This window comes from Hylobates moloch, unplaced genomic scaffold, assembly GCF_009828535.3.
Source record: "Hylobates moloch isolate HMO894 unplaced genomic scaffold, HMol_V3 SCAFFOLD_24, whole genome shotgun sequence".
NCBI classification, from domain to species: Eukaryota; Metazoa; Chordata; class Mammalia; order Primates; family Hylobatidae; genus Hylobates; species Hylobates moloch.
Window position 1 is genome coordinate 13,460,145 of NW_026652299.1, and position 72,089 is coordinate 13,532,233.

The 72,089-nt window shown below is 37.6% G+C and overlaps 1 pseudogene; it reads right to left on the reverse strand.

Moving 5' to 3' along the window:
* Nucleotides 1-8,304: 8,304 nt before the first annotated feature.
* LOC116463030 (large ribosomal subunit protein eL15-like) lies at nt 8,305-37,018 on the reverse strand (annotated as a pseudogene).
* Nucleotides 37,019-72,089: the final 35,071 nt, after the last annotated feature.

A 72,089-nucleotide genomic window follows, 5' to 3' on the forward strand; every position in this document is an offset into this window, starting at 1 on the left:
GGGCAAAGGATATGAACAGACACTTCTCAAAGAAGGCATTTATGCAGCCAACAGACACATGAAAAAATGCTCATCATCACTGGCCATCAGAGAAATACAAATCAAAACCACAATGAGATACCATCTCACACCAGTTAGGATGGTGATCATTAAAAAGTCAGGAAACAACAGGTGCTGGAGAGGATGTGGAGAAATAGGAACACTTTTACACTCTTGGTGGGACTGTAAACTAGTTCAACCATTGTAGAAGACAGTGTGGTGATTCCTCAGAGATCTAGAACTAGAAATACCATTTGACTCAGCCATCCCATTGCTGAGTATATAGCTAAACAAATATAAATCATGCTGCTGTAAAGACACATGCACATGTATGTTTATTGCGGCACTACTCACAATAGCAAAGACTTGGAACCAACCCAAATGTCCAACAATGATAGACTGGATTAAGAAAATGTGGCACATATACACCAGGGAATACTATGCAGCCATAAAAAATGATGAGTTCATGTCCTTTGTAGGGACATGGATGAAGCTGGAAACCATCATTCTCAGCAAACTATCGCAAGGACAAAAAACCAAACACCGCATGTTCTCACTCATAGGTGGGAAGTGAACAATGAGAACACTTGGACACAGGAAGGGGAACATCACACATTGGGGCCTGTTGTGGGGTGGGGGGAGGGGGGAGGGATAGCATTAGGAGATATACCTAATGTGAATGACAAGTTAATGTGTGTAGCACACCAACATGGCACATGTATACATATATAACAAACCTGCACGTTGTGCACATGTACCCTAGAACTTAAAGTATAATAAATATATATATATAAAAGAAATATTGAAGACATCAGTATTTATTTCCTACATGTGGCTAACTAGGAGAGACTTCCCTGCTTTATCTCTGTGTTCATCTAAATTTCTCTTTATCTACTTTGTGTACCTTCTTATCTTAGAATATTCAAACTTTGTAAAAAGCAATCAGAAATATCAATTTACTCTATATTTTTACTGGTTTCATTAATGAAAAAAACCCTGGGGACTATGATTATTCACTTTTTACATAGTCTTTGTCTCAGTTACGCATATTGTATTTTTTCTAGGAGAAGGAGCTAATAATTGCAGTGTTTACTTCTTACAGACCAATGCTAGCAATTTGACTAAAAGAACATACAATATGCTGGGGCGAGTTAAACTTTGTTTTGAACATCTACTTAGGATTGTGGTAGGAAAATTTTCATTCATTTTTGCCAATGCTTATGGATAATACCAATTTATATTAGTTATTTTACTTGAAGTTATGTATGTATTATACCCCAAACTCTCTGCTAGTCATCAATCTCCTGATTTCTGTTAGCTCCAACTTGTTCAGATGCCTTCTCCAGAGCACGCATTTGGACTGGTTGTCCTGGCTGGTACACAAAACTTATCCTGGCTCTCACTCTTACTGTATACTGGAAATCCTGTCACCTCCCTTTGTGTTGGATTTGCTGTTTCTGTATCCCTGGTGTTTCTCTTTCTTGCTAAATGGAACCCATCCTTGTGAAGCTTCCTGAGAAAAGTGATTAGGAGGTAAATATCTTTGAGACTGGCAGATTAGAAATACTCCTATCTTTACCATTGAGAGCTTAGCTGATGTTGTAGACTGACTAGTGACCACCCAAATATATCAGATCCTAATCCCTAGAACCTGAAGATAGTGCTTTATGAGGGAAAGATGTTTGTAGATGTGATTAAGTGAAGGCTCTTGAGATGGGGAGATTACCCTGGATTATAATGGTGGTCCCTAAATGCAGTCACATAATCCCTATAAGAGAGAGGCAGAGGAACATTTAATGCAGACAGAAGAGGAGAAAACAATGTGACCACAGAGGCAGAGATTGGATGGATGTAGCCAGAAGCCAACAATTGTGGGCAGCCACCAGAAGCTGAAAGTAGCAAGAAACAGATTTTCCCTGGGGGAAGCATAGCCCTGCAATTTATTTCAGACCTCTGGGCTCCAGAACTATTACAGAATAAATTTCTGGTGTTTTAAGCCACCCAGTTTGTGCTATAAGTTGAGTATCCCTTATATGAAATCCCTAGGATTAGGAGTGTTTTGGATTTGGGATTTTTTCAAATTTTGGAATATTTGAATATACATACTGATTGAATATTCCTAATCTGAAAATAAAAAATCTGAGATACTTCAATGAGAATTCCCTTTAAGCATGACCTTTGAGCATCATATCAGTGCTCAAAAAGTTTCGAAGTTTGGAGAATGTTGGATTTTGGATTTTTGGATTGGGGATACTCAACTTGTTGAGCATACTTCCTGTTGCAACAGCCACAGGAAGCTAATGCAATTGGAAAACATTGTCCTTTGTAATTTTCATAGACTTTTTCTGTTATTGTCCTGCTTCTAATGAAACTACTTAGAAGTCCAAAGTCATTTGATATAAAAGTGTTTTTGTTAGCAAGGGAAAGGAAAATGGCTACTTTCTTGATTCAAGTTGAAAATTTATTTTATTTTATTTTTTCTGAGATGGAGTCTCGTTCTGTTGCCCAAGCTGGAGTGCAGTGGCATGTTCTTGGCTCACTGCAACCCCCACCTTCTGGGTTCAAGTGATTCTCTTGCCTCAGCCTCCTGAGTAGCTGGGACTACAGGCATGTACCACCATGCCCAGCTAATTTTTGTATTTTTAATAGAGACAGAGTTTCACCATGTTGGCCAGGTCTAGAACTTCTGACCTCAGGTGATCTCCTGCCTCAGCCTCCCACAGTGCTGGGATTACAGGTGTGAGCCACCGTGCCCAACCCTGAATATTTATATATCATTTCCCCCCTCTGCACCATCCCCTGCAAGCTTGGAGTCTCCTCTTTGCCCAATGTTCTGAAATTTCATGATGGTTCTCTTGGCATGAGCCTATTTTCATTCATAATACTAGGGGTAGGGCACTTGGAATATATTTTCAATTTGGAAACATACGTCAGTTAGTTCTGGAAATTTTCTATTTTTTAGATAATATCATCATTTCTATCATTGTTTTCTCTTCTGGAATGCCAGTTAGTAATATATTAGACTTATCTAACTGATCCTCTATTTTTTTTTTTACACTTTCTCTTTTGTCTTCTTCATATTTTGCTCTATTTCCTGAGAAATGTCCTTGGTTTTATTTTCTAACCTCTGTATTTCTTTAAAAAATAAAACCAACCATTCCTATTTCATGATTACTACATCTTTTTGTATCTTTCTGAGATTTTTTTTTCTTGTGGAAAAATCACATAACATGGAATTTACCCTCTTAACAAACTTTTAAGTATACAGTAGTGTTAACTGTCTACACATTCTAGATTTCCAGAAGGTTTTCATCTTGCATGACTGAAACTCTATACACATTAAACCACATATTAGTTGGTATTCTCCAGAGAAACAGCACCAAATGACAGATACACATAACTGTGAAAAGAAGTTGGCTCACATGATTATGGAGGCTGACAAGTACCAAGATTTGCATCCTACAAGCTTGAGAGCCGGGAGAACTGAGGATGTAAGTTCCAGTCTGACAGTGGCCAGGCTTGGGCACTCTGTGGCCCATTCAAGCTGACACATAAAATTATCCATTACAAATAGCAACTCCTCATTTCTCCCTCTTCCCAGCCTCTGGCAACCACCATTTTACTTTTTTTCTATGAGTTTGAATACTTTAGACTTCATATAAATGGAATCAGCTGTATTCATCTTTCTGCTACTGGCTCATTTCACTTAGCATTATGTCTTCAAGGATCACCTGTGTTGTAGCCTGTAACAGGACTTCTTTCACTGTTAAGGCTGAATAATAATTTGTTGTATTATTTTCTTTATCCATTCATCCACCAATGGACATTTAGGTTGTTTCTACCTATTGGCTATTGTGAATAATGCTACAAAAAACATGGGAATGCAAATAGATCCTATTTTCAATTGATTGGGATATATACCAGAAGTGGGATTGCTGGATCATAGGACTACTCTATTTTTAAATTTTTGAGGAAATTATTTATTGTTTTTCACAGTGGCTGTAGCGTTTGACATTCATGCCTACAGTTCACAAGGATTCTAATTACACCACATTCCTGCCAATATTTGCTAGTTTGTTTTTCTGATAATAGCTGCCCTAGTAGGTACGAGGTGATATCTCCCTGTGTTTTTGATTTATATTGTCGTGATGATTAGTGATGTTGAGCATCTTTTCATATACCTGTTGGCCATTTGTATGTCTTCTTTGGAGAAATGACTCTGCAAGTCTGTGAGTCTATTGCCCATTTTAAAACTTGTGTCATTTGTTCTTCATGCTATTTGTTTGTAGGAGTTCTTTATATATTTGACATATTAACCCCTTATCAGATACAGTTTGCAAATATTTTTCCCCTTTCTCTAGGTTGCCTTTTCACTTTGATTGTTTCTTTTGCTACACAACATTTTTTGTTTTGGTCTAGTCTCATTTGTCCATTTTTGCTCTTGTTTCCTGTTATTTTGGTGTCATATCCATCTCTGGGAATATTGATAATAGTTTAATTTTGTTTAAATTTTTTTCCTCTTTGCATGGTCTATTGCTTCTAATTTTTTTTTTTCATTTTTGTTTTTGTTTTTAAAATTTTAGTCTTTACCTTTCTTATGAGAAGACTCCCTCCATCCTTTTGTAACCTGTGATTTAAGAGTAATAGGAAAAGCTGTAGGAAGCTATAAACACGTAGGTGGGACTGGGAGATTGTGGATTCATTGCAGGGAAATCTGGGTTAGTTGCTTTTTGGGGCAGCCCCTTATATTCATCTCTTTAGGTCTTTTCTCTTGTGCTGCTCCCCAGAGAAGATGCATCCAGCATCCTGCCTACAGGATAAAGACTAGGCTGCCAGTACTCAAGTAGCTGATGACGGAAGAGGAATGCTGGGAGAATATCAGCCTTCAGTACAAGTGCATCATTTAATCTTCATTTTCAGTACTCTACTTTAGTGTGCATGGTTACCCAAGCCCAGAGGCCTTCTGTTTAAAGAAAAAAAAAAACAAAAAACTTCCAGCCCTCTTCTGTGGTAGGGAGGAGGTAATGTGAATGAGGGCTAGTGCTTCTGGCAGCCTAAGCAACCACTGACTTAGGGGAAATAGGGAAACCGTGTGGGTGAGGGGTGCATACTGTTGGGATGAAAGACAAGGGAGCCAAAGGAAAGGAGGCAGTCACCAGGCCTGTCAGAGTAGCCTGCAAACAGGTGTGGCGTGGCCTGGTAGTAGCAGAAGCACCTACTGCAAACTCAGAATGACACAGACAACCAGAGTTCAAGTTAACCAAAGTTAGAGTTGTGGACTCACAGCTCTAACCCTGAGCCTACTGAATAAAATTCCGAAAGTAAACAAGACATTGCAGGTGACTCGTATGCAGCTTCAAGTTTGAGACACATTGCACTATACAATACCATACAATCAATAAATGTGTCCCCCAAACTCGCCTGCACATTCAACTTGGAAGTTAAAAAAATACTGCTCAGCCTTAGACTAGACTAATTGAATGAAGAGCTCCAGGAGATGGGGCTCAGGCATAGCTAAGTTTTAAAAGTTCTTCCAGTGACTCTGATGTGCAGCCAAATTATACTATGAAGGCCACTACATTTATCTCTCATTTAATAAAAATAACACATATGTGACATCTCCGAGCAATCAGTCATTTATAAAGATGTTGTTGTATTCTTAATGTGATTTGAAAATATTTTCGAGCAATATCTTAAAAAAGGACAGCATACATGTCAAAAGCAAACTTCTTTCTATGAAACAGGCAAATTGAAGTTATTGAGATTATGTGGAATTCACATAAAAGTAATTGATGAAATAGCATTGGAAGCTCAAGTAATGAATGCTGAGATGATTTGCATTTTGGAGAAATGTGCTGGCCACCCTGTGAACCCTCATGACCTCCAAGAGATTTAACTTTCAAGATGCCTGTGCTAGAGTACAGACGCAGCACAAGCAGGGACACTTATTTGATTGCTGTATTTTAATTCATACAAAGGCATCATTGATTGAGTACCCTAAGCCAAATAAATATATGAGCCACCTAACATAATGAGCCACTTATGTTAGGCACTTGTTCACATTCATAAAAACAACAAATGATATTATCTTGATCAAACCCTTCCTAATAAATGGTGACTAAATGATATCTGGTGTTTTCTTTGTGTGCAGTTTCTTTCCAAGATGTGTAGGAAACTGATTTGCTTTTGATGAACCTGTGCTGCCTACAAATTAATGTCCACAGATTTCCTACTTTATTAATTGTCTCAGCAATTTAGCCAGCAATGATTTATATGAAATATTCCCTCTTGTTGCAGGCTCTACAGTCAGCTAATTGATTGCTGTATGAATTATGCATCCTATGCCAAATGCAAGGATTCATGAAAGAGGCAGCCAAGGTCATTTTCCACCAAAGAGAACTACAGTGACTAAATGTCTTTTAAAGACAGGCTTTATTACTTTAATTTTGCTGCTTTCTTCATATATACATCAAGTACAGAATAATGTGCAAACTCTAAAGTCATACTTTTAATTTATAAACAGACACAGACAACCAAAGTTCAATATTCTGTAGCCAGACAAGGCTCGTAATGGAATTAATTTGGTAGAGCTAAGGAAAGAACCAAAAATGGCATATAAATGTTATTTATCTGATTCCAAAATATGCCATATCTCATCAAATTTGCCTATTGTTTATTAACACTCAAAATTGACTATTCCAAAAATAAGTATTTTAATTAGATGAATGACACCTTGGCACCAAGTGCAGGGTATTTGGCATGTCAGCAGATGACAAGAGACAGTTTGGAAAAGTTACATCAATTATCATTTATTCATAGGAAGACAAGGAATGTTTTATACATTTTAGAGAATGTATAAAGGAGGGGATATATGTGATGCTTCACTAAAACTTTCAGAATTAAAGCAATCAAGTTGGAGTAGTGAAAAGATTTTGATCTTTGGTGTCTCAGTGGCTTAGTTTCAATTAATTATTGCTTAGCCATCTATTAGTTGAATGACTTTAGGCAATATAATCCTCTGGACCTCAGTTTTCTTATGAAAAAATTGGCATAATAATATTTTGCTTGCATGGTTACTATAAAAATAAGCATGACTCTAAGAGCTAGTGAAATCAACAACTTAGTCAGTACCTTGATCCTTGGGTAGTACACAATAGAGTGTACTACCAGATAGAGATAAATACCAGACACATTCCTTGACTTACAAGTTGCGTGTAAGGCTTGTAAAGAAACCCTCTGATTTTCTATTTAAAATCACCCCCAAATGGCTATGGGACCATATTACTATATGCCTCTTTGGTTTAGAAACCAAAGAAACATCTTTAATAGGAATATTTTTATATGCCCAGAGAACTCTTCTCAGGTATTAACAAACCACAAAAAATGTTTCGTGACAAACCACAGATGCCCTGGGCACATCACACCACACTCAGGCTGTGATAGATAATGTGTGTGCTATTACTTCATATTAGGGGCACAGATGCCTCAGAAGAGAGGAATTAATCACAAACTCTGTAAACCCGTGTTTCATGCCTTAATGCATATAGCAATCACCTGGGGGGCCTTGTTAAAAATGCTGATTCTGGTTCATTGGGTCTGGGATGGAGCCTGAGATTCTGCCGTTCTAACAAGCTTCCTGGTGATATGATGCATCTGGACCATGGACCACAGTTTGAGTTGCAAAGCTGAGTGCTTTTCAAACCTTGATACACATGAGATTTACCTGGAGCTCTTCTTAAGAATAATGATGCTTGAGTTCTTTCTCAGTCCAGGCAAAACCCTGGGGTTGAAGTCTCAGCTTAGATTTTTTTTTTAAAGCTTCCTGAGTGATCTTTCTATGTAGAGCTATGGTTGAAAACCAGTGTTTTAGATGTAAGGGTTTCCTATTCTTGCTAATTACATTTACAACATTGTAGTGTTTTGTTCAATATCTAGTTTCATTGTTTCAGTGGCACCTGCCTCAGATAACCTGGAAGCTTTTTTTTTTTTTTTGGACTCCTCTTTTAAATAATTTATTTTGAACCTATCATAACACCACTGACATATAACTCCCTAATAAGATAAAGCAAAAACAAAAAGTTTATCATATTAGAAACAAGATACACCATCACTTATAGTCTTCAAACATTATTGCACTTTAACTTTCATAATTTGACAAAGCATTCATGAAACAATCTGCAGACTAGTTTTAACAAACAAATAACACCTGTAAGCAGACATGACTGTCCTAAATTGCTTATTAGGTATGAATTTTACAAACTTTACTTATATTAGTGGTAACGGTGGAGCTGGAGGGTATTGCGCCTTCTCCAAGCTGCGCAGCAAGAACTACCAATAGTGTGGTGAAACTTATGGCCCTTTCCAAGGCCACAGCTCTTTCGGCCTGCACATGTCAGCCCACGCATCTCCCTGTGCTTGTGGACTGGTTTGGTGATCCACTGGGTGTCAGGATTTCTTCTGATAGCTTTATGGAATGGATCAATGACGATAACCTCAAAAAATTTGTATGTGGAATCTTCACCAACCCAGTAAGAATTCAGGACTGTTAGAGCCCCACAGTGGCATCCAGCTTGCTCCTCTGCAACGGACTGAAGACTTCAGGCAAACTTTAACTAGTTAACACCATGATGGACAGGCTTGCCATAAGTTACACCTTTAGGAACTGGGCATTTTCGGCCACCACGGCGAACACAAATCCTATATATAACGTAACCTTGCTTGACTTCGTAGCCCAGTCGGTGAGCTTTATCAGGCTGGGTGGAGCGGGGAGCCCTGTGGAGAGCAGAGAGCTGGTGGTACTGGCAGCAGCGGACCCTCAGAAGAAATCGCATGACATCAGACTGCTTCTTCCTCCACAGCTCCTGGATGTACTTGTAAGCACCTATCTTGGCCTACCTGATGGCTGCCACCAGATGGAAAGGAAAGAGTCTTACTCCCCACCTGGAAGTTCTTAAAAAAAGACTGCTGAGGCCTAGGCGGGTGGATCACGAGGTCAAGAGATGAAGACCATCCTGGCTAACATGGTGAAACCTCGTCTCTACTAAAAATACAAAAATTAACTGGGCGTGGTGGTGCACACCTGTAGTCCCAGCTACTCGGGAGGCTGAGGCAGGAGAATGGATTGAACCTGGAGGTGGAGGTTGCAGTGAGCCGAGATGGTGCCACTGCACTCCAGCATGGCGACAGAGTGAGACTGTCTCAAAAAAAAAAAAAAAGAGAAAGAAAGAAAGAAAAAAGACTGCTGGGCACCATCCTCAGAGTTACTGATTCAGGAAGTCTGGCTGGAGTGGGGCCTGAGAAATTTCTTTTCTAACAAATTACCAGGAGATTCTCTTATTGATCCAGAACCCCAGCTTTGGGAACTGCCACTTTATTATTTCATAAACTTCACTGGAAGAGAGATTGTGCCTATGTATCCACCATCCTGTCGCCTGTGCCTAGTATGTTTATGGCATGAAAGAATCTCTTTCGGATGAAAAAGTGATGGTGAAACCCTGTCTCATTCATAGTGAAAACATGTACAGAACATTGGAAACCTTCACCCAGCTCATTAAGGATAATGCTTGCCAATGAACCACAACAAATAACATTGGTTTAGGGATCTCTGCTACTATAAACCCTAGAGTATCTGGGGCATTTCCCATGAAAGTTCTGATTAGTTTTTCCTGAGGCACTACTTTATGGTAATAAAATTGGCATTCAATCAACAGGTTGATCGACAGTTCAGGCTTCCCTTCAAGGTGGCTTGAAATAGCAGAAGCAATAGTCTCTTTTAAATAAATAATTTTTTTTAATACATAAAGTCTCTCTTAAAGGGCCATCTGCTTTCAATTTTTCATTTAAACCTTCTGAAGGCTCACCAAGTGCCATAAGATAAAGAGAGCAAAAGTAAGGTGTAGCATCACAGGCAATAATACTCCTGTCATTACCAAAGTACTATGGGGATTACTCCATAATGGCATTCTCTTATATCCTAAAAATATTAATGTGTTTTGCTTCTGAAGGAAACCAAAATATGCCACTTTCAAATATATGTCCTTAATATATTTTGATATGGCTATTCAGAGAGACTGCAGACCATAGGAATACCTTTTACAAGCTGTCCTTTTGTGAGGAAGATTTGCAACTGTAGAGGAAATCAACGTAAGTGACGTTAACAGTGAATACAAATAGGCTTTCTCTGAGCCCCATCCCTTATCTGCCTTATCCACATCTAGAAGAGATTAACTCACAAACAAAGAAGACTAAAACTCTGACACTTTTAGAGTTCTGACAGAGAAAATTTTTCCTCAGGCTCCTATCTATACCAAGAGCTGCTACCAATGAGCTTTCATCTGCATAATAACAAAAACTTTGCTTGCCAGTGTCAACCTGAAATAATTGACAGGATCAGAACCCAATTTTAAAAATTTTATTTAAGTGAAAAGCTGAGAATAACTATCCAAGAAACATGGACTCCTGAGAAATGGAGTCAGTGCTCTGAAGTTAAAAGTTAAGTTCTTCCTTATATTAGCAGAAAACAAGGACAGCTAGTAGGATTATAACATTTTCTATATAAGCCTCGTTTATGAGTTACAACTAAGATTTTTTTAATAGCTTGTTTTCATATCCTTTCCAATTTAAAAGCATATTTAATGTTCCGTCTTAGACAATGTGATAGTAATGAAGTCTTTGCGTAAGAGAGGAGAGAGGAGAGTTAATCTATAATGAAGATCAACACTGAACAGGGAAGGGGTCTTCTCTGGCAACCTTCTGTCATTTACAACATTTTATAAAACACTGTAGGTAAAGAAAAGGCTAATTGATAACCAAAACAACAAAGATTACAGCTGCCTGGGTTACAACTGCCTGTCACATGACTCAGGTCCCATAATCACATTCCCTTAAGGCTCAAAATATCTGAAAGTTCCAACAGCTTAGATTCTGAATTACTTATTTTCACACCGTGCTTTCCTCCCATCATTCTCTTGGAATGCCACCTCCTCCCTCCTCAAGAAGCCCCAAGCCCCTAATCTTTCTGTCATCTCAGGATGGTGTAAAAACTTCAGCCATCTGTTCTGTACTTTAAATTTCATTTTTGCAAGGCTCCTATGTTCATGTATGTATAAATATATTTGTATGCCCTTCTCCTGTTAATCTATCTTGTTTGTTTTATAGAATAAAGTTATCAAACCTTCGGAAAAGGGAGAGAAGGAAATTCCTTTTGCTCCTACAGTTTAATATTAGTCTTTTTGTAATAAAAATAATCCTAATTTTTTTTATTGTAAGCAGACCTTCCCTGTCTGCTTACAATTTTAATATTTCAAGGTGGATTTTCTCAGACTAGAGGTAGAAGCACAGAGCTATTATGCTGATGATTCACTGTTTTTGACTCTTGGGTTACACATTTATTTAATTATCATGATCAAATATTTACTTTTGTGGAGGTTCCCTGATGAGGAGGCTTAGTTCTTGCCCTCTGAGAGCTAGAGAAAAATCTAACGAATCTGATACAGGTTACTTTCCCAGATCCTGTGTTTGAATGCTATGGAAAGAAACTACTAGGTATACCCAAATATTCTAGATGATTAAAAAAAAAAGTTCAAAAACCCCTGAATCTCCCAAATGTTCTCAGAACTGTTAACAGCTATTGTCTTGATAATTTTTTATTCTATTTTTTACTTTATAGTTTTAGAGTAATTTTGTTACTTCCCCAAAAAACAGGGTTTATTTGCCTGATAACAAATAACTCTCTACAAGAATGCAGGTTTTGATCAATAGGAGTTTTATTACTTGGCCCAAGTAAGGAGAACACTGAGAGTATTCTCCAAAGCACTGTCTCTTCGAGGGAAAGTGACAAGAGGATTATATGGGGCAATATATAGGGAGAGGGTGTGTCACCACACGTAGAGGAGGGGTTCTAGTTGTGCGGATGCAGCCAGTGATTATGCCAGTTCACAGGTTGCATGTTAAGGTAAATGAAGCTACAGCTTCTCCCAGGTGGAGACTTTAGCATGGTAATGAGGGAAGTTCACTCAGACTCATCTATAAGTTGCTGGGGTCTGTCAGGAGCTGGTTCCAACCAACAAGGTAACTGCATTTCACATAGGGTTTGGAAAAAAACAGACTTCAGGGCAGAAGGCAGTAAAACAGGCTGATAGCTAAAGTTGATTAAATTCCTATAATCCCTGGAGACGTTCCCTGTCTGCCTACAATTTCAAAATTTCAAAGTTTCTTTTGCTTATGATAACCCAAGTTCTATGAGGTAAGAAGGCTTGTTTCTAAACATAATTTGTCAGAAGTGGCAGCAAGAAATTAAATAACTTGTATATGTAATCATCTGATGTGTTCATCTTGCCTGCTTCCCAGAAAACCTGATGCACTGAGAAGAACAGCCTTTTGCAATAGAGAAAGGGTTTAGTAAACTCAGAACTGGCTAAGTTGAAGGACAGGCATTTTATTATTGCTTCAATCAGTCTCCCTAAAAATTTGGAGGCTAGGGATTTTTAAGTATAGTTTGGTGTGCAGAGGGCAATGGAATGGGGAATACTGATTACTTGGGTTGGGAATGAAATCACAGGGAGTTGGAGCTGAAACTACATTTGCAAAATTATGACTGAGTCAGTGAAATAGATCTAACTTAATCAACTGCATCCTGTTTCTAACCTCCAAGCTGTCCGTGTTCTTTCCTGGGCGTATGCTGAACTTACTTTGGGAGAAACTTGGTTTACAGCTTATAGTTTAGGACAAAGACAGTAACAGCCCTTTCCCAGGGCAAACCTCCTTCTTGCCTGGGGACTAGATTGCCTTTGTAGGACTAACATTAGCCACAAGATTAGAAATTATGGTTTATGACTCATGAAGCTGGAGGCTACATGATTCTGACCCTCCCTAAAGTGCTTCTAAGATCAGTGCTTGAGATATTTTGCAGACCCTGCACTTGATGTATCACCTGGCACCACCCAGATTGATAAACTGGCCCATCTGATTTTGTGGCCCCCACCCAGGAACTGACTCAGTGCAAGAAGACAGCTTTGTCTCCTTATGATTTCATCCCTGACCAATCAGCTGTCCTGGCTCACTGTGTTTCCCCCACCCACTAAGTTGTCCTTAAAAACTCTGCTCCCTGAATGCTCAGGGAGACTGATTTGAGTAATAATAAAATTCTGGTCTCCTGCACAGCTGGCTCTGCATGAATTACTCTTTTTCTATTGTAGTTCCCCTATCTTGATAAATTGGCTCTGTCTAGGCAATGGGCAAGGTGAACCCCTTGGGCAGTTACAGAGCTTGCCTTCTTGTACTGAGTCAGTTCCTGGGTTGGAGCTTTGGCTTTTGAGACCAGATAAACCAGGTTACCAGCCTGGGTGGTGCCAGCTGGTCCATCACAATGCAGGCTCTGAAAAAATGCCTCAAACACCAATCTTAGGTTTTATAATAGCAATGTTACCTATGGGAGCAATTGGGGAGGTGAGGAATCTTGTGGCCTCTGGCTGCATGACTCCTGAACCATAATTTCTAATCTTGTGGCTAATTTGTTAGTTTCAAAGGAAGTCTGATCCCCAAGGAAGGAAGGGGTTTATTTTAGGAAGGGACTATTACTGAAAGACAGGACTAGCTGGATTTCCTAGGCCGACTAAGAATCCCTAAGCCTAGCTGGGAAGGTGACAGCATCCACCTTTAAACACGGGGCTTGCAACTTAGTTCACACCTGACCAATCAGGTGGTAAAGAGAGCTCACTAAAATGCTAATTAGGCAAAAACAAGAGGTAAAGAAATAGCCAATCATCTATCGCCTGAGAGCACAGCGGAGGGATAACGATCAGCATATAAACCCAGGCATTCGAGCCAGCAATGGCTACCCTCTTTGGGTCCCCTCCCTTTGTATGGGAGCTCTGTTTTCAGTCTATTAAATCTTGCAACTGCACTCTCTTCTGGTCCGTGTTTGTTATGGCTGGAGCTGAGCTTTCGCTCGTCGTCCACCACTGCTGTTTGCCGATGTCGCAGACCCGCCGCTGACTTCCATCCCTCTGGATCCAGCAGGGTGTCTGCTGTGCTCCTGATCCAGGAGGCACTCACTGCCGCTTCTGATTGGGCTAAAGGCTTGCCATTGTTCCTGCATGGCTGAGTGCCCTGGTTTGTCCTAATTGAGCTGAACACTAGTCTCTGGGTTCAGTGGTTCTCTCCTGTGACCCACGGCTTCTAATAGAGCTATAACACTCACTGCATGGCCCAAGATTCCATTCCTTGGAATCTGTGAGGCCAAGAACCCCAGGTCAGAGAAAACAAGGCTTGCCACCATCTTGGAAGTGGCCTGCTGCCATTTTGGAAGCAACCCACCACCATCTTGGGAGCTCTGGGAGCAAGGACCATCCTCCCTCCCCCACCCCTGCCCTGCCCAGCCCTGCTGTAACATTATCTTCTTTGTTTTGAGGTTAAGCTATAAACTAAATTCCTCCCATAGTTAGCTTGGCCTACACTCAGGAATGAGCAAGGGCAGCTGAAAGGTCACAAGCAAGATGAAATTAGGTCACATTACTTTCATTGTCACAATTTTTGCAAAGGTGGTTAGATGCAGAGTCTTACAGCTAATAGGAGAGTAGTAACAAAGTCTCTATGCAAATTTGAGGCACACAAGATTATATGAATCAACTTGTATAAATAAATGGAAAAAGGCCATATTACAGCAAGTTGTATCCATAAACTAAAGAACCTGTAGATACAGAGCGTAGGTTTCATCCTTCATATTGAATGCTTTACAGTCTACATTTTTAGGACTCATGTATGTTATTTTCCCTCTGTGTAATTTCCTGCCTGATCAGTGTCTCTGGCCTCTTGAAGTCTTGATAGAAGTACTGAAGAAATGCAAACAACCCTGCTTTCTGAAAGTGAAGTGATAAGTTACTTCATTTGTTTTGATGAGGCTGGTCTAGGAAAAAATTGCTTCAGAAGTGTGTACTCTGGGATACACAGGCAACAATGTGTATGTGATGTGTGTGTGTGTGTGTGTGTGTGCATATGTATTGTATATGTGGCATACTTTTCTTACTCTAAAACTGGTGGTTAAACTTTTGTTAAAATAAAGACATCAAGTTTGTGAAGAAATATGATATATGCTGAAGATCTGTAAAACTGAAAAGAAAAAAATAAAAAAAGAGTGCTGCAGCGAATCAGCCAAAAAGCCAAGAAACATGTGAATCTTAGTCTAGGACTCCACTGACTTGAAGACGGTATTCATGTATGTAGGCCTTTGGTAACACTCTGCCTAAAGAAAAGAAGGCCCAGAAGACTAAGTCTGGAAATAAAGAAGAGCATAGCATGGTTTTAGAGTCAGAGCCAGAAGGCATGAGTGGAAGGTACTGAGAGACAGATTTAGGTTTACATATAAAATAATTTTCTAACAAATATTATTGCATTCATGAGAGTATTCTGTGTGTTTATGTAATATTAACTGTGTCTTTATTGATATTTACTAATGATACGGCTCTCATGAGTGGAGGAACACCAGGGTTTTTCGTCTGGAGTCAAATTAGATAAAATGACATGGACACATGTGGAGTGGTTTTAAGGAGCAGAGAGTTTCATAGGCAAGAAGGAAGGGAGAAGAAAGAAGAAAGAAACTCCCCTGTACAGAGACAGAGTGGTGTCTTTCCAAAGCTGAGAAAGGAGACCCCATGTGCCAAGGATACCAGCCAGTTTTATGAGGAGGCTGGAGGAGGCAGTGTCTGATTTGCGTAGGACTCAGGAGATTGGTTTTGACCAGGCATGTTATTCACGTAGCCTGGGAAAAAATTGGCGCTTCCACCCTAGCCTTTTAATATGCAAATGCTGGGCTCCATACATGGGGATATGTAGGGGCAGCCATGTTGCCAGGGACATGTGGGGGCAAGGGCAAGAGGACAACGGTGAGAATCGCCTTGTTGGATGGACCCAGTTTCTAATGGCCTGCATTTGCATATCAAAGGTTGCCGCCCCTAAGAGCCAGGGCTTCTCTGCTAGATAAGAAACGTTTCTGGAGCTGCTTTAAAAAGAAATGAAAATATTCCAAGGACCCCTTTTCCTCTCTGCCTAAAATAATTCCTTAATAACTCCTACCACACGAATGTAATGTTTATAGAAATCCACTTTACACATCACAAAATCGAAGTACCAGGATGTTATGAAATGTGCCCATCTTTCCAGTCAGGAAATAGTAGAAATGGAATTTGAACCTACACTGTCGGACTCTGAAGGCTACAGCTCACCTGTGTGGATATGATACCTCTCTGATGCTTTGAGATATGAGATTCCCTGTAAGCAAGTGATTTTTTTTATACCATCGAGTTTGTTTAAATGAAAAATGGGGCCAGGTGTGATGGCTCACACCCATAATCCCAGCATTTTGGGAGGTCAAGGTGAAAGAATTGCTTGAGGCCACAGATCTGAGACCAGCCCAGGCAACATAGTGAGACCCTGTCTCTACAAAAAATAGGAAAACTAGCCAGCTGTAGTCCCAGCTACTCCAGAAGCTGAGGTGGGAGGATTGCTTGAGCCCAGGATGTCAAGGCTGCAGTGAGCCATGATCGTGTCACTACACTGTAGCCTGTGGGACAGAGGAAGACTGTGTCTCAATAAATAAATAAAAAATGAAAAATAACGAGCCCCTGTCAAGTACATGCCAGAAGATATTTCTGCTTTAGTTAGAAGCTGTACTAGATAATCACTAATGTGATTATATAATTTCATTCTAACGTAAATCATCTCATTTAATTCTAAGATTCTATTATGAAATAATCTAGATTTTCTATGTTTTCATCATCTATTGAACTCTCAATATTATTGTTTTGCTACTCACTTGAGTTTACCTACAATGTAAACCATGCTGTAGCAAAGCAAGTCTTAACTGGTTGCTATGATCCATATTTATAAAGAATACAGACTGATCCCATAATATAGAAAAAGATTATGGCAGCTCCAGTCTGTACAATGGCTGTAGTCTATCAAAGTTGTCATATATAATCAGAGAAACAGCTTTAAGGAAACCTACTTAGAAATAAAATTATTTTGTATAATGGAGTCTGGTGCTGTTAAACATGATTTGACCAACAATGGGGCAATTTTAAAAGTGTAAGTGAAATAGATTGCCAATTAGATATAGCACTTTATAAATGTGGATAATTGATCTGGAGGAACCAATAAATATCTGAAGAGCTCAATAATCACTTTAAAAAGTAATCAAGCCATGTAATTCCTTCTGTAATTCCATCTGTAATTCAGATCATGAAGAAAATTATGTGAATCAAGAGAAAGAACACAGATATTTCAATACATCTTTGATATTACTTAATTAAGTTGGTTACCATGTTGCTATAAATATACCACTTTCTACAGCTTGCTGATTATCATCATTTTGAAATGTAATCCAAGGTTAGGTAAGAGAAGGATGAGTAACATAGTTTTTTTTTTTTTTTTCTTTTAGACAAACCACAATTTAAGAAAATAGTTGCAAATAAGATGGAAAAGTTAAACTTATTTGATGTTCTGAATTAGAAGTATGGAAAGAGATTATGTAAGCCTGGATGGTCTTTTGTTAGTAACCTTCATTACTTGATAAATCAATCCATAATCCAAACCACAATGACATTCCTTCTGGAAAGAATGCTACACCAGTGGAAACTAATTAAAATGAAAACCCTGTCTATGAAAGTAGGAATTTATACTGAATATTTAACAAAGTGTCAAGTAGTGCTAATGAGCTGTTTTAGGGCTAATTCTGGTAACTACAGAGTGAAGTAAGGCCACATTTTCAATCCAAATGATTCACAAAGTTTACTTAGAATTCAACTTGCAAAAACTCTCATTGAATTTTTGTCTTCTCTCATTTACCTTATCTAAACTAACTTACCTCATTCTTTTCCCACCCATAGTTCATATTTGTATGTTACTACTACCTTGGAGAGAACAGAATATCAAAATAGGAGTCCTGCTAGAATCCATAGAGACTTCTTAGAAGACCATTAAGAAATGTTGTATGCCAACATTTACCTTAAAATCCAATCTAATCAAGACTTCTTAGGGTCTTTAAAGGTCAATCTGAAAAGAGAAAAAAATCAGTTTAGAGTCAATAATACACGAATAGTGTTATTATCAGCCTTTTAATCTTTTAACAAATAGTATTTTGTAATTTATAGAAAGATAACAATCAATGATCATATAAAAAGAGCAAATGGCATTTAACAGCTAAAAGATGACAAAATTAGATGCATATAAAATTAGGAAAATAAATTATCATAAACTTTTATAGCCATGTCCCCCAAAATTTGCAGTAATTAATTTTTAAAAACTTGTGAATTTAACTAAGTATTTAATGAAGAAGTAATACCAATCCTTCACTATCAAGAGAGAATAATTCCCAGTTTATTCCATGAGGCCAGTATTAGCATGATACAAAATCCAGACAAAAGTATCTTAAGAAATTAAGATGACAGACCAGTTATCTCCCGATGAGTGCAGACACAGACATTCTCTAAAAACACTAGAAAACTGAATAAAGTAACATATAAAATGAATTACATACCTCAACCTTGTGGAATTATTTTGCAAATGCAGTGATGGTTAACATCTAAGAATAAATCATTGTAAAACATCATATTAATAGAAAAAGACAAAAATAATGCTCATCTTGATAAATACAGAAAAGCGTTTGACGTAATCCAACATTTAGTCATGATTTAAAAAATAAACCAGCAAAATACGAATAGAAAAACACTTTCTTGCACTAAGACAATGTATCCATTACATACTGAAAGCTTATACTCAATGAAGAAATACCCCTGGGAAGTAGGACCTATCATTTCTAAATTCTACAAATTTTAATTTAGCAACTAAGTTGATCTTAAAATACTACTGGGTTCTGTTGATCAGGTCTCCTAAAGAAGGAGCCTAAAACTGGGATGGTTTTCTTGGCCATGACTAGAGTGTGGTATTTTCAAAGAATATAAAGATTTAATATTTAGAATGTCAGAGGAGGAAAAATACATGCTCATCTGAAAAGATGCAAGAAAAAGGTATTTTCTAAAATTCAGTATTTTATGTTGATTCAAGTCTCATAAAAACTGGTAGCATGTGCATAATTCTGTAACATTATTTATCAGATAGATCTCAAAGAGAGAAGAACCTCAGCCTGCGCTGGCATACTCCTATCTCAGTGCCTTTAGGAAAAAGACAAAGAAGCCACTGAACCCACTAATATTTATGACTGATCAGGAAAAATAAGCAATACCTTGAGACAAAATTGGGAAATACAAAAACAAAGGCCAAGTAGCATTTTCAGATGATTTGATTGCCTGACTGAGAAACCATGAGAACAGAAAGCAGAAATAATATTGGCAACTAAATATAACATCACTCCAGGAAGTTCAAAAGACTGCACACAATGAAGCCATGTGTGGGAGAGGCATGAAACCACTAAACTGTAAAAAGGGGAATCAGAGACTTGAACAGAGGGGCCTGCTCATCCCTAGAGAAAGTCTCAATATTGCAATGAAGTTATATTTTCACCCAACTTATTTTACACATTCACTTTAGTTAATTTAACATTTTCTAAGTAATATTAATGATTAAAAGGTATACAGACACACACATTTATTTTTCTGAGAAGAAAAGCAAGAGTAAAGAAAATGCCTAATATATGGAGAAGAAATGCATTAATCAATTAGAACCAGGTTAAGTGGGTTTCAAAAATGGATTAAAATGGCCTTTAGAATCACAATGACTAAAAAGAAGACCAGAAAACACAAAATGATGCTCAGTCCTACTAATAATGAAAGCTCTTTGGTTTATGTTTTGGAAATGGTCCCAGTGATAAAACATATATAATGAAATCATGGGGTGGGCAGGAAACAGACTATGACTTATTCATATGCAATTTATGATTCAAGAGTGAAATATGTTCTCTATCAAATGCAATTTAGGGACTGAATTACTTATAATTAAGCAGTTTCCAAAACAGCAATGTAGAGAATCTCAGAAGAAACTCACGTAACTACCCAACAGTGAAAATTTGGTGCTGTGAAAGTGGACTCTCGAGGTGGGCTCACTGGGAGTGGGGCTCCTAGACAGTCTCTACCTGATCCTGAGTGTAGGTGTGAGACCGCGGGCCCTCACAGAGGACAGTGTGCAGGGCCTATGTGAGGTGAGCAAAATCTCACAGATTTTGACAAGACTCACAAGGTCCCGGAAGCCTGGGAGGACAGAGAAGCACAAGGAACTGGGAAAGTTCTTCACCTGGGTGTGAACCTGTGCCTGTACCTCCTATGCACATGCAGAGCAGCCCTCCTGCTAGCTCTTCTGTGCTCCTCACCCTCTTGTTGAATATGGCACTCTAGCCACCATTCTGGATAGAGGAGAACCCAGTAGGGAAGAGCAGGCACCTCCAGCTCAGGACAAGAGAAAAATACAGCTATTAATTTCAAGCAACTTTAAGTATATGCTGTGGAACACATGTCCTTGGAGATGCTCCATGTAAAGAAGAAATTTCATGGTAAAATAAGTTCAAAAAGCACAGCAAAATATGCGCTTCTCCTTTACACAGGCAAAAATATTATATAAAGTTCAGAGAAATCTGAAAAAAAAGTTTATTGCAACATTTGCCAAATTTACTTGACCACAAACCACTCTTTTTTTTTTCTTTCACTATGCAGATATTGTCATTCTGTAGAAACAAAATTTAAGGAGAATCTTGCTTTAAAATTTTAATTTTTCTGTCAGGTTTTCATATTTTAATTATATTTTGATAAGGAGGAAGTTTTGTTTGAACTTCCATGTTGCACTGGAAAAGTGGAAAATTTTAGGTTTAGCTTCTGGAAGCAACGTTTGGCTAGATTATTTTAATAATTTCTCCCTCAAAAACTTTACCAAAAAAACCTGAATAATATATTATTTTAAAACATTGAAGAGAATTTAAGAAACAGCAAAGCTACTTTTGAACTGAATTTGTGTCTCCTGTAAATTGGGTTTGATCATTTTGGAAGGCAAGTGGGAAAAAAATCAAAGCCCAGGACTGGCAGAAGTAAGAGGTTTAAGAGACAACTTTATGCAAAATGAGCTGGGATTTTAAAGAACTGCATGCTCTGAGTGAGGGTCAACCAGAAGTACACCAGGCTTCTCATGGAATTGCAAACTGAAGTTTAATATCTTGCATAGTCCAGACCATCTTAAGAATTGAGTTGGTTTTAAGTAGGTCTCTGATTAGTGTAATGTCCCCAAGAGACTGTCAGAAGCAAATGTAATCTCTCTAGAGCAAAATGTCTTAATCCAAATCTGCGGATTAATTATATGTCAACTTGGCTAGGTTATGGTACCTAGTTGTTTGGTCAAGTACCAAGTTATTTTATCTTTTAAAAAAAAAATTTGTGGATACATAGTGGGTGTATATATTTGTGGAATACATGAGGTATTTTGATAAAGGCATACAATGTGTAATAATCACATCAGAGTAAATAGGGTATCCATCACCTCAAACATTTGTCCTTTCTTTGTGTTACAAACAATCCAATTACACTCTTTTAGTTATTTTAAAATATGCAGTAAATTACTGTTGACCGTAGTCTCCCTGTTGTGCTATCAAATACTAGTTCTTAATCATTCTAACTATATTTTTGTACTCATTAACCATCCCCACTTCCCCCTATCCCTACCCTGCTCAGCCTCTGGTAACTGTTATTCTACTCTCTATCAACAAGAGTTCAATTGTTTTAATTTTTAGCTCCCAGAAAAAAGTGAGAACATGCAAAGTTTGTCTTTCTGTGCCTGGCTTATTTTACTTAACATGATGTCCTTCAATTCCAGCCATGTTGCTGCAAATGACAGAATCTCATTCTTTTTTTATGGCTGAATAGTAATCCATTGTGTATATGTACCTAAGTGATGGACATTTAGGTTACTTCCCAATCTTGGCTGTTGTTTACAGTGCTGCAACAAACATGAGAGTGCAGATATCTCCTTGATGTAACGATTTCCCTTTATTTGGGTACATACCTAGCATTGGGATTGCAGATCATATGGCAGCTCTATTTTTAGTTTTTTGAGGAACCTCCAAACCGTTCTCTATAGTGGTTGTACTATATTTGCTTTCTCGCTAACAGTCTATGAGTTCCCTTTTCTCCATATCCTCACTGGCATTCATTATTGCCTGTCTTTTTGATAAAAGCCATTTTAACTGAAGTATGATGAGGCCACATTGTAGTTTTGATTTGCATTTCTCTGATGATCAATGATGTTAAGCACCTTTTCATAAACCTGTTTCCCATTTGTATGTCTTCTTTTAAGAAATGTCTATTCAGATATTTTGCCCGTTTTTAAATCAGACTTTTAGATTTTTTCCAACTGAGTTGTTTGAGCTCCTTATATATTCTGGTTATTAGTCCCTCATCAGATAGATAGCTTGCAAATATTTTCTCCCATTCTGTGAGTTATCACTTCATTGTACTGGTTGTTTTCTTTGCTATGCAGAAGCTTTTTGACTTGATTTTATCCCGTTTATCCATTTTTGCTTTGGTTGTCTGTTTTTTGGGGGTATTACTAGAGCAATCTTTGCCCAGAACAATGTCCTAGAGATTTTCCCCAATGTCTTCTTGTAGTAGTTTCATAGTTTGAGGTCTTAGATTTAAATCTTTATTCTATTTTAATTTGATTTTTGTATATGGTGAGAGATAGGGATCTAGTGTCATTATTCTGCATATGAATATTCAATTTCCCAGCAAGATTTATTGAAGACACTGTCCTTTCTCCAATGTATGGTCTTAGCACCTTTGTCAAAAATGAGTTCAGTGTAGATGCATGGATTTATTTCTGGGGTCTCCATTCTGTTCCTTTGGTCTACATATCTGTTTATATGCCAGTACGTGCTGCTTTGGTTACTATATCTCTGTAGCATAATTTGAAGTCAGGTGATGTAATTCCTCCAGTTTTGTTCTTTTTGCTCAGGATAGCCTTTGCTACTATGTTTTTTTGTGGTTCCATATAAATTTTAGAATTATTTTTTCTATTTCTGTGAAGAATGTTATTGATATTTTGATAGGGAGTACATTGAATATGCAGATTGCTAAAATTTAATCTTTATTCTTGCATCTTCCTATTATCTCTCTGAAATCTGTTCTGCCAAACTTCTACACACACAAATATATATTTATATTCACGTTCATTGATTTCTTCAAAGATCATCTGACAATGGATTCTTTAGAGTAGTCTGGCCCTCAGGTTATGTTGTTCCATTAAACATAATCTCTCAGTTGTTTATTATTTAGATTCTTAGTATTAGTTCACTAGTATGTGTGTGTGTTTGAGTGTGTGTGTATGCATATGTGTGTGTTTTCAGATAAAGTTTAAATTTTACCTGCCTTCTGGGGGTGATATGAAGCATAACTAACTTTGGTGAAATACAAATTCTAACAGTAATCATTCTGTAGGCTTACATGCTTAAACTTTTTTTACACAGCCTACTTACCAAATGAATAATTTAGCACGCAAGTCTCAGATACATTCAAAGACAAGTGCATATGAAACTAGGTTAAGTATTTTGTGATTTGAGGTTATGATAGCCAAACGTCTTTGCTCTCCATGCTTTCAAGAAATAGAAAGAAGATAGAGTAATTTTGCAAATAGTTAAGCTTCTGCCTCTTGTGCCATTGGCAATAGAACATTATTACAGATCATTTTGTTTTCTGTGTCTGTTTGTCTCTTGGAGGAAACTCTTTACTCACAGTGCCTAGAGCAGTGCCAGGTTCAAGTTAAGGTAAATAACAGCTTTCTGAATGGATGCTAATTGTCATGATGGCTCTTATCAGAAGGGAAAAATCATACATTCCTAAAGCCAAAAAAATATTTAAAACACTATAGAGATGAGTCTCTGACTTTAGAATTATGAGGCTCTCCAGATGGCAGCTATTAACTTTATAAAAAATCTGCAAAAGTGAAGGGTTACTACTATTCCTTGGTAGACTATTCCAGTGTCTCATTCTCTTCTTATTAAATAGACAATGCATTGACTGCTTATAGTTCTTGGCACTGTGAAATAAAGTGGCAAAGAGAACAGAATCTTGATCTTGTGAAGTTATAGATTAGTGAACCACTAATAATTAGAACAAGAAGGAGCCTTTAGAATGATTCCACCCTACTCTGATTCCTTCATTTTATAGGTCATTGTTGTGAACTGAATGTTTTTGTCCCTCCCTCCCCCCAAAATGTTATATGTTAAAATTCTAATCCCTAATATAATAGTATTCAAAGATAGGGCCTTTGAGAGGTGGTTAGATCATGATGGTGGAGCCCTCATGAATGAGATGAGTGCCCTTATAAAAAGAAACACTCACCACTCCTATTCAACATAGTGTTGGAAGTTGTGACTAGAGCAATCAGGCAAGGGAAAGAAATAAAGAGCATCCAAATAATAAGAGAGGAAGTCAAACTATCCCTGTCTACAGATGACATGATTCTATATTTGGAGAACCCCATTGTCTCTGCCCAAAAGCTCCTTGAGCTGATAAATAACTTCAGCAAAGTTGTAGGATACAAAATCAATGTACAAAAATCACTAGCAGTCCCATTCACCAACAACAGCCAAGCTCAGGGCCAAATCAGGAATGCAGTCCTATTCACAATTGCCACAGAAAGAATGAAAATACTAGGAATAAAGCTAACTAGGAAGGTGAATGATGTCTACTGGGGGAACCTGCCCCCAATATTTCAACATAGGTTCTTTCTATTTTCCGTAACTGTCAGCTGGATGAGAAATAAAGACAGACAGTATAAAGAGAGGAATTTTACAGCTAGGCTGTCGGGGGGTGACATTATATATCAGTAGGACCGTGATGCCTGCCTCAAAACCAACAAGTTTTTATTAAGGGTTTCAAAAAGGGAGGGGGTGTAAGAACAAGGAGTAGGTACAAGGATCACATGCTTCAAAAGGCAAAAAGCAGAACTACTAATAAGGGTCTAACAAAGATCACATGCTTCTGAGGGAACAGGACAAAGGGCAAAAGCAGAACTCCTGATAAGGGTCCAATAAAGATCACAAGGCAAAGGGCAAAAGCAGAACTACTGGTAAGAGTCTATGTTCAGTGGTGCACGTATTGTGTTGATAAACATCTTAAACAACAGAAAATAGGGTTCGAGAGCAGAGAACCAGTCTGACCACAAATTTACCAGGGCAGAGTTTTTCCCCACCCTAGTAAGCCTGAGGGTACTGCAGGAGACCAGGGCGTATCTCAGTCCTTATCTCAACAGCATAAGACAGATCTTCCCAGAGCGGCCCTTTATAGACCTCCCCCCCAAGAATGCATTCCTTTCCCAGAGTATTAATATTAATATTCCTTGCTAGGAAAAGAATTTAGCGATATCTCTCCTACTTGCACATCCATTTATAGGCTCTCTGCAAGAAGAAAAATATGGCTCTTTTTGCCCGACCCCACAGGCAGTCAGACCTTGTGGTTGTCTTCCCTTGTTCCCTAAAAATCGCTGTTATTCTGTTCTTTTTCAAGGTGCACTGATTTCATATTGTTCAAACACACATGTTTTACAATCAATTTCTACAGTTAACACAATTATCACAGTGGTCCTGAAGTGATGTACATCCTCAGCTTATGAAGATAACAGGATTAAGAGAATAAAGTAAAGATAGGCATAAGAAATTATAAAAGTATTATTTGGAAACTGATAAACGTCCATGAAATCTTCACAATTTATGTTCCTCTGCTGCTGCTCCAGCCAGTCCCTCTGTTTAGGGTCCCTGACTTCCCACCACAGATCTCTACAATGAGAATTACAAAACACTGTTCAAAGGAATCAGAGATAACAAAAACAAATGGAAAAACATCCCATGCTCATGGATAGGAAGAATCAATATCATTAAAATGGCCATACTGCCCAAAGCAATTTAGAGATTCGATGTTATTCCTATCCAAAAACCAATGACATTCTTCACAGAACTAGAAAAAACTATTTTGAAATTCATATGAAACCAAAAAAAGAGCCTGAATAGCCAAGGCAATCCTAAGCAAAAAGAACAAAGCTGGAGGCATCATGTTCTCTGACTTAAAAACTATACTACAGGGCTACAATAGCCAAAACAGCATGGTACTGATACATGAACAGACACATAGAACAATGTAACAGAATAGAGAACCCACAAATAAGGCCACACACCTACAACCATCTGATCTTCAACAAAGCTGAGAAATACAAGCAATGGGGAAAGGACTCCCTATTCAAAAAATGGTGCTGGAATAACTGGCTAGCCATATGCAGAAAATTGAAACTGGACCCCTTCCTTACACTATATACAAAAATCAACTCATGATGGATTAAAGACTTAAATAAAATGTAAAACTCAAAGCTATAAAAACCCTGGAAGACAACCTGGACAATATCATCTGGTAAAGATGTTGTGATTAAGATGCCAAAAGCAATTGTAACAAAAACAGAAATTGACAAATGGAATGTAATTAAACTTAAGAGTTTCTGCACAGCAAAAGAAACTATCAACAGAGTAAACAGACAACCTGCATAATGGGAGAAAATATTTGCAATCTATGCATCTGACAAAGGTCTAATATTTAACATCTATAAGGAACTTAAACAAATTTACAAGAAAAAAATAAACAACCCCTTTAAAAAGAGGACAAAAGACATGAACAGACACTTTTCAAAAATAGACATAGATGTGGCCAACAAGGATATGAAAAAAGGCTCAATATCACTTATCATTAGATAAATGAAAATCAAAACCACAATAAAATGCCATCTCATACTAGTCAGGATGGCTATTATTAAAAAGGCAAAAAATAACAATGCTGGTGAGATTGTTAATACACTGTTGATGGAAGTGTAAATTAGTTCAAACATTGTGGAAGGCAGTGTGACAATTTCTCAAAGACCTACAAACAGAACTACCATTCAACCCAGAAATATATAATACATATTTCTATATAATATATATAGAAATGTATTTAATTTTCTGTATGTCCTTAAATTCACTTACTATTTCTAGTATTTTTGAAGATTCATTATAATTTACATAATAATGTCTTCTGCAAATGAAAGTCATTTTATCTCTTTTTCTAATGATCTAGATATCTTTTTTTTCTCTTGTCATATTGCCCCCTAGCTAGAACCTCCAATACAATGTTGAATGGAAGTGATGAAGGCAGATATCTTGTTTTATTCTTATCTGAGGAGAAAAGTCTTTTGTCTTTTATCAGTATTTGGTGTTAGCTGTAGGTATTTTTGCATATCTCCTTTATAAGACTGAGGAAGTTCTTGTATATTTCAAGTTTTCTGAGAGCTTTGATGTCTGAGTATTAAATTTTATTGAAGTCATTGCCTGCGCCTAACCAGTTTTTTTTTTTTTTTTCTTTTGGTTAATGTGACAAAACAACATACATATGTTGAGCTAACTTTGAAATCCTCAGATAAACCAACTTGGTCCTGATGTGTTATTTTTACACACTAGATTTGGTTGGGGGTTTAATTTCTGCTATCCCCTGAGGTATAATTGATTGACCCAGCCCCATCTCAGCATATTCTTATGACATTCTCTGCGAATGTTCTCAGTTCTTTTGATGCCCTTAGTTCTTCTGATGACTAGCCTTTCTTGCTGACCACAAGCCCTTCTGAGTCCCTGCCATGTTGATCATATTTCCCATGGTCCTAGGAAGTCTCTTTTTTGATTTTAAAAAATGTGTAACATGAATATCAGCCCTATTGCCAGTTGGCCAGACTCTCAACTGAGACTTCATACTAAATAAAAGCAAGCATCTAACATGCTTCTTGCTCTGCATGCTGATGCCCAGAAATAAGTAAGAAACAAGTGATTGTAAATAACTAAATTAGTTTATTATCTGCCTTCACGATACACTTTCAATTTTTTTCCACAATATTTCAGAGCTAGAACTTCTTTTTTTTAAAATTATACTTTAAGTTTTAGTGTACATGTGCACAACGTGCAGGTTTGTTACACATGTATACATGTGCCATGTTGGTGTGCTGCACCCATTAACTCATCATTTAGCATTAGGTATATCTCCTAATGCTATCCCTCCCCACTTCCGCCACCCCACAACAGGCCCTGGTGGGTGATGTTCCCCTTCCTGTGTCCATGTGTTCTCATTGTTCAATTCCCACCTATGAGTGAGAACATGTGGCGTTTGGTTTTTTGTCCTTGAGATAGTTTGCTGAGAATGATGGTTTCCAGTTTCATCCATGTCCCTACAAAGGACATGAACTCATCATCTTTTATGGCTGCATAGTACTCCATGGTGTACATGTGCCACATTTTCTCAAACTCCTGACCTCAGGTGATCCATCTGCCTCGGCCTCCCAAAGTGCTGGGATTACAGGCGTGAGCCGCTAGGCCCAGCCATCCACATTTTCTTAATCCAGTCTATCATTGTTGGACATTTGGGTTGGTTCCAAGTCTTTGCTCTTGTGAATAGTGCCGCAATAAACAGATGTGTGCATGTGTCTTTATAGCAGCATGATTTGTAATCCTTTGGGTATATACCTGGTAATGGGATGGCTGGGTCAAATGGTAATTCTAGTTCTAGATACCTGAGGAATCGCCACACTGACTTCCACAATGGTTGAACTAGTTTACAGTCCCACCAACAGTGTAAAAGTGTTCCTATTTCTTCACATCCTCTCCAGCACCTGTTGTGTCCTGACTTTTTAATGATCACCATTCTAACTGCTGTGAGATGGTTTTGATTTGTATTTCTCTGATGGCCAGTGATGATGAGCATTTTTTCAAGTGTCACTTGGCTGCATAAATGTCTTCTTTTGAGAAGTGTCTGTTCATATGCTTCGCCCACTTTTTGATGGGGTTGTTTTTTTCTTGTAAATTTGTTTGAGTTCATTGTAGATTCTGGATATTAGCCCTTTGTCAGACGAGTAGATTGCAAAAATTTTCTCCCATTCTGTAGGTTGCCTGTTCACTCTGATGGTAGTTTCTTTTGCTGTGCAGAAGGTTTTTAGTTTAATTAGATCCCATTTGTCAATTTTGGCTTTTGTTGCCATTGCTTTTAGTGTTCTAGACATGAAGTCCTTGCCCATGCCTGTGTCCTGAATGGTATTGCCTAGGTTTTCTTCTAGGGTTTTTATGGTTTTAAGTCTAACATGTAAGTCTTTAATCCATCTTGAATTAATTTTTGTATAAGGTGTAAGGAAGGAATTCAGTTTCAGCTTTCTACATATGACTAGCAGTTTTCCCAGCAGCATTTATTAAATAGACAATCCTTTCCCTATGTCTTGTTTTTGTCAGGTTTGTCAAAGATCAGATAGTTGTAGATATGTGGCATTATTTCTGAGGGCTCTGTTCTGTTCCATTGGTCTATATCTCTGTTTTGGTACCAGTACCATGCGGTTTTGGTTACTGTAGCCTTGTAGGATAGTTTGAAGTCAGGTAGTGTGATGCCTCCAGCTTTGTTCTTTTGGCTTAGGGTTGACTTGGCAATGTGGGCTCTTTTTTGGTTCTAGATGAACTTTAAAGTAGTTTTTTCCAATTATGTGAAGAAAGTCATTGGTAGCTTGATGGAGATGGCATTGAATCTATAAATTACCTTGGGCAGTATGGCCATTTTCATAATATTGATTCTTTCTACCCATGAGCATGGAATTTTCTTCCATTTGTTTGTATCCTCTTTTATTTCATTGAGCAGTGGTTTGTACTTCTCCTTGAAGAGGTCCTTCAGATCCCTTGTAAGTTGGATTCCTAGGTATTTTATTCCCTTTGAAGCAGTTGTGAATGGCAGTTCACTCATGATTTGGCGCTCTGTCTGTTATTGGTGTATAAGAATGCTTGTGATTTTTGCACATTGATTTTGTATCCTGAGACTTTGCTGAATTTGCCTATCAGCTTAAGGAGATTTTGGGCTGAGACGATGGGGTTTTCTAGATATACAATTATGTCATCTGCAAACAGGGACAATTTGACTTCCTCTTTTCCTAATTGAATGCCCTTTATTTCCTTCTCCTGCCTGATTGCCCTGGCCAGAACTTCCAACACTATGTTGAATAGGAGTGGTGAGAGAGGGCATCCCTGTCTTGTGCCAGTTTTCAAAGGGAATGCTTGCAGTTTTTGCCCATTCAGTATGATATTGGCTGTGGGTTTGTCATAGATAGCTCTTATTATTTTGAGATACGTCCCATCAATACCTAATTTATTGAGAGTTTTTAGCATGAAGGGCTGTTGAATTTTGTCAAAGGCCTTTTCTGCATCTATTGAGATAATCATGTGGTTTTTGTCATTGATTGTTTATATGCTGGATTACATTTATTGATTTGCGTATGTTTAACCAGCCTTGCATCCCAGGGATGAAGCCCACTTGATCATGGTGTATAAGCTTTTTGATGTGCTGCTGGATTCTGTTTGCCAGTATTTTATTGAGGATTTTTGCATCAATATTCATCAAGGATATTGGTCTAAAATTCTCTTTTGTTGTTGTGTCTCTGCTAGGCTTTGGTATCAGGATGATGCTGGCCTCATAAAATGAGTTAGGGAGGATTCCCTCTTTTTCTATTGATTGGAATAGTTTCAGACCGAATGGTACCAGCTCCTCCTTGTACCCCTGGTAGAATTCGGCTGTGAATCCATCAGGTCCTTGACTTTTTTTGGTTGGTAAGCTATTGATTATTGCCTCAATTTTAGAGCCTGTTATTGGTCTATTCAGAGATTCAACTTCTTCCTGGTTTAGTCTTGAGAGAGTGTATGTGTTGAGGAATTTATCCATTTCTTCCAGATTTTCTAGTTTATTTGCGTAGAGGTATTTATAATTTTCTCTGATAGTAGTTTGTATTTCTGTCAGATCAGTGGTGATATCCCCTTCATCATTTTTTATTGCATCTATTTTATTCTTCTCTCTTTTTTTTCTTTATTAGTATTACTAGCGGTCTATCGATTTTGTTGATCTTTTCAAAAAACTGGCTCCTGGATTCATTGATGTTTTGAAGGGTTTGTTGTGTCTCTATTTCCTTCAGTGAGCTAGAACTTCTTATAAATTAAACAGTGAAAGTTTTCTCCTCACATCATCCTTCATTGTTCCTCCACAACTCCATAACCATTGCAGGCACTCACTGTCAAGAATTCAATACTTATCTCTCCAGATTTTTGTCTCTTCTTAAACAAATATATCCATTCATTCATCCATCCATCCAGTCATCTAACCACCATCCACCCACCCATCCATCCATCTTTCTATTTATATTTGCAACATATTTGCAATTGTTCTTTGAAACCAAGTACATTTACAAATTGCTTATTTGTATTTTTTTAATTTAAATATATCTTTCATAGTGAATGCATAGCTTGCTGCTTGATTTTTGCTTCTACAATATATCTACAGCCTAGCAACAAATTACCCAACATTTATTTAGCTCCATGTTTTGCTTTTATCTGTAGTTTTTTCTTTTTATTATTGAGTGATATTCCATTGTGTAGTGTACAACAATTTGTTTATCCATTCACCAGTTGACAGATATTTGGGTTCTCTGCCCATTTTGGCTAATATGAGTATACCGTCTATGAGGATTCATGTGGATGTCCATTTTTGGAGGGGAGACATATATTTATGTTTCTTTTAGGTAGTTACGTTGGAGCATAATTGCTCAGCAATATGGTAAGTGTATGTTAACTTTAAAATAAATTATTCAGCATTTTTTCAAAGTAGTTATACTATTTTACACTAACAGTGGATGAGAGTTTCAGTTCCTCCACATTTTCAGCAGTACTTGGTATTGTCAATCTCTTTTAAATTTTAGCCATTTTAGTTGGGTTACAGAATTATGTTGTTGTGATTTTAATTTTCATTTCCCTGATGACTTGTTGTTTTATAACCATAGATTATGAATGTTTGTTGTTTGGGACTTTATCTGAGAAAAACATTGTCAGCCTTTCTTTTTCTTTTTCAGGAGAGATTTTTTATTTGCTTTCGCTGATTTGCTTGGGTCCCTACTGACTTCAACCACTTTAATTTTTTTCTTGGTACTTCTCAGATGAAGCAAGTAGTGTGAATTCTAGACATAAAATAATTTGAGCAAATAAAACTTCTGAAGGAAGATCTTTTCCCCTTTTCATTAGCACTACCATCAAATCAGGCAGGTTTTCTTGCCATCTCTTCCTATAATTCATTGTTCCCATGTGATCCACTTAGTTTCGCAGCTTTAAACAGAAGTCTATTACATTTCCTAGCTCTCATATGTCCTAGGAATCAATTGCCTTCTCCAGTAACTTGTTTGACAATCAAAGCAGAAACTCGGGGTCACTAGCATGTAGTAGTTCGTAGTGATTTTGAGCAAAGCTGTCTCTAATGCTTGTGTACTTCCATAGTTCTATCTTCAGTCTCTTTTGAAGTCTTTCTTCTGATTCTTGTTTTATACCGTGTTAACTATTCATTTAAAAGAAAATCTTAAGAAATTTTTTAAACAAGATAATAATTCAGGCTATCTGATCTACCATTTTGCCATAAATGGAAATATTTTTCCTTTTATTAAAGCACTAATATTTCTCATAATTTTAAAGTTTTTAAAAATACGTAATTTCAGAATTTTAAATGCCAATCTTTTTTCAATGCATTTCAAGTATTTTATTGTGATTAATGGTGAACTTTTTTCTTATTATATATACTTTGTATATTAAAAAACATTGGCATTTTTGTAAATTAGCGATTATACTGATGTTCAATTTAATGAACTGTAAAATCTTAGAATATTTTTTATTTTTCACTTTTTTTTTTTACATGTTTACACTTCCCATTTCTTTGTGTCATCTAGTCACATTGCACAGACCTTTCAGAATATTATGAAATGGTGGCTTTAGTTGGAATTCCTATAATAGTGTATCATAAAATATGATGTTGCTATTATTATCTATTTCTCTTCTAAATGTTTAAAAATTATGATAAGATGTTGAAATTTTATAAATCCTGTTTTGTCTTTGTGTCCAGAATTGGTTCCTTCTGGTGGGTTCTTGGTCTCGCTGACTTCTGGAATGAAGTTGCAGCCCCTTGTGGTGAGTGTTCTTAAAGCTGGTGTGTCTGGAGTTTGTTGCTTCAGATGTGTTCGGACTTTCTTCCTTCTGGTAGGTTCCTGGTCTTGCTGACTTCAGGAGTGAAGCCACAGACCTTGTCAGTGAGTGTTATAGCTCTTAAAGGTGGTGAGTCTGAAGTTGTTCGTTCCTCCTGGTGGGTTTGTGGTCTCTCTGACTTCAGGAGTGAAGCTGCAGACCTTTGCGGTGAGTGTTACAGCTCATAAAGGTAGTGCGGACCCAAAGAGTGAGCAGCAGCAAGATTTATTGCGAAAAGCGAAAGAACTAAGGTCCTACAGCATGGAAGAGGACCTTAGCGGGTTGCCGCAGCTGGCTCAGGTGGCCAGCTCTTATTCCCTTAGTTGGCCCCGCCCACGTCCTGCTGATTGGTCCATTTTACAGAGTGCTGATTGGTCCACTTTACAGAGTGCTGATTGATGCGTTTTTACAGAGTACTGATTGGTGCGTTTACAAACCTTTAGCTAGACACAGCGCTGATTGGTGCATTTTTACAGAGTGCTGATTGGTACATTTGCAAACCTTTAGCCAGACACAGAGTGCTGATTGGTGCATTTTTACAGAGTGCTGATTGGTGCGTTTACAAACCTTTAGCTAGACACAGAGTGCTGATTAGTTTGTTTACAATCCTTTAGCTAGACAGAAAAGTTCTCCAAGTCCCCACCCAACCCAGAAGCCCAGGGGCTTCACCTCTCAGCTTTAATTAAGGTACTCTCTATTTTGATTCCCCCTTTGACCTAGTAGTGCTGATTTCCTAAATTTATTTTACTGGAACATCCTATTATTGAAAGATAATTTAGGCAAGGCCTAGTCTATAAATGCCCTAATTTAATATTCTCTAAAACTTTTTATTAGCACTTATAAAAGTATGATGGCCAGGTGCAGTGGCTCCTGCCTGTAATCCCAGCACTTTGGGAGGCTGAGGTGGGTGGATCACCTGAGGTCAGGAGTTTGAGACCAGCCTGACCAACATGGAGAAACTCCATCTCTACTAAAAATACAAAATTAGCTGGGCATGGTGGCGCATGCCTGTAATCCTAGCTACTCAGGAGGCTGAGGCAGGAGAATTGCTTGAACCTGGGAGGCGGAGGTTGCGGTGAGCTGAAATTGCCTCATTGCACTCCAGCCTGAGCAACAAGAGTGAGACTGTCTCAAAAAAAAAAAAAAAAGTATGAATTGGTATATACTTTTATATATAGTATATCATTATCCTTTCTGCTTATTACTTTATTGTTAGACTATTTTTATTATAATAATTTTAAAATGTTTCTTTTATCGCTACCAAATTTTGCTATGACTTAATTCAATTGTAGAATTAGCCATTAATCAAAGGTCTAAAAATTTTAAATGTGAAATTTTTTGAACTTGACACTATGACAAGGAGCAGAGGCGTGAGCTAATAAGAAAACTTTTTGTTAGCATTCTCAGTTGCTTCCTTGGTTGCTGCTCTGTTTGTTGTTTTATTCATTTTACTTGTCAAAGATACAAATTTTGCATTTAGGTGTAAAATGAATCTATAATGACCAACTTATTTTTCTCAAACAGAACTCCCCTAAGAAATTTAAGAGAAAATATTTTAATGCTTTCTCTCTGAAAGCAAATTTATACCACACCTATAATAGAGGATTACAAAACATAGTGAGTTTATAGATAATGAGGTTATCATCACAGTATTAATATGAACATTACGACAGAGTTTGTATTAGTTTTCTAGGGCTGCCATAACAAGGTATCATATACTTCGTGGCTTAAAACAACAGCAATTCATTGTTTCATAATTCTGGAGTCCAGCAATTTAAAATCAAGGTGTTGGCAGGGCTGTACTCTCTTTGACAGCTCTAGGGGATAATCCTGACTTGCCTCTTACAAAACTTATAAGGATACTTGTCATTGAACTGGAGGCCAATCTGAGATAATCTCATTTCATCTAACTTACATATGCAAAGACCCTTTTACCAACTAAAGTCATATTCACAGGTTCTAGGTATTACAATGTGAACAAATCTTTTTGGGGGTCACCGTTTAACACACGGCAGATGACTGAATTAAATTTCCTACAGCCATCGTATTCAAACTAGTACAATTTATTATAATAAGAAGGAAAATCAAGCTTTACAGTAATTATAGTCACTAAGCTGAAGAACACAAACAAAAGTCATGGCAATAAATTATTTATAGTTAAAAAGCAGAATATCAAGAACTTGCTCTCACAGTAAAATAATCTAAACGTGTACACAATCTTATGACGCCAAGAAACTGAATATATAGAAACAGAACTCACATAGAATGTTCTTTCTTTTTATACACACACTCACATTTTCTCTGTGATAGCTTTTAATTTTACGTCTGTATCATAACTGGTTTATTATATTTATAATCAAATACAAAGAATTTTAGACTTTATATTCTAAAAAGCAACTAACTTAACAATTTTCTTTCCTTCCCAAGGTTTTTAACTGAGTAAAGTGACTCCTGTGGCTTCAATTAATATTTTAACTAAGCTTAATCAACATTTTCAAGGCCTTTTAAAATTTTCATAGATCATTTTTGGTAACTTAAATTCTACCAGAGAATTCCTATAGCTTCTTCTCATATTCAAGTTTATTTACAAAAAAAACACAAAATAGTTATGTATGATTTTTATGATTCTTTATTTTCCTCTATACTTGTAGTTATTTTTCCATTATGATTTCTACTGTAAGGTATTTGTGTTGTTTCTCCCTTTCTCTCTTTTGTTTTAATTTGGTTAGCTAATGACTTTGAATTTGTTATTTTTCACAACCAGTTATTTAATTGACAGTGCTATTATTGGGGTTTTTTGTTTACTCTTTATTTCTACCTTTGCTTTAATTATTTCATTCTTCTGAGTTTATTTGGTTTTTAATTTAAATTTAAATAGCTACATGTGGCTAGTGGCTGCTGTTTTTGATAGTGCAGCTTAGATTACAGCAACATTGTCATAATATTTATGAGTTAAGTTGTTCACTAGAGAGAGTGAGGGCATAATAGGCTATGGTGTTAGAAGGCAGGAGTGTGGTTATTTTTATTGAGGATGGGTAGTGACTAGAACGTGGCATGAGGGGATTTCTGGGGCTTTGTGATGTTTTGTTTCTTGATCTGTCACTGTTCCATAAATATATTCATTCTGTAAAAATTCATAGAGCTGTGCCTTACAGTTTGCACACTTTTCAATATAAATTAAAAGAAAGAATATACTAAGTGGAATTTATTTTAGTCATGCAAAAGTGTTTCAATAATAGTAATATACCATATGATTTTTATAGTTGACATTTGATAAAATGTAGCACTGATTCCTGACAAAAACATACAATAAAATAGTAACTGATATATTCTTTCTCAATATAAGCATATCTCAGAGATATTGCACGTTTGGTTCCAGATCATGTCAATAAAGGAACTATCACAATAAAGTGAGCCACACAATTCTTTTGGTTTTCCAGTACATAATAGAAGTTATGTTTACCCTACATTTTATTCCATTAAGTGTGCCATAGCATTGTGTCTGGAAAGTCAATGTATATGCCTTAATTTAAAAATACTTTATTGCTTAAAAAAGCCAACAAACATCCGAGCCTTCAGTGAGTCACGATCTTTTCTCTGGGGGAGGGTCTTGCCTCAATGTTGACGGCTGTTGACTGATCAGGGTGGTGACTGATACGGCTGTGGCAACTTCTTAAAATAAGACAACAGTAAAGTTTGCTACATTCATTGACTCTCCCGGTCATGAAAGATTTCTCTGTAGTATGTGACGCAGTTTGATAGCATTTTACCTACAGTAGAAGTTCTTTTAAAATTGGAGTCAATGCTATCAAACTCTGCCACTGCTTTATGAACTAAATGTGTGTAATATTCTAAGTCCTTTGTTGTCATTTCAACAGTGTTCATAGCATCTTCACCAAGAGTAGATTCCATGTCGGGAAACCACTTTTTTGCAAATTCAAGAAAGCAGTTTCTCATTCTTTCAAGTTTGATCATGAAATTGCAGCAATTCGGTGACATCGTCAGGCTCCACTTCCAATTCTAGTTGTCTTGTTATTTCCACCACATCTGCAGTTACTTTCTACATGAAGTCTTGAACCACTCAAAGTTATTCATGAAGACTGGAACCAACTTCTGTCAAGCTTCTGTTAATGTAGATATTTTTATCTCCTCCCACAAATCAGGAATGTTCTTAATGGCATCTATAATAATGAATCCTTCCCAGAAGATTTTCAATTTACTCTTCCCAGATCCATCAATGGAATTACTATGGCAGCTATAGCCTTACAAATGTATTTTTAAATAATAAGATGAAACTGAAAACTATTTCTTGATCCATGAGCTGCAGAATGGATGTTGTGTTAGCAGGAATGAAAACAACATCAGTCTCTTTGTACATCTCCATTAGAGCTCATAGGTGACCAGGTGCATTGTCAATGACCAGTAATATTTTGAAATCTCTTTTTTTCTGAGCAGTAGGTCTCAACAGTGGGCTTACAATAGTCTGTAAACCATGCTATTTTTCCAGTAGCATGGTTATAACAGATATGCAGTCATCCAGGCTTTGTTCCATTTATAGAGCACAGGCAGAGTAGATTTAGCATAATTCTTATGGACCCTAGGATTTTTGGCATGGTAAATGAGCATTGGCTTTAACTTAAAATCACCAGCTGCATTTTCCATTGACAAGAGAGTCATTTGTCCTCTGAAGCTTTGAAGCCAGGCATTGACTTCTGCTTTCAAGCTATGAAAGTCCTAAATGGCCTCTTCTTCCAGTAGAAGGTTGTTTTACCAACCTTGAAAATCTGTTATTCAGTGCCACCACCTTCACCATTTATCTTAGCTAGATCTTTTGGATAATGTGCTCCAGCTTCTAGATTAGCACTAACTGCTTCATCTTGCATTTTTATCTTATGGTGATGGCTTTTCTCCTTAAACCTCATGAACTAACCTTTGCCATCTTCAAACTTTTCTTCTGCAGCTTCATCACTTCTCTTAGCCTCCATAGAATGAAAGAGAGTTAAGGCCTTGCTCTGGATTAGGCTTTTGCTTAAGAGAATGTTGTCACTGGTTTGATCTTCTAACCAGACCACTCAAACCTTCTCCATATCAGCCATATGTGTTTTCTTTCACTTTCTTATTATTCATATACTTAATGGAATAACACATACACAATAAGGAAGTGAAAGAAAACACATTTGGCTGATACGGAGAAAGTTTAGTTTTCTTCTAAAACTTTTCATTTGCATTCATAACTTGGCTATTTGACACAAGAGGCTTAGCTTTCAGCATGCTTTCCTTTCTAAGCTTAACCATTTCTAACTTTTGATTTAAAGTGAGAGATGTGTGACTCTTCCTTTCATTTGAACACATAGAGGTCATCGTAAGGTTATTTATCGGCCTAATTTTAATATTGTTGTGTTTTATGGAATAGGGAGGCCTGAAGAGAAAAAGAGGTGGAGAATAGCTGGCCTGTGGAGCAGTCATAACACATACAGCATTTGTTAATTAAGTTCAAGGTCCTATATGGGTGTGGTTTGTCTCACCCAAAAATAATTAGAATAGTAACACCAAAGATCACAGATCACAGATCACCATAACAAATATAATAAAAATAACACAACTAGAAATGCTTTGAGAATTACCAAAATGTGATTCAGAGACACAAAGTAAGCATTTGCTACTGGGAAAATGGTGCTAACAGACTTGCTTTATGTAATGTTGCCAAAATGCTTCAATTTGTAAAAAACACAACATCTGTGGAATGCAATAAAGCAAAAAATACTAAAACAAGGTATGCCTGTATGTGCCTCACTTTAAAAGCCAACTTCTTATTAAGAAATATGAAACCCATTTCTACTACATAAACAAGGCAAATTTACCCATCATCTGCAATATTAATGTAATTAGACAATATAACATATTTAGTAATTAGAACTGTAACGGAAGTGGCAAAAATCTCTATTATAATTGCATATTTGGAAAAGTCAAGAGAATCAAAGGAAAACCACTGCAAATAATCAGCAAATTTAGTAAAATGGCGATATATAACACTAATAATCGAAAACTGAAAATTTCATGTATGTAAAAGTGAGTATAAGAGCAGAGAAGATTCTATTTAAAATAGGAAAAGATAACATAAGAGTTTCAGCATAAATATACAAAAGCTCAAGCAGATGCGGCAGTGGGGGGGGCTCTCCAGGGATTATCGGAATTTAATCAATTTGAGCCATCAGCCTATTTTACAGCCTCCTCCTCTTCAGCCTGTTTTTCCCCAAACCTGGTAGGAAATGTGGTCACTTTGTTGACTGGAACCAGCTCCTGACAGACCTAGCAACTTATAGATGAGCCTGAGCAAACTTCCCTTATTACCATGCTAAAGTTTCCAAGTGGGAGGAGCTATAGCTTTATTAGCATAACATGCAACCTATGTGCTGGCATGATGACTCACTGCATCTGCACAACTGAGACCCCTTCTCTATATGTGATGAGACCTTCTCCCCATCCATTACTCCATGAAACCCTATTGTCACTTTCCCTCAGGGAGACTGTTTTGGGAAATACTCCCGTGTCCTCCTTACTTGGGCCAAGTAATAAAACTCTTACTGGTCAAAACCTGTTGTCATGGAGAGTTGTTTTTTACTAGGTAAACAAACCCTGGATTTTTTTCAGGTAACAAAAGTAGACTTGAACAAATAAAAAGGCATGCCATATATTTTAGTACAAAACATCATTTTAAAGAGATTCCATCTTTCCTAATTTATTTCATGGTGTTATTGCAATCACATTTTTAATTTTTTTTTTCTATAACTAGAATGGTTGATTATAAAGTTTTTAAGAAAAAATAAGCATAAATGAATAGCTATAGAATTCTGGGAATGACAAAATCAATGTGGAAGAAGTGTGGGGGGGTGTATTTCTGGGGAGGAAGTACTCACCCTATGATATGTTATAACGTTTTTTAATATCATTATAATTAAAACACTGTGGTATTGGGGTGTGAATGTGACTTATCAGACTAATACTTATCAGAACCAAATAGAAAATTCCAGAAAGAGAACCAGGTATTTATGAAAATTGATGTATGATCAAGAAGATATCTTAAATCAGTAGAAAACAATGTATATTTTGGGATAAGATTAGGAAAGATTCAATCAATTCTTCACATCAGAGACCAGGATAATTTCTATAGGATTAGAGCCCTTGGTATAAACAAGAAAACTATATACATATATGGATAATTTTCTTTAAAATCAGAAGTGGCAAAAACTTCTGCATATAACTCAAAATATCCAATATCATTGACAAATCACAAACTAGCAAATATTTCTACTTATAAACAAAGGATTAATATATAAGAAATATATTAAGGATGTAATACATAATCCTTATAATATATAAGGATTTAGAAGGATAAGAAATCCTCCTAAAAATTGAGAAAAGCCTATGCCTAATTGAAAGCTAGACTAAAAGAAAAAATAATGTAAATTGCTCTTAAGTACCTATAAAGATGCTTAACTTCACATGTAATGAGAGAAACACAAATCGAAACTCTCCTGTGGCACTGTTTCTCACCTATCAGATTAAGAAAAATCTAAGTTTTATCATATGCTCTAAGACTGGGAAAACAGACACTCATACATTTCTACAGCTATGGAGTAGAATTTGACAACAGTAAAAATTCACATGCACTTACTTTTTGACCCAGCAGTTATACATCTAGGAAACCATCCGTAAAGAACATTGGCAAAGATATGAAGTGACCTGTATATAGGTCATCATCTTTTCATAATCCCCGAATCTTGTTTTCTAACACAGGTAGAATTCTTAGATCTTTTCTGAGAGTTTATCTTAACTGTATTACCTCGGTTTGGTACCTGAGGTCCTTAAACATTTTCCAAAACTCACCGACAGAAATTAGCCCAGGAAATAATACGGGGTGCAAGGTGTAGACTGCTATGTATGGGTTCAGATATACACCTGTAATAATACTTGCAGGAGTTTAAAAACTTGGTTCTTCATGAAAACAACAACAACAAAAAAGATTCATTAGAAATGGCAGACAATTCACAATGAAAATAAACTTAATGTAACATGCAAAAACTTGTAAATGTTGAACGTTTGTTCTTATACTAATTTTAATGTTCTTTAAGAAAGTGATAGGAAACTATAGCTATAGCTAACAGAGCTAGCTAGCTGCTCCTGTGTGCTCTATAATCTCCATCTTTTGTTTTCATTTTAATATCTGCTGATTCACTTCTTTGTGTACCATGCTGTCCTCATACTAGGCTGTTTGTTACTTGGATACTAATTCTTTGTGTCAGAGCCCTTATGGTTATTTCAAACAGTCTCTATGTGTGAATGCTCAAAGTCCACTTAAAAATAGAGTATTCTTATAAAGATTTGCCATCTCCAGTGTTCTGCAAAGTGCCTACTGCTAATAGTTAGCATGACAGGTTGCTAAATTATGTTTCCACTAATGTGCCAGGACACAATAGATAAGAAATTCTAAAGTAAGGTGCTCAAACAGAGTGAGCTAAAAAATCCAGAGAAATGGTTTCCCATCTCTTGTAACCATCAGCCAATTTCAGAGGATAAAATATTTGGAGAGTGGTTATGGAAGGAAAATATTTAAGAGATTTATCTGGTGTAGAGCTGTTGGACTTAGCAAATAAAAATACAGGATGTCCAACTGAAACCTCCTGTGCAAAAACTATGAGAGCAAGAGAAGTCTAGCATGTCTGACTCGATTTTGCTTCTAGCCTCATAGGCTGGCTGTCCTCGCTCATTCCTGGTTGTAGGCTAAGCTAAGTACAGGAGAAATTTAGTTTATAGTTTAACTTTGAAGCAAGGATGATAATATCCCGCCCTAAAACTGACCGCTTCCTTGTTCTAAGAATGAAACTGCCTTTGTAAGACCACAAGATTAGGATTATGGGAGAGGCCTGAATGGTGCTAAGATGTAGGCAAGGTTAAATGATTACCAGCCACTGTTTCCTAGCTTGCTTTTCTATCATCCCCCACTGCTCAGGAGTCATGTGGCCTGAGGTCACAAGATTTGTGTCTTTGCCAATTGCTCCTATAGATAACACCACTTATCTATAGGAGGTTCTACCATCTTAGGTAGAACCTAAGATTAGTCTTTTGAGATGTTTTTCAGACTTCTGCATTCAGGCAACTGATTGACCCCACTTGGGCCTGTGACTCATGAGTCGACTGTTCCTGTGGGCCCCACCCAGAGGCTGACACGGGACATGAGGACCATTTTTCACATTCCTATGATTTCATCCCCAAATGATCAGCAGCACCCATTCCCCAGCCCCCTGCCTACCACATTATCCATAAAAACCCTAGCCTCTGAGTTCTCAGGGAGGCTAATTTGAGTAATAAATAAATCCACTTTCCTAACCCTGTGTTAATTAAACACTTTCTCTACTGCAATACTGCCATGTTTCAGTATATTGACTTTATCCATGCATCAGGCAAGAAGAACCTGTTGGGTGATTACACAGGTACACTGAATTTCAGATTATGGTACAGAAAGAAGTATATTTAGTGTTTGTCCCTGGTTCCTACCACAGAGTTCCTAAAATTCTTGGATTTTCTTGAGTGATTGGTATGTTTTTTGTTATTCTAAAAAAGTCTCTTTTGATCACATTTGAGTTTGTCTAAAGAAGTAATGAAGGTGGAGTCTGTAGCTTCAAGGCAGGGCTGGTCACCAGAAAGATAAAGTGATTAGAAGGCTGAAACTTTGAATCCCACCCCTGGACCTCCTGGAAGTGGTGGGAGAAGGATGATTAAATGCTATAAAAACTTTTGAGTTGATGAGTTTTGGGGTTGGTGAACACATCCAGATGCTCTGAGGATTGCAAACCCTTAAAGTATGAAAGCTCTGTGCACCTCCCAGCTCGCCCAGTACCTTGCCCCATGCCTCTCTTTCATTTCGCTGTTCCTGAGATGTATCCTTTATAATAAGCTAGCTATAATAAGTATTAAATTAAGCTTAGCCTAAAGCTGCCTCCTTGCAAATTTTAAGTTTGGCCCAAAGGTTTCTCCATATATCATGAACTGTAACCTAACTGATATGTAAACATTCTGTAGGCCGGGCGCGGTGGCTCACGCTTGTAATCCCAGCACTTTGGGAGGCCGAGGCGGGCGGATCGCGAGGTCAGGAGATCGAGACCACGGTGAAACCCCGTCTCTACTAAAAATACAAAAAATTAGCCGGGCGTGGTGGCGGGCGCCTGTAGTCCCAGCTACTCGGAGAGGCTGAGGCAGGAGAATGGTGTGAACCTGGGAGGCGGAGCTTGCAGTGAGCCGAGATCATGCCACTGCACTCCAGCCTGGGTGACAGACCGAGACTCCGTCTCAGAAAAAAAAAAAAAAAAAAATTCTGTAACCTACTCCTGTGACAATCACTGAGCTTCAGCTAATCAAGAGTGGCTGACTGTTGAAACTAGGCTCAAATAAAGCATATACCAAGCTGTAACCAATCTAGCTGTTTCTGTATCTCGCTTTTGTTTTCTGTATGTCACTTTCTTTTTTCTGTCCATAAATCCTCTCCTATCATGCAACAGCAGCAGAGTCTCTCTGAACCTATTCTGGGTCAAAGCCTGCTTGATTTGCAGATTTTTCTTTTCTCAGTTAAACATTGTGAAATTTAATTTGTCTAAGGTTTCTCTTTTAACATAAGTCAACTGTTTTCCTGAGTTCTTTCTTGCAAATTATTGAACCTGAGGAGGTGGCAATAGGAACATCCAATTTATAGTCATTCAGTCAGAAGTACAGAAAACCTGGGACTTGTGGCTCGTTTCTGAAGTGGGGGCAGCCTTGTGGTCCTGAGACCTTATGCTGTTGATATAGGAGTTAAAAAGAAATTATTTAGGCAGCTAGTGAGGGTAAGGAAGTCCTTGGTAAGGTTTTCCTTTTAATGAAAAGCAGCCCCCAAATTATTTTCTTTTCTAATAAAGGGCAGCCTGTAAAATTGACCTGCAGACCGATAAGCAAGCTGGGAGCTTGCACGGGTGAATGCGGCAGTTGTGCCAATGGGAAAAGGCTACCTGGGAGTAGGCATGTTCAAAATGGTGGCTCCATCTTCCCTTCTCTTTGCCAAGCCACATGTACAGTAAGGAGCAGACAAGATGGCACCAGCCAAGTGGAAAGCCCATTTGGATAATAAGATCAGGGTGGGGTGGTCACCCTTCTCCCAGTGCTATTTAAGTGTCATGCCTGATCCAACCAATCTATGGGCCCTATGTAAATCAGACACCACCTCTTCAGGCCTGCCAATAAAATCTAGTACAGTCGGCCGGGCGCGGTGGCTCACGCTTGTAATCCCAGCACTTTGGGAGGCCGAGGCGGGCGGATCACGAGGTCAGGATATCGAGACCACGGTGAAACCCCGTCTCTATTAAAAATACAAAAAATTAGCCGGGCGTGGTGGCGGGCGCCTGTAGTCCCAGCTACTCGGAGAGGCTGAGGCAGGAGAATGGCGTGAACCCAGGAGGCGGAGCTTGCAGTGAGCCGAGATCGCGCCACTGCACTCCAGCCTGGGCGACAGAGCAAGACTCCGTCTCAAAAAAAAAAAAAAAAAATCTAGTACAGTCCACTGCTGGCTGGATTTTCCTTTGGGAAGCCCCTGTCTTGCAAGGGAGAGAGCTGTTCTCCTTTCTCTCTCTCTCTCTTTTTTTTTTTTTTTGCCTATTAAACCTCCACTCCTAAACCCACTCCTCGTGTGCATCTATGTCCTTAATCTTCTTGGTGTGAGATGACAAACCCCAGGTATTTACCTTAGACAACGATACTGCCTCATTGTGGGGTCTGCACTAACTTTAGAGTCAGAATTGAATTGTGCAACACCTTGTTGGTATCTGGAGGGCTGGAGAATTGGTCGATGTCAGATAAAACACCCCACAGATAAACAGTAAATAATTTTTTGGTATAATTGTGTTTAAAAAAAATCATTTGTTGTTTACCTGAAATTCAAATGTAACTGGATATCCTACAGTTAATTTGGAAATCTTCCTTGGGCTAGAGCATGCTCTGTGCTCTAAGTTCTGCCACCTACCCACCCAAGGAAGTGGGATGCTGCCTACTTAATTTCAAATTTAAAAAAGGCGCTTCCATAGGCTAATGGAGAACTTGTTAGGTGAATGGCAGACACAGTGGACTGTTCTGATATCTGCTCATGAAATCTAGAGGGCAAGGAAGGCTAGCAAGCTACTTTGGAAGCGAAGATGTTATCGTTTTAAAATCTGTCTCCACTCTCAGGACTTACCAAGGTAGAGGATGGGTGAGTCTATAAACCTGATTGGGGGCAAACAGGAGAAACAAACAAGACCAGAGCCATTTTGATTTTTATCCAAGAGGGTCACATGGGAGGCCAATGGGACTCTAATTAGTGAGTCGTAGGGGAGCAGATCACCTGAAAATCTGCACTAAAGAGGAGCAAAACCAGGGTGAGAGAATGTACTGCCCAGTACCTGAAAGTCTCAGTCAGAGGAGATAGCACAGGTCCCTCCAAGAAATGGAGAGGAATGCCCATAAAACAAGGAAGCATTTTCAAGCATCCACCTGGCTCAGAGTGTGAAGGTAAGATACAGTATATTACTCAAATAAGAAAGTATGTTTCTTTTTCTCTTCTTCCCTCTCTCCTTCTTGGTGCTTCAACCTCTGAAGGCTCCAAAAGAGCAGCTGAAGAATAAGATAAGTGAGAAAGAAGCAAGCATCCACACAGTTTTTCCTATTGACAGAGTCATAGATGAGGAGGTTGGGCAGGCTTATGGTGAAGTCTTACTTTTGAATGAAGATCAAGCTGTTACTACAATGATAATTTTATAGTGTATATGCTATTATATAATATATAATAATATGGTATATAACATACAGTAACTTAAATGTATATTGTATGATAAAAATTGTTAATATACTGGACCGGACATTTTAAATTCTTGGATTAAGACCAAGTCCAAAATACTTCTATCATGAAAGAATGATCAGAAAAGGCACAAGGCTTTCAGAGTTTTCTAGTTGGAGGGGATAAATCTTATGCAACTGCATAAATTCTGTGGAAGTCAGCATAAAGTGTTTTGATAACACACTGAGTTGTGTTTGTCCAAAGTACCAGTTAGTGTTAACTGCCCTTAATCTGCAAATTTCTTGACTCTGCAGCTCTTCTTTCTCACCAGAGGGCTCTCTGTTTTTCATTCTGTGGTGTGCAAAGATGGAGTGAAGAGAATATAAATTCTGATCTCTGTTTTTTTGTTGTTTTTTTTTTTTGAGATGGAGTTTTGCTCTTGTTGCCCAGGCTGGAGTGCAGTGGTGCAATCTCAGCTCACTGCAACCTACTGCCTCCTGGGTTCAAGTGATTCTCTTGCCTCAGCCTCCCAAGTAGCTGGGATTACAGGTGCCAACGCGCCTGGCTAATTTTGTATTTTCAGTAGAGACAAGGTTTCTCCATGTTAGTCAGGCTGGTCTCAAACTCCCAACCTCAGGTGATCCGCCAGCCTCGGCCTCCCAAAGTGCTGGGATTACAGGCGTGAGCCACTGCGCCAGGCCAATTCTGCTCTTTTTTTATAATGGAGAGATTATAGAAACTTCCTGATTTAGGTCCACGCCCAAAACCATTTTTTTTTTTTTTCACTCATCTACTTAATACATGTTTTCTTTCTATTGGCAACAGGATTAAATTTTACAGATTAGCCTAACCTGTTCCAAATAAGTATTATTAAAAAAAAATAATAATAACACAAAACTCTTCTGGGGAAATGTCACTAAATTTATAAAGATAAAAAAACCTTTTCTGGCAAAGAAGTTTAATTATTAAGCAAAATATAAAACTTTTTAAAAATCAAGGTACTTTTCGATGGCCTTTCATATGTTAGTGGACTTTGTGAATCAAATTCCCAAAGGAAATATTTGGAATGCAGCATTTTCTTAACATTTTGACCCAGAACTCTTTGGTTTTGGCACATGAATCCTGGAACATTCCAGAACTAATGTTCCAAAAAACAGTATTTTGAAAACCCTAGCTTAGCATTTCAAACCTACCAACTACTGTTTACACTTACAGCTTCTTGTGAGCTAAGGAGACATCAAATAATGGCCAGTTTTCTCAAAGTTTGGACTCTTTACCATCTTATCAGAATCATCTCAGTATATTTGTTAAAAATGCAAATTACTGGGCTCTGACTCAGGTCTGCTAAATTGGAATTACTGACAACTCAATTGGGAGGTAGGACTCAGAATCAGAATTTTAATATTGTCCAATGTTGAAGTCTTATTTACATGAAACCCCAAGAACTCAAGAGAGGAATTTTACGTCTTGCCCTTTCAGAGTCTGCTGCTGAAATCATTCTCAAAAGTTTGCAGTTTTCTTGTGGTTTCTATTTTCTTTCCAAGCAGTACACTAAAGGAGTAGAAAGTTACTTAGACTCTTACTACTTAGAAAGGAAAACAACAAAAAACTCAGTGATTAATATTTCCCACTCAGTAGGTGCTAACTTTCCACTGTGCTCTTAAAGAAAAAACATTTCTTCCTCCCAAGTAATATTTTCAGGGGCATTTGCTGGTTATGTGTTACTTGAAAATTAAATATAGTGATTCCTTCCAGCCACTCATTAAATTTGAAACAATTACAAACTGACTCTGTGAGCAGGTAGTAGAAAAAACTTATTTCTAAGTTAGTATTTATAAAAATCTTGTTTGATCATGCTTTTTGAAATTTAGATTTAACTTGGTTTTATTTGACATCTCTGGATTTAGAGAGAATAATGGAATAATTTTTTTAACTTTTTAAATCTAGAGTAAATATTTTGGTTCCAAAAGCTTTTCCAAGTAACATAAGTAAGATGGAGTGTTTTCTCTCTTAGTATTTGTGTGTGTGTGTGTGTGTGTGTGTGTGTGTGTGTGTGTGAAACCTCACAAATTTAATTTCTATTCAGTGTAGAAAATGAGGTATTATTGTTTGCCATGCAATTATAATAAAACCTGCTTAAATTTTTTTTTAAACAAATCTTTTGTTTTCATACTTTGTAAAAAGTTCTGATTCTCATTAGGGAATATAGGTTATTCAAGAAAACAACTCTGAAGGTTCTAAAACAGGTACTTAGAGGCTGTAGATGACAGAAGAGTCAATTTAAGGTGTATAGTTTTACATGTAGCTCTAGGTTTTGAAATGATTAATTGATGAAAGAGGAAGCTAAATAGGAAAGCACCATCTCCTTTACAAAAAAAATCTCATCATGGTCTATATCTCAGTGGTTCACAAACTTAAGTGTGTCTCAGAATCACCTAAAAAGCCTGTTAGCATAGAGTCCTGAGTCCCACCCCCTCAGACCCCGCCACCCCAGGTTTCAGATCCAGCAGGTCTGGGCAGGGCCTGAGGACTAATGTTTCTGACACGTTCCCAAGTGATGCTGATGCAGGAACCACACTGTATACTTCCCAAAATACAGACCTTTCTACCTCTTCTAATTTACCTCAAGGAAGGAAAGAACATCTCTATGTGAAAGAAGAGAAAATCTCTGGGGAAGAGTATAAGTAGCATCTTGAAAAAGTTGACAGTCACAAACACAATTTTTTTTTAGAAATATTGCCTATTGTAGCTCATTAAAAGCTGAGTAGCTGGTAAAAATGTAACACACAAACTACCGGATGAGATTTTTTATTATAAATAGGACACTATTAATGCAGAAATAGGGATTAATGAGAAAAGTAACAGAGGTCATATAAAAGTTGCTCTAAAACATGATTTTAAATAAATTGATAACTTATGTTCTTGACTCTTAAAAAACTAATTATATTAACACAGAATGGGAAGTATACATTTGAAGATCCGTGGAATGTTGAACAAAAATACTTACCTGAATTTTACTCCATGTTTTGTAGGGTAATCACAGGGTTAAATTTTTGGAGGATGTACCCATAAATTTTATGGGTTACAACTCTAAACCCGAAATTACTAAGTAACAACAAACATCAACAAACTGTTTCTGAAACTTTTGTTACAAGATAATGCATATTTCTTTTAAAGTATGCAGCCATAAAAAGAACGAGATCATGTCCTTTGCAGGAACATGGATGGAGCTGGAGGCCATTATCCTTAGCAAACTAAAGCAGGAACAGAAAACCAAATATCACATGCTGTCACTTATAAGTGGGAGCTAAATGATGAGAACACACGGACACATGGAGAGCATCACACACTGGGGCCTATTGGAGTGGAGGGTGGGAGTGTTAGCAGCAGCAAATGTGTATGGGTCTGCAGCAACCACAATCCTTGCCTTCTTGGAAGAAAAAATTCAACTGAGGGGCATAAGGCAGAAGGAGAGACTAAGGCAAGGTTTAGAGCAAGAGCAAAAGTTTATTTAAAAGCTCTAGAGCAGAAACAAAAGGAAGGAAATACAACTGGAAGAAGGCCAAGCAAGCAACTTGAAAGACAAGTGTGCAATCTGATCTTTGACTTGTGGTTTTATATGTTGGCATGCTTCCAGGGGGTCGTGTCCCTTCTCCCCTGATTCTTCCCTTGGGGTGTGCTGTTTGCATGCACAGTAGCCCGCCAGCACCCGTGAGGAGCTGCAGGTGCAGTGTGTTTACTGAAGTTCTGCAGATGCTCTCTTGAGGCATTCTTCCCTTACCAGTTCAGTGTTCCTAGAGGAAGGTCATATACCAGTTAAATTCTGCCTTTTTGCCTCTTAGTGTGTATAGTTGAGCCCACTCGCCCAAGTCCTGGGATCTTAGGAAGCTACTAATCACCAGTTTCAGGTTTTTGCTTTCTTTCCTTCTTTTTTTTTTTTTTTTAAACGGAGTCTTGTGCTGTCACCCAGGCTGGAGTGCAATGGCACGATCTCAGCTCACTGCAACCTCCGCCTCCCGGGTTCAAGTGATTCTCCTGCCTCAGCCTCCCGAGTAGCTGGGATTACGGGCACGTGCCACCATGCCTGGCTAATTTTTTATATCTTTAGTAGACACAGGGTTTCACCACGTTGGCCAGGCTAGTCTTGAACTCCTGAGCTCATGATCCACCCACCTCAGCCTTCCAAAGTGCTGGGATTACAGGCGTGAGCCACCGTGCCCGGCCCAGTTTCAGGTTTTTTCTACTGCCTTTCCCTGGTACCAGCTGCAACCAGTTATTATTTCCGAGAGACAGTTAACCCCCTGGCCATCACCTGATGGTTGCCTGATATTCCTGGTGGTGTGCGGGGCTCCCCTGCCCTGCCCATGTCTGTTTAGTTACTTACTCTAACAGGAGGAGGGAGAGAATCAGGAAAAATAACTAATGGGTACTAGGCTTAATACTTGGATGATGAAATGATCTGTACAAAAATCCCCTGTGACACAAGTTTATGTATGTAACAAACCTCCATGTGTACCCCTGAATTTAAAATAAAAGTTAAAACAAAAAAGATATGCTTCTACACCTTTTTTGAGACTGGGTCTTACTCTGTCGCCAGGCTGGAGTGCAGTGGTATGATCTCAGCTCAATGTAGCCTAGACTTTCTGGGCTCAAGTGATCCTCCCACTTTAGCTTCTGGATTAGTCTGTTTTCACACTGCTAATAAAGACATACCTGAGACTGGATAATTTATAAAGAAAAAGAGGTGGTTTTTTTTTTGTTGTTGTTTGTTTGTTTGTTTTTTGAGCTGTAGTCTAGCTTTGTCACCAGGCTGGAATCCAGCGGCGCTATCTCCGCTCACTGCAACCTCCACTTCCTAGGTTCAAGCTATTCTCCTGCCTCAGCCTCCCGAGTAGCTGGGATTACAGGCACGTGCTGCCACGTCCAGCTAATTTTTGTATTTTTAGTAGAGACAGGGTTTCACCATGTTGGCCAGGATGATCTCTGTCTCCTGATCCCATGATCCGCCCACCTCAGCCTCCCAAAATGCTGGGATTACAGGAATGAGCCACCGCGCCCGGCCAAGAAAAAGAGTTTTGATGGACTCAGTTCCACAGGGCTGGGAGGCCTCACAATCATGACAGAGGGCGAAAAGCACATCTTACATAGCAACAGGCAAGAGAGAAAATGAGAACCAAGTGAAAGGGGTTTCCCCTTATAAAAACTGTCAGATCTCCTGAGACTTATTCACTCTCACAAGAACAGTATGGGGAAGACCGCCCCCATGATTCAATGATCTCCGACCAGGTCCCTCCCACAACAGTAGGAATTATGGAAGATACAACTCAGGATGAGATATGGGTGGGGACACAGCCAAATCATATCAGCCTTCCAAGTAGCTGGGACCACTGGCACGTGCCACCATGCCTGGCTAATTTTGTGTGTGTGTGTGTGTGTGTGTGTGTGTGTGTGTGTGTTTTGTAGAGACAGGGTCTTACCATGTTGACCAGGCTGGTCTTGAACTCCTGGGCTCAAGTGATCCACAAACCTTGACTTCCCAGAGTGCTGGGACCACAGGCATAAGCCACCATGCCTGAGACTTTTATACCTTTTTAATGGGCATATAAAGGATTTTTAAAACATATGTACTATAGATTACTCTGTGACTTATTTTATTCACTTAATATTTTATGCATAGATTTTCACCTAATTTTTTTCTATCTGTTGTATGCTATTAGTTGCTTGGATTATACCATAATTAATTTAACTTTGCCCCATATTGCGAGGAATTTATTTTGTTGCCAGTATTTTGCTATTATAGACAATACTGTAATAAAAATACCTGTACTTTTATCTTGGATCATGTTAAGCATTTTTAATAATAGATTTCTAGGTGGAAGTGCTCTGTCAAAGGGTATACAGGTACTTGTTTTCCAAAAACAGTGCCAAAAGTGATCATAAAAACTGTACCAATGCAGAACTCAAATGCCGCTGTGAGAAAGGGCCTACCTTTGCTGACTTCTTCAGCTTGTCAACAGATCACCCTTTGCTCTTCATCTTGTATGTAGCTCTAAGCAGTACTCTCTGTTCTGTATTTGAATTAAGTACTAAGCAGTACTCTCTGTCCTGTATCTTTCATCTTTAAACGTGAAAAATTTATCTAGGACTTTCAAACTAAAAGAGTTAAATTCTGAACATTAAGGTATAATGAAAGAGCCTATAGGATAATTTAAATCCCTCATTAACTGGCTAATATGACAAGAAATTCCAATCAACCTTTATCAGTTGTATCTCTTTTCAATGACCCTTCAACCCACTTTCCTTTAAACTACTTTGAGCTGTAGAACTAGTTTGCAAATTCTCCTGAGGCATGTAAATGACTTGCATTTTCCCTCATCCCCTGACAATTTTCATTCACTATTTAACAGGCAATTATCTGGCCATCCAGAGTTACAAATAACTCTCCAGGAGAATGGAGTGTCCTTTGAGTTCAGTGAAGAGGGGCAAATCCATATGCCAGTAATATCCACAATTTTAGTTCTGTACTCTTTTCTCCTTGAAGTCTCTTCAACTTTTTCTCCTGATCTTCTGTGTGATGAATCTATTAATAATAGAACATTTCCCAAGAATTGGCAAATCGTAAATATATTGAGAAATGTTTCATTATCTCTGAGTCACCACTTAATAAAGTTATGTTTGCTACACCTTTTAACCATGAAATAAATTTCCTAGGCTCTGAAGTATAACATATGAAAGGAATAAATTAATTTCTTCAAATTACTTACTATGCACCTTTACTTTTCTAGGCACTGTTTTAGAAGCAAGCAGTTCACAAAAGTAAATAAGATGGGGACTTTAAATAGATACAATTAAGAGAGAAGATTAAAATGCTCATAGTCATGATGGAGACAATATTGTAATTGTTATGATGAAAGCCTGAGAGGTTTAGCAATGTACATGGGAGAATAGAGGAGGGGAGACTGGAAAGAAAGGGTTTCTGAATCGCTTCTTCATGTTCCATTTAGCTATGGGTAGCCACCATTAACCTGGCACATTTGGCTTATTCTTTTAATTGAAAGTTTTTCTGATATTGAAATAAGGATGAAAGAAGAAAAACATGTCAAGTAAGCACTAACTTATTTCAACATTTGCTATACATAATTATGTAGATGTAGATATATACCCTCTTGAGTCCTCAAGACAGTTCTGTATAATACGTATTATTTTTCTTGACTCCTTCATTTCCTCTTAGGCACCACTTGTCCTATTGCTACTCTTTGATTTATTTAACAAGTGTTAAAGATGATAAACACTGATACATGGTGTTATATATCTGTGACACTGTTCTGTACCTGTCAACCTATCGTAGAATAGAGGCTGGAATCTAGGGAGAGATTACTGAAGGATACGGTAATAAAGGAGATTGAAGAGCAGTTTAAAAAAAATCCATGTCGGAAATTATATGAAAGGAAACCCACCTATTTCTGCTCTCTGTGGTTGCGCTTCAGGACTCACCCATGGTCCTCTTCTTTGCTGTGTCCTGAATTAGTCAATCAATCAGTCAGCAAGTCAATCTCAATCCCCAGCCCCCACCTCACATTTACCACCAGCACCAAAATACCCCCAGCCCTACACATAGATTAACTCAGTACATTTATTAAAAACTGATGAGAAAAGTTGTCTTGTAAGTTAACTATAAAATTTGAATTCCTAGGTGATAGGAAATTCATATTTTAATGTACAAGGAATATAGGCACTGAAAATAAAGTGAGAAAGAAAAAAAAGGTTGAACCTGAATGGAATTTTAAATTTCCCCAAAACCTCCATGAAAATAACAGACCTCTCACTTTATTTTATTTATTTATTTATTTATTTATTTATTTATTTATTTATTTATTTATTTTGAGACGGAGTCTCACTCTGTCACCCAGGCTGGAGTGCAGTGGCGTGATCTCAGTTCACTGCAACCTCCGCCTCTGGGGTTCAAGCGATTCTCCTGCCTCAGCCTCCCAAGTAGCTGGCATTACAGGTGTGTGCTATCACGCCTGGCTAATCTTTTTGTATTTTTAGTAGAGACGGGGTTGCATCATGTTGGCCAGGCTGGTCTTGAACTCCTGACCTCAGGTGATGTGCCTGCCTCAGCCTCCCAAAGTGTTTGGATTACAGGCGTGAGCCACCACGCCCGGCCGACCAGACCTCTCACTTTAAAATGCCCATTAATTATTGAATTCAGTTGGTGATACTTTGTGTGTTTTCCTGGCTCCTTATCTTTCATCACTTGTTTTTGCCATCCAAACATTTTAATTTCTCTTCTTTCTTTTTGCCTTCCTTTCTTTTCTCCATGGAGACTGAAATACAATTTTTTCTTGGCCTTTGGGGTATTCTGAATAAGGTAAATTTAACTCCTCATCACCATTTTAGGATTTGCTCATTGAAATAAATTACCATCAATTCCCTTCTACTTTTATCATTAGGGTGAGTTTTTTATTTTTTAAAGCCTGTCTGTACTAACTGTATAAAGTACATGGAGGGCTTTTCATGCAAGTGACTGTCATCAGAGATACTGGGAAAACTGACAAGAAATAATATTAAATATGTGGACTATCAACTGAAAAAAGCTGTTTAACCATTGTAACTCATCTATTGAGGTCTAATTAGATAACTGACGAATTAAGGTACAATATTAGGATTTAAATGATAAAGATTTTTGGTTCTGTAAGTCTCTAAAAGCCCTACAAATTCTTCCCCAAACTATTTCTAGTTGATATACCAATTACATCACATTAATGTAGTCCATTCTGATGATAATGGCAACTGTTGACTAGAAACTGTTTTCAAATAGGGCTGCTTTATGACATTCCTGGGCCTTAGGTCCTTGCCCTATTAGCCCTGTGTTTCATCAAAAGACAAATATATGTTTTATGCACACACACACACACACACACACACACACACACACATACGTATGTGTGTATAAAATATATAATCAATATAACATATATAAAATGTATATTTAAGAATTGTTTTGGTAGAAAAAAGACTATAATTTATCCAGGGTAAACACTTAAACATTATCTCCAAGAGTTCATTTTTTCCCTTCTGACTCATAAAGAAGGTAAAATATCTTTATACACTCCTAAAAGTGTCTTGGGCCCTAAGCTCTGTGCCTGCTCTGCCTAATGGGTAACTTGGCCTTGCTCTCAAAAATCTCCATGGCTATCTCCCAATCTCTTTCAAGTCTTTGTTCCAAATATCATCTCAGAAGCACCTACCCTTGCCACTCTATTTAAAATTAGACCTTCCCTTACCCCCACACTTCTGATCTTTCTTATTTTGCTTTGTTTTCTTTTCCTGTCATAGGTCAGCCTTTAGTGTATTATATATCAATATTTACTTGTTACTGAAGTTTTTCTCTTCCATCTAGAATATAAGCTCCATGAGGTTACCAATGTATTATCTCCACATTTCTGAGTAGTGCCTGGTGTAGAATAGTGATTTCATAATTTTCTCTTGAATAAAGTAGAAAGGAAATGGCCTTTATTTTTTTCTTTATGTTTTTAAAAATTTCACTTTATTTTTTTGATGGTCTAGAAACTAAGAGGTAAGATGGAGGAAGATTTATTAGGAGGAATTAGGCTCATGTACTTGCAGATGATGAAAAGTCCAATGATCAGCTGTCTGCAAGCTGGAGACCCAGGAGAGCCAATGCATGGGTCTCAGTCTGAGAGCAGTAGAAGATCGCACAAGCAGTCAGGCAGAAGAGGTGAATTCTCCCTTCTTCTGCATTTTGTTTGATTTAGGCCTTCAAAGGATTGGATGATTCCAGCCTACACTGAGGAGAGGAATCTGCTTTACTCAGTCCTCCAATTCAAATGTTAATCTCACCCAAAAACACCCTCGCAGACCCACCCAGAAATAATGTTTAGCCAAATATCTGGGCACCCTGTGATCCAGTCAAGTTGACACATTACATCATATCAAAAAGGGCATTATAAATCCTATTTAAAAAATTAAAAACGATCCTTGGGGCAATGAGAAGCTAGGAAAGTGTTAAGTCTGGAACATCTTTGTGTGTGAGAGAGACTTTTTATTACTCATTTCTATAATAAAGAATAACGTAGTCAATGGTCATAGGCTAGTGTGACAACTTGATTGGGTATTGTTAGTGACTTTTTATTTTGTAAAATAAAAGTTCATATTCACTGATTTTACTATAAATGCTTAATTCCTATTAATGAGATGCCATCACATCAGATATGACTGATATTGAATTCAACTTGAGACAAATCTGCTGTTATTCTCTTAAACATATTTTTATCACCAATCTGTGTTCATATAACTAATCATCATATAAAAAAAAGATACTGGGTTAGCAAATCTTAATTGGTTACCACTATTTCCATTGGAACAGTTCCAAAGCTAAAAGCCAAAAACTGTTCAGAGAAAACATCAAGAAATAAAAACTTTCCATACCTTCAAATGGTAACTGTTTCTGTAGAAACTAGTGTAAAAACAAAATTGATAATACAGATCGGTCATTCCAACCCACATAGACAATATGAGGAAATTCCATTTTTCTCAAACATAAGGGTAATGCATATGTGAAATAAATACTGTGGGAGTAAATATTTCTTGTCTCTAACAATCAATTGGCAAATATTTATTGGTTCTCTATTATGGATAAGAATCTGTATTTTATAGAAGTGTTATACAAAATACCATGATACAAAATGTTGTCAGATCCTAGTCTTGACCTAGAAAAATTTTTGCACTTGTACTTGAGGTGGAATACCAAGACAAAAATGTATGACTTGCAGAGATTAAGTAACAGGTCAATTTGTGTTGCCAGAAGCCCAAGACTACTTTGGGCTTCATGGTACCAGCTCTTGGGTATTCTCACAGCTCAGCAACCAAAAGTTTATGCCTGCTTCAGTAGAGACCATCCTTTGCGATGGTTGACCTTGTTCATATATAGTCTCAGTATACCGGTTAAGTGATATTGTGGCAGCTAAATGAAAGCCAGTTATTTAACTCCCTGAGCTTCAGTATACTCATATGATAGAGATAACAATTCCTATTAGATATAGTTGCTGTTAGGATCATAGGCGAAGATTTAAAATGCCTGTCATACCTACCAGCTAAAGAGTTGTAATAGCTCTTTTATTTATTTATTTAAATTGATAAATAAATTTATATACGTACTTATTGTATACCTGACATTTCCACATATGTATAAATTGTGGAATGGCTGAATCAAGCTAAGTAACATAGGCATTATCTCATATACTAATTTTTTTTCTCTTGAGGTGACAACACTTAAAATTTACTCCCTTAGCTATTTTCAAAAATACAATGAATTGTTATCAACTATTACTGCCATGTTGTACAACAGATCTTTTAAATTTATTTTTCCTACCTGAATGATTTGTATCCTTTGGCTAACTTCTCTCCATGTCCTATTCCCCATCCCTAGTAGCCACCATTCTACTTTACTTTTATGAGTTCACTGTTTTGGATTTCACATATAAGTGAGGGTATATGTCTAGGAAAAGAGGAATGTTCCAAGGTGAATAGGCAAGTGCAAATCTACTCCCAAAGGCCAAGGGAGCTGAGAGGCTGAAGAAAGTGGCTGACAATCCAGTTACTCAGAAAGAAGCATTTACTATGGACTTAGGAACTGAAGCATGTCTCTGGTGGCTAAGATACAGTGGATCTCTCCCTATCCACCCTCCACAAAGTATTTTTTTATATAGTAACTTTAGGAAAAAGACGTGTGCAACTGGTCATGTTTCAGACTTTCTTGCCAAGACTCATGACCTTGATGCACTGAAAAAAGTTCAGGCTAACATGGAGCCTTGTGCTCAGAACCATTTAAGGCAGAAAATAATAGAATTATACCTCACAAGTTGTGAAGCCATGTCTCAATGTTCTGAGAACAATGATATACCCATATGCATTCAAAGAACAGGCAGACATATTAAAACCTGGAGGCACACAGGAATGCAGCACCCTTGTAGTCTTCTGAAAAATCACCTGAAATCTGGTAAATATTGAAACAAAGAGCTCAGAAATAATAATAATAAAAAAATGATTAAAAAAGTGGTGGTGAGCACCGAATTAAAAATAGAACAAGTACAGATAATTATGGGTTATAGAATAGAATTTACATAGTTTGAATTTTGGCAATGTAAATAAAAATTAAATAATTACATTTGGGAGGGGGAGAAGATTTGAAAATATGAGAGTGCTCTTTTCTTCATGTTTTGTGGTGATGAGTAAAAATAATCTTAATGGAAACAAATAGTTTTTTTTTAATGATACCAGTCTTTTATAATTTTTCAATAAAATTTTCCAGCCTTATAATGACCTCGAAGAAAATATTTTCTTTGGTGAAGAAATGGTGTCTGAAGTCCAGCCAACAGTCTTAATTTTATTTCAGTGTATTCTTATTTCAATAAATTTAAGCCAAAATGAATTCAATATTTTGACTAAAAGCAGCATATGTATCATGAATCATTTTTATATAAAAGTATTTCTGTCAATGAATCAAGCCAGTCTTCTGTCCAGGAAGATGCAAAAGAACAATGTCTGAAATTTTAGAAACAGGCATTATTGTATACCACTGGTAGCATTATGAATTTCTCAAGAAGTTTGAGCTTTAGTAATCGTACTTGTTCTGGCTTTAGTTATAAAAATTAAAATTCTATTTATTCAGTGCTACTCTTAGTATTGTGCTGAAAGTCAAAGCCAGTTCAATAAGACAAGAAAGAAAATAAATGGCATAAAAAATGGGAAAAAAAAGAATTAAAGTTGCTTTCATTTGTAGATGGTATGTTCATTTACAAAGAAATTTTCAAAAATATACTAAAACCAGTAAGTGTATTTAGCAAGATCATGTGATATACATAAACAATTGAGAATTAAACATGAGATTAAAAAGTTTTTTATTAGGACCAAAATACATAAACTTCAAAGAAATAAATCTGAGTGATGTGTAAGATCTCATCACAGAAATTCCACATGAACTTAATTGAAACCCACAATTATTTGTAGAAATGTATAAATTGATTCTAAAATTTATCTAGAAATCTAAGGAATCTAATAGAGCCACAACAAACTTGAAAAAGAACAACAAAGTTGGAGGTCTTACACTGGCTAATTTCAAGATATATATTTTTAAGCCAAAGATATATTTAATTTTTAAATAAATTTTAAGATATATTTTAAGCCAAAGATAATCAAGAATGCATGGTATTGCGGTAAGGGTCAACAAGTAAAACGGAAGTAAATAGAGTCCAGAGATACACCTGCACATTTGTTATCAATTGAGTTTTGACAAAGGTGCCCAGATAATTCAGTGGGCAAAGGAGAATCCTTTCAATAAATGATTCTTGAACAACTTGGTTTTACATGAAAAAAAAATGAAACTCAATGCTTACCTCACACAGAATTAACTTGGAGCGGACCATAGTGGTAAATATAAAGATAAAACTATAGGCTGAGTGCGGTGGCTCACACCTCTAATACCAGCACTTTGAGAGGCCGAGGCGGATGGATCACCTGAGGTCAGTCCTTCGAGACCAGTCTGGCCAACATGCCAAAGCCCCGTCTGTACTAAAAATAAAAAAATTAGCCAGGTGTGGTGGAGTGCCTGTAATCCCAGCTCCTCGGGAGAGTGAGGCAGGAGAATCGCTTGAACCCGGAAGGAGGAGGTTGCAGTGAGCTGAGATCACGCCACTGCACTCCAGCCTGGGCAACAGAGTGAGACTCCATCTCAAAAAAAAAAAAAAAAAAAAAAAAAAAAAAAAAAAAAAAAAAAAAAAAAAAAAAAAAAAAAAGATAAAACTATAAAACATCTTAGAAGAAAACCCAGAAAGCTATCTTCATGACCTGGTGGTAGGTAAAGATTTCCTAAATAGTACCTAAGAAGCATGAAACAGAATAGGAAAGCTGAAGCCCCCAAAATGCGGACATTAAAATTACCAAAATTAATCATTTTTATTAAAGTCACCTTTAAAAAAATAAAATAGGTAAGCCAGAAACTGGGAGAAAATAATTGCAATGCCTATATCTGATATTCTTACATCCACATATGTGCATATATATATCCATAGGTGTATGTGTGTGTGTGTGTATAAATACATATATCTCCATATGCATATAAACACACACACACACACACACACTTGTGATTGCCTGGAGGTAAGAGTACATAAAAAGAGCCATGATGGACTTCTCTAGACTAATATAAATGTATATTTTGATTTGGGTGGTAGTTATATGAGTGTAAAAATTGTCAAAATGTGAAAACTGAAACTTAGGGTCTATACACATTAAATCTGCATTTATTGTATGTAAATTATACCTTAATTAAAAAACAAAAAAATAGTATCCAATGTAGCACTGTTCATAATAGCAACAGTTAAAATGAAAAATGACAGAAATGACCATCAAATGGGAATAACTAAACACATTGCAGCATATCTATATAATGAGTGGCAGCGCAGCTATTACAAAGAATAATGAGCATCAATATATACAGATAGGGAATTACGTCTCTGGAAATACCTTACTAAGCAAGCCACGATGTGCACTTCTGTATTTTTGAATCATTTTTACTTTTATATAAATAAAATATAGATTTGCAAATGATTATAAAAAGGAAAGGCCAAGCTATGATTGTGGTTATCTCTGGGAAGGAAGCAAGATTAGGAGGGAATGAAGAAAGTATTTTCATTTTCACTCCACTTCCTTATATATTTTTTATTTTTAAAAAATAATAAGCAGGTACTAAAAACAAGTATTTTCTTACAAAAAAAAAAAAGGTAACAAACAAATTCAGTGTTTCACACCAGAGTCATGGAACTGGACACCTGGGTGAATGACAGTGTCCATATGCTCCATAAGCGGCCAGCAGTACTCCCTCCCCTGGAGGTACACTCTAGAGAGGAGAAAGGCCGGGCGCGGTGGCTCACGCTTGTAATCCCAGCACTTTGGGAGGCCGAGGCGGGCGGATCACGAGGTCAGGAGATCGAGACCACGGTGAAACCCCGTCTCTACCAAAAATACAAAAAATTAGCCGGGCGTGGTGGCGGGCGCCTGTAGTCCCAGCTACTCGGAGAGGCTGAGGCAGGAGAATGGCGTGAACCCGGGAGGCGGAGGTTGCAGTGAGCCGAGATCGCGCCACTGCACTCCAGCCTGGGCGACAGAGCAAGACTCCGTCTCAAAAAAAAAAAAAAAAAAATAGACTGGGCGCCGTGGCGCACGCCTGTAATCCCAGCACTTTGGGAAGCCGAGGTGGGCGGATCACCTGAGGTCGGGAGTTCGAGATCAGCTTGACCAACATGGAGAAACCCCATCTCTACTAAAAATACAAAATTAGCCAGGCGTGGTGGTGCATGCCTGTAATCCCAGCTACTTGGGAGGCTGAGGCAGGAGAATCGCCTGAACCCTAGAGGCAGAGGTTGCAGTGAGCCAAGATCGGGCCATTGCACTCCAGCCTGGGCAGTAAGAGCGAAACTCCCTCTCAAAAAACAAACAAACAAAAAACAAAAAAAAATTTAAAAACGACATTTGTACTCTGTCAGTATGTAAATTTGGAATGTACTATTTTTTTTTTTTTCTGCCATTCTTCTGACTGATAGGAAGCTCAGACCTGTGCAACACAGAAATCAGCTTTGAGTGCCGTCTTAGAGCTGAGTATAAGGCTTAAATGTTTTTAGTGAATAATTTTATTTTATTTACCTGACAGTACTTTGCTCTTTGTTTCACATTCTATTAGCTGGCACTGGATTGTAATGAAGTTCTTAGGTTGAATCACTGAGACATTTAAAAAAGCTGTTATGGCAGGAATAATGAGGTCTTTGTAATTACGTTTTTATAATTCTTTTGTTGAGCAAATTTTAATGAATAGTTGAGCTTAATCTGGAAATACTGTTGGCTTTACAAATGCTAGGCACACAGAACTCAAGAAAGTGCTTTTGGCTGGGTGTGGTAGCTCATGCCTGTAATCCCAGTGCTTTGGGAGGCTGAGACAGGAGATTTGCTTCAGGACAGGAGAACGAGACCAGCCTGGGCAACATAGTGAGAGCTTGTCTTAAAAAAAAAAGAAAGAGAGAGAGAGAGAGAAAACGAAAGGAAGGGAGGGAGGAAGGAAGGAAGGAAGGAAGGAAGGAAGGAAGGAAGGAAGGAAGGAAGGAAGGAAGGAAGGAAGAAAATGCTAAATTCTTTTATCTGACATCTTGGATGATGGGTTAGAGAGGAGAATTAGGAAGATTCGAAGCAAATGTATTCCTGGACATGGGTGGGCTGAGCTGGGGTAATGGGGATAGACTTCAAAACAATCTTATCTACTTTTGGTGATAAAGCCAGTGGGAAAATAAATGGCTAGACCCTGTTTAATTTATTCCTTTGCTCCTTGATTTCCACCAAACAACAATTACATTACTGTGGGAGAAAAAGTTTGTGGCAATAAAATACAAAACTAAATTTACTTTCTTCTCTTAAAAGAGATGGACCATTCTGTAAATCATAATTCAATATGTAGAATTCCAAAGTGGAGTTGTTTGTCATTTCACTTCTAGAATCCCATAGATTGTGATCTGGAAGAACACTCGGGGCAGTAAAAGTGGCCCCTCCTGATTTAGAAATGTAGAGCCTTTAAAATTTATTTTCTATAACCGGTGTTTCATCATATTGGCATTCCACGCAGGTGCAGTGTCCTGCTGAGCAGTGACTTAACACAGCCCTGGAGCTGGATTAGATCATACATTTAGATTCATCACAGCACAACAATTTATATGTAGTTTTCCCGAATGAAACATCAGGGAAAATAAGTTCAGAAATGAACTGAGTAAATCTCTTGAATTGAGATTGATGCCCAGATCTCAAATTATCCTAATAGAAAACATCCTGTATGCCACAGTTTGGTTTCAGGGTTTCCAAGACAATTGACTGATTTACGATATTGCTTTAAGGCTGAGTTATCAGTTTGCGAGTTATTATGAATGCACAGAATCAATAAAATTGTTTAGGAACACTTTGATGCAAAGAAAAAAATCTCAATATTTTACAATTTCTCAACTCTTCAGATACTAGCATGTACCCAACAAAATGCATTTGAACCTAATGTCTGACTTTTTCTTGGCAGTCGTGTTATGGTTCCCCTTTAATAAGCTTACAGCAATTAACACTATCAAAATGAGAATTCTTTATACCCTCATCCTGAAAAAAAAAATCTTTTTTTCGTATATAAGTCCCTGATTCAGGAAAATACACATAGCATTCTCCTGATATTTCTGAATGAATAAATAAATGAAGCAGTTAATTCATATTACATAATTTAATAGAGAATTGAATACTGTTTTTCATGCCTTTCTAATGGTTTCTCATGCATTGATTTCATCTTCCCAAGGAGGTTTTAATCTTCTATGGGGTACTTTTTTAAAACACATATGCAATATTTTCTGTGAATAGCATACTGCTATGACCATACAAGGTACTTAGGGAATGATGGATAATTAATTATACATTGTCATCAGCATCAAAACATCTTTGATCATGGTTTTACAGCTTTTTATTCCCCTTAGTTGAAGAGGTACTACTAAATATTAGTTTGTCCTCTACTTATGCTGTATCGTTACAGTTTTTAAATATTCCTTTATCTCTGGTAATGAACTTCCTCCATCTGTATTCTTCCTGAATTTCCAGTCTTGCGTTTTTTGTTTGTTTTATTCCTGCGTTTCATTCTTGGGTCTTCCTCTCCCCTAAACTATCTTCTCCCTCACCCACCTTGCAGCAAAACAGATTTCAGTTCAGAGAGCATTTCACCGTACACCAAAAACATGCCAGGTACTGTACTAAGCACAGGTGACCCAAATGAGAGATGGCTCCTCTACTCAAAGATTTTGCAGCCTGGTGGACGACAAACATTATTTCCATGGAGAAATTACAGAAACGTGCAAGTTACCATCAGAGCATAGGCTACCTACTTCAGCCTAGTGCAAGGACACCCTCTGTGGCAGGAAAGCTGGCACAGGATGTGAGTTCAGCAGTTCTAAAAGAGTAAGGCTAATGAAGTCTCTTCCTCAAAGCTACAAGGACTTCTCTGATTTATAGAGCGGGCACAGTTGTGAGGTGATGATGGATGACAAGGTTCATAGGCCAGAGGAAGAGACTGAAAGGCTGGCAAAATGAGAGGGAGAATCATAAGCAGATATACAATGTGCAGGTATGAAGGTGGAATGAGAAAGGCAGCCAGAGAAGATCATGAAGCAGTAGATAGAATGGCTACATGTTAGGGTAGTTACAGGGCAGGTTCTAAACAGAGACTATTACCATTGAGGGCTTCCCATGACGGGGTGGAAGGGCCAGGTGAGCAGGGAAGGCCATGGATAGAATAAACACAGACTGCACCTAGGGTTGGGAATTATGTTTAGGAAGAGGAGTTTGTAACTCTAAAGACAAGGTCCTTCCCACTATATAATATTTGCATTTCATGTATATGTTCATGCTTAGAATATCTGTGGAATGAATTGATACACTTTTATTTTGGGGTGGGTTTATATATGCATTCTCAATAAATCCTTTTGCGCTATTTCTAAAGAACTAAATTCCTTGCCACCCAAGCCTGATGTTGTAACAGAGAAACAATAGATAAAGACATAGAGCTCAAAGGCCAAGGGCAAGGGCCTGGATGTGCCTGCCTCGGGGCCAGTTACCTTGTTTTTGCCATGGTTTCTTTAAAAATAAAATGAGGCTAATAATAGCCTCTCATAGAGTTGTCATCAAAATTAAATGGGCTTACATGAAAGCCCTAAGAACAGTGATAACTTGGAAGTGGTCAGGGAATGCTCACCATTGTTCTGATAATTATTTTCTGGAAAGGATGGACATAGCCAATGAGTGTGACCAGATTTTGGTGCTCAGAGAAACAGACAAAATAGACCATCTTTAAGAAAGTCATGTTAACGAGCTTATTTCTTATAGGTGTGTTACCTATAAGTAAGGGAATGAGACCTAACCCATAGTTGATTAGATGAAGCTCTACCTGAAATAAATTAGAAATGAAATCCCAGTACAGTAGATATATTTAGAAGATAAACTGAGGACATTAATTTTATTGCCTGCTACATTAAAATTTGTGAGCAATCACATCCGAATAGATATATGTGTGTGTGTATATGTCTCTATATATGCATATCTATGTAATGAATGTGTACATGTTCTCAGCAATGATATTTTGTCCCACAGAGAATTAGAGTTCCATAACTCTTCTTTTGCTTGATTTTAAGCTTCTTTGAGCTTAAATCTAAAAGAATACCAACAAGAAGATGCCTAGATAAATTTTTTAGATTCTGTGATGAAAGCAATCTGAAACCTTACTTACAGAAAGTGTCATAGTAAACAACTTGTTTTCTTGAGTTGAATTCAAAAGAGGAGGATCTTGACTGAAATGAATGTTAACAAAAAGCACAAGAAACATCTTAGCTCTGAAAAGTTAAAGTGATCCTTTTAACTGGTGTGAATAAAGCATAATTTACACAAGTCTGAGCACTGGGTTAAAGGGGAAGAAGTGAGGTAGATTTGGCACAAAATTACTTTTGACACATGCCACGTATCATTTACCAGAAAATTCTACCACGTGCATTAATATGACAGGCATAGTCACTTGATTAGCTGAAGCCAATTGGTCAGTACGTATAGTGAAATTTGGTTCAGATGTTTCTGGGTGGATGTGGAGAGAAGATGATAATCAGAAACTCAAATAATTGCCTCATAAGGAAATGTCTTATTTGTCTGTTTTTACCTCAGAAAAATTCAATGACGATAAAATGAGTGGAAAGAAAGAGAACGCTTTGAGGCTTTGGGAAGAAAGAATTACGTTAAACAGAACCTAATGTGTAATTATTTTTTACTCTCTAACAAAGACTTATTCTCCCTACAGTTCCTGTTCTATATGTACAAGCCTCCTTTGGATCCGTCAACCTCATGGTTTTTCATGAGGACAAGTCAGTGCTTTGTTCTCACCTTGTGATGCCTCTGAAAGTGGCCTCCGTGTTCCTAGTCTAAGAAATCGATTTGATTCTTTGTCTTTTCCCACAGCCTCATGTCTCCCCTGGGACAGCTTACCATACGAACGAAATATGAAACACGCCTACAGTTTTTACAGTGACAGAGCCAAAGCTTTTTCTGTTATCGTTTGCGTAGCCCTTGGGGAAATATCAGAATGGGGATTGATCTTGGCAAAGAGATATTCCACAGAGATGGTTGAGTTTAATAAACCCCTTCTATAAAAGAATGATATTTAAGTTCCAGCAAGTCTCAAAGCTCATTCCGCCAAGGCTATCTAATATCTTGCCTCCTCAGTTACAAATTAAATTTCTCTTTGTCACTGTTTCTTTGGAGTCTATTTTGAATGAGATAAAAGATGAAGGCCCTCCATCAGCCCATTCTCTGCATTACAGAAAGCTCAGTCCTGTAGGCTAATTACTTTGATAGGTGTTCCAGAGGAAGCAATGGCTCCGTAATAAATATTACTTAGTCTAGGTGACGCTACCTTTTGAGGACTATGGAAGTGCTATTATTCATTGCTATTCTTACCCAGACTTCTTAAGAGAACTTGTTTTACTCATGGGGTTCAAGGAAGAATAGATATGAAGATAAATTAAATAGCTCTTTTGGCAAATGATTGCCTTAAATCCAAAAGTAGTTGGTTGTAATATAATAGTATTGACTGATGGTTCTGAAATAATTTGCTATCATTTACATATATAATGCACACATGCATATATATACACATATATGTAAAATGATATATAAATTTGCACTATATATTATATATGATTCTAATATGTATGATATATAGTATTTGTATATATTACATATCCTACATTGTATATAAATATGCATGAATATATATGTGTACATACATATTTAGGATTAATAACATGAAAAATTATCCTGTGACAAACTCCTTCAGCCTTGGTTTTCAAAACTTTGAAAAGACTGGTTTGGACTAGATGAACTTTTAGTCCTTAAGTTCAATTATAAATAAGTTTTAGTCAATTGATTGTTGTACAATGGTTATTTAAGTTCTCAAATAAATAAATTTGGAAGGCACCATACATCATAGCAACCCCATCACAAACATTTTCTCTGGGACTCTGAAGAAAATAAAACAGGCCTATTTGAATAGAGCTTATGACCTCTCCCACTGCTCCCTGTTTGATTTGCATTGTGGTAATTAGGCATGTAAATTACCAGGTGGATTGTGATTTATTAGAGGGAAAGAATCCAGTCTTCTCCATTTGTGAGGCCTAAAGTAGAACTTACGTATTGTTGCCATAAAAGCATGTGGCTATATTATTAAACAACTTAGAAGAGCTCTCAATCATCATTACTTTAGCTTTTATTAATAGCAGTATCACTGGACCACCTTCAACCCCTACACATACCAACATCTCTCGGTGTGAACAGTGGACTTTCTAGCCACTGTGTTAATATTGTGTTGCATGGGGCAGCAGCCCAGTCACCTCAAATAAGCTATTGGAATCAATTTATATTTATGGCATTTGATTTACTAACAATACACCTGAGGCTGTGGGCCTCATGCATGTGGGACACATGCATAATTCATGCACATTCAGCATTTTAAACTCTACTCGGGGTTTACTTTTAAAAGCCACATTGATTTTGATTTAAAATCCTAAAGAATAAGCAGAACCAAGCTGCTAGGTTGTTTTTATTAATAATATTTTATTCTTTACCATTGGATAAGATGATAATGATGACAAAGCCCTTGCTAAACCTAGGTTCGCAGTGGGAAAAAAGACCTTCCTGAGAGTTATGTTCTAAGAATAATACATTGAGTTTGAGGTTTAACCAAGTAACTATTTAAGTTTATTTAAAATTTGGAAATAAATAGATGTTCTTTAAAAGGATGAGTAGCTTACTTCACTCCCTAATCTAGGAAAGCCACCACTCTGAAGAGCCTGACACTTTCAGTGAGTACTTAACACACTATCTTGAGTAGAATTTTATTACTAACTGCCAGGCAGCACTGTCAGAAGGCAGAGGCCAAGAACACAATGTCTTCTACTTCAGTACACTAGAGTATTCTTTTGGAATCTGGAATGTGGATAACTTGCTAGCAATGCTATCCTTGCATTCCATTCTTGCTTTAGAAATGTTAAAAAATAGGCCGGGCGCGGTGGCTCACGCCTGTAATCCCAGCACTTTGGGAGGCCGAGGCGGGCGGATCACAAGGTCAGGAGATCGAGACCATCCTGGCTAATACGGTGAAACCCCGTCTCTACTAAAAATACAAAAAATTAGCCGGGCGAGGTGGCAGGCGCCTGTAGTCCCAGCTACGCGGGAGGCTGAGGCAGGAGAAGGGCATGAACCCCGGGGGGCGGAGCCTGCAGTGAGCCGAGATCGCACCACTGCACTCCAGCCTGGGTGAAAGAGCGAGACTCCGTCTCAAAAAAAAAAAAAAGCACAAAAAACAACAACTAAAACAGTTGGAGGAAATTGCTTCTAGCATTGTGTAAACATGTCTTTTTCTGAGCCTCAGTTTCTCGTGAAATACACACAACCTCAAAGACCCATTTCAGTTCGATTGTTCCTTTGCCTCTTAGTTCCCAATCTGAGAGAGCAAATAAAATCGCTAGAGCTACTTCTTAGAAGGGGCGTCCTGGGAAGTGCTTTTTCAAAAGAGGGGGGAAAGACAAGTAGTGAATTCACATTCCAGTCTGCAAGGAATAACTTGCCAAGAGTCATTTCCCTTAAGCTAACTAAATAGGGAAATGTCCTTCAGCGCTTTCTGGTCAGCTGAAGAAACCTCCACATTCAATAACGTCTACTGTGGGGAGTAGCATTGCTTGGAATGGAGAGATGCATAAATATTCCAAATGTCCTCAGAGTTTAACTATTCTTTAGCCTCACTGGTAATGATATATGTGTGTAGAGGGCAGTGGGTGTTTGTATACCACAAATTTACACATTTTACCAACCTTAGTGGTGCCCTCTACAAGGGATAGTAAAGGGGGAGTTTTAATTTTGATTATTATCTACATGCCCAACACTCTTAAACCCAGGCCTGTCTGCTAGAATGTTTTGATGACATTTAAACTCAGCATGTTCTGAGTCAAACTCCTTCGCTTTCTTCCTACACTCACTCCTCACTCTGTGTTCAAGTCACAATCAAGGGCATTACTGTCCAATCAACTGCACAAGGTAGAACTCAAGCGATCACCCTTGACAAGTTGCTCTCCTTCAGCCCCTGCATCCCATCCATCAAGTTCCTTCCATTTAACTCCCTAAATGTCTCTCAAATCTGTCCACCCCTCTTCATCTCTGCAGACCCCACTATTCCACCCTCATTCTCACGTCTCACTTGGATTATTCTGATATCCTCCTGGAACACTGCTCTGGTTCATTCTCCATAGTGCTTCCAGAGTGACCTTTTAATACCAAGACTTCTCTGATTAAAAAAAACAATTCATAGTGATCTTTCAATACCAAGACTTCTCTGATTAAAAAAAAAAAAATTCATTAGAAACTCATTGTTCTTAGGATAAGGAAGACAAGGCCCTGCATGGCTTGGTCTCCTCCAAACTCTTCTGATTCATCTTGTACAATTATTCCCACCTCCCCTGCCACAATTCCAAGACACGATGGGCTCAAATTAACTCCTGAGGCACACCTTGCTTCCTTTTGCTTCAGATCCTCAACCCATGGTTGCTTCCTTGTCACAATATTCTCTTCCATACTTTTGCTTGGTTAATTTCCACTTTGTTGCAGCTCCAATGCCACTTCCTTGGAGAAGCCTTTCTTGAGCCCCCAGATGAGACTAAATGTGCCTCTTGTAGCTTCTTAAGAATTTTCTTTTTAACACCTATTACAGTTAATACTGTGCATTGCTACTCAATGGGTCGTTCAGTCAAGTCTAAGGTCAAGGTCTGAGGCTGTTCTTGTTCATTGTCACATCATCTAACATAATGCCTGGTTTACAGTCAATACCTGTTGAATGAATTTGAAGAAGTTCTATCTAAATCAGTTAATTCATTAAATATTTAAAGTGAAAGTATTTGTTCACATAGATAATTGTGAATTACAAGAAACCAGTTTGCTAATTACTTTCAGCATGTATAAAAGCTTGTCCCTAATAGTACATTTTTAATCTTTCCAGTAAATGGACATACCTTCCACTTCAAAAAAGGAGACTTTTCCCAAAATAATCAAGTCAGCAGCAACATTTGGACATACCCAAAAGGATTCCATAACCTTGATTTTTCCTTTAATGATATACATCATGCAATGTGTACTTAGCAATGAAACGGGCCATTTCTTGAGTTAAGGAACACTTTGCCAAATCCGAGATGCTGTGAAAGAGATTCCTACACTGGTCTCTGGGCTGCCTGCATACAGGTCTCTCCCTGGCTTGGGTTTACAGAAGGAAATAACCATCTAGGGCTCTGTTTGATACCTAAAAGGTTGTCCAGCTATGTATCCAAATTTGTTTGAAGGACTCTGCTTAACTGATAAATTCAGTTTTGATATGGATTGAATCCACATGTGTAGAGATAGCTAACTCTTTAATGTGTTTTATTAAAAAAAAACTGATTGAAGAGTTTACACGTTAAAAAAAATAAAAAAAGAAACTTTTCCTAGTTCAGTTTAAGGAATATTATTATATAGTAATATGCGTGACATTTTCAAACAACTGACTATTTTATGATTAATTGCTAATATTTCAGACAGGCACTGTATTTCCTATCTACTTATTTTGCCAACATTTGATTATGGTAAGGCAATTTACAGACAGGTTAGGTTGCTGTTTTTAATGAACTGGATGTGCTCTCTAATGGAATTGCTAAATTGGTGTTAAAGTGTAGCTTAGAGTCTCATTATTGTGAGATTCTATCTTCTTTTCATTGGTTTTCTTCATCACAGAGAAGAGACTTGAATTGGCTTCAGTGAGAATAGTGAAGAATAATTGTTAGCTTTTATAGGAATAACCCTATATCATTGACATAGTTTAATTTTTATCAGATAGTCTATGGAGAATACAAAGAATCCTTTACTCTTTATTTTTATTATCAAATCTAAATTATTCTTATATTTTGAATTATATTTATAGCCCTTATCACAAATGCCTTATCTTTTAGTTGCAGAACTTAGTTTCAAACTCAACATGAATAATATCTATCACATTTTAAAATTTCATTACATCGTGTAAGTCTCCTCTGGGCCCTCAATTTCTTGGTGAGAAATTCAACCTCAGTTGAGTTTGGCGTATTCTGCCTCACCTCAATGGGATAGAAGCGATCTTCATGCAGTCTACCCAGAGATAAAAGGAGGAATCTCTTCTACAGTGTACTTGTGTGGGAAAGGTATTCCTTAACTCAGAAAACTTACCTTATCATTGGCATAATTAAAAATTAGGGTGTTTTACACTACAGAAAATCAGGAAGTAGCCAGGTTTTTAGATCATGGTGGAGGCATTCGCACCACCAGCTCTCTTTATTACCTGTGGATCCACTGCTGTTAACATGGATCCTTCATCATCCATTGTTTGTGCTATTTGGAGCAGACCTAGGGAAAATCCTGAGGAGTTCCAGTCTCTAACCACATACTCATTCCAGGAGCCTTCAGTCACTAATCTTAAGGCCTTTGTGCTCACTGACAGCCTCTACAGGCATGTTGAAGAAATCACTCACCTAGGGGATCCTCCAGTTATAGAAACTATTCAAATATGATTGGTTTTTTTTGTTTTTGTTTTTTTGTTTTTCATGCTTAGGGACCTTTAATGCATATAGCCCTCCCCACACCTTCTGACTCCTTTTACTCAGAGCTTTTGGCTCCTCCCCATCCACCTTTGAGATAACTCAGCCCAATTCTTCTCTGAACAGACATGAACTTCAGAAAGCTGTTTATTTCTCCCACGATCATGAGGATTAAGGATAGCATAAATAGTGCCCTGTTTTCCCCCCTGTATAGCTAGGGAAAGCTATTTTTAAAACAACTTTCCTTTTCACAGGTTTTGTGTGTGTTTCAATAATTCATCCTGTTACATTTTTGTGTATGTTTCCATGCCTCATTTGCTCATTCATGCATGCAAATCAGCCATTATGTCAGGTCCAGTGCTGTGCTTACTTCACGCTTTTA